The sequence below is a fragment of the Rhipicephalus microplus genome, unplaced genomic scaffold (assembly GCF_043290135.1).
Source record: "Rhipicephalus microplus isolate Deutch F79 unplaced genomic scaffold, USDA_Rmic scaffold_64, whole genome shotgun sequence".
In the NCBI taxonomy this organism is placed as follows: domain Eukaryota; kingdom Metazoa; phylum Arthropoda; class Arachnida; order Ixodida; family Ixodidae; genus Rhipicephalus; species Rhipicephalus microplus.
The window spans coordinates 955,033-1,027,121 of record NW_027464637.1 but is presented as its reverse complement, the minus strand read 5'-3'; the positions used below and the strand labels follow the sequence as shown (position 1 = coordinate 1,027,121).

Below are 72,089 nucleotides of genomic sequence, written 5' to 3'. Positions count from 1 at the left end.
CGTGCTCTACTCTCACCACCATCAGAACATTTTTCCAAAGGTATCAGCGCAAAGAAAAAAAGAGACACACCGCTTTTGGGAGGGTTTGAACCTCCATCCTTTTGGTTAACAGACCAACGCGCTAGCCAGTCGTCCCACGGAGACAGTCGTGCTCCGCTCTCACCACGGTCAGAACACTTCTCCATAGATATCAGAGCAAAGAAAAAAAAGCGACACACCGCTCGTGGGAGGGCTCGAACCTCCAACCTTTCGGTTAACAGCTGAACGCGCTAGCCAATTGCGCCACGGAGACAGTCGTGCTCCACTCTCACCACGGTCAGAACACTTCTACAAAGCTATCAGCGCAAAGAAAAAAGACAAACTGCTCCCGGGAGGGCTCGAACCTCCAACCTTTTGCTTAACAGCCGACCCACTAGCAGACTGCGCCACGGAGACAGTCGCGCTCCGCTCTCACAACCGTCAGAACATTTCTCCAAAGCTATCAGCGCAAAGAAAAAAAAAGAGACACACTGCTCTCGGGAGGGCTCGAAACTCCAACCTTTGGATTAACAGCCGAACGCGCTAGCAAATTGCATCACGGAGGTAGTCGTGCTCCACTCTCACCACCATCAGAACATTTTTCCAAAGGTATCAGCGCAAAGAAAAAGGGGACACACCGCTCATGGGAGGGTTCGAACCTCCAACCTTTTGGTTAACAGACCAACGCGCTAGCCAATCGTCCCACGGAGACAGTCGTGCTCCACTCTGACCACGGTCAGAACACTTCTCCAAAGATATCAGAGCAAAGAAAAAAAAGCGACACACCGCTCTTGGGAGGGCTCGAACCTCCCAACTTTTGGTTAACAACTGAACGCGCTAGCCAATTGCGCTACGGAGACAGTCGTGCTCCACTCTCACTACGGTCAGAACACTTCTACAAAGCTATTAGCGCAAAGAAAAAAGACACACCGCTCCTGGGAGGGCTCGAACCTCCAACCTTTTGCTTAACAGCCGACGCACTAGCAGTTGCGCCACGGAGAGAGTCGTGCTCCACTCTCACCACTGTCGGAACATTTCTCCAAAGATATCAGTGCAAAGAAAAAAAAGCGACACACCGCTCATTGGAGGGCTCGAACCTCCAACCTTTTGGTTAACAGCCAATCGCGCTAGCCATTGCACCACGGAGCCAACCGCGCTCCACTCTCACCACCATCAGAACGTTTCTACAAAGCTATCAGCGCAAAGAAAAAAAGCGACACACTGCTCCCGGGAGGGCTCGAACCTCCAACCTTTTGCTTAACAGCCGACGCACTAGCAGACTGCGCCACGGAGACAGTCGCGCTCCACTCTCACCACCGTCAGAACATTTCTCCAAAGCTATCACCGCAAAGAAAAAAAAAGACACACCGCTCTCAGGAGGGCTCGAACTTCCAACCTTTTGATTAACAGCCGAACGCGCTAGCCAATTGCGTCACGGAGGTAGTCGTGCTCCACTCTCACCACCATCAGAACTTTTTTCCAAAGGTAAAGCGCAAAGAAAAAAAGAGACACACTGCTCATGGGAGGGTTCGAACCTCCAACGTTTTCGTTAACAGCCCAACGCGCCAGCCAATTGCGCAACAGAGACAGTCGTGCTCCACTCTCACCACCGTCAGAACATTTCTCCAAAGCTATCAGCGCAAAGAAAAAAACGACACACTGCTCCTGGGAGGGCTCGAACCTCCAACGTTTTGCTTATCAGCCGACGCACTAGCAGATAGCGCCACGGAGACATCCTTGCTCCACTTTTACCACCGTCAGAACATTTCTCCAAAGCTATCAGCGCAAAGAAAAAAAAGAGACACACCGCTCTCGGGAGGGCTCGAACCTTTAAACGTTTGGTCAACAGCCGAACGCGCTTGCCAACTGTGTCACGGAGGTAGTCGTGCTCCACTCTCACCACCATCAGAACATTTTTTTAAAGGTATCAGTGCAGAGAAAAAAAGAGACACACCGCTCAGTGGAGGGTTTGAACCTCCAACCTTCTGGTTAACAGCCCAACGCGCTAGCCAATAGCGCCACGGAGACAGTTCGTGCTCCACTCTCAACATGGTCAGAACACTTCTCCAAAGATATCAGTGCAAAGAAAAAAAAGCGACACACCGCTCATTGGAGGGCTCGAACCTCCAACCTTTTGGTTAACAGCCAATCGCGCTAGCCATTGCACCACGGACCCAACCGCGCTCCACTCTCACCACCATCAGAACGTTTCTCCAAAGCTATCAGCGCAAAGAAAAAAAGTGACACACTGCTCCCGGGAGGGCTCGAACCTCCAACCTTTTGCTTAACAGCCGACGCACTAGCAGACTGCGCAACGGAGACAGTCGTGCTCCACTCTCAACACTGTCGGAACATTTCTCCATAGCTGTCAGCGCAAAGAAAAAAGAGACACACCGCTTTTGGGAGGGCTCGAACCTCCAACCTTTTGGTTAACAGCCGAACGCGCTAGCCAATTGCGTCATGGAGGTAGTCGTGCTCTACTCTCACCACCATCAGAACATTTTTCCAAAGGTATCAGCGCAAAGAAAAAAAGAGACACACCGCTTTTGGGAGGGTTTGAACCTCCATCCTTTTGGTTAACAGACCAACGCGCTAGCCAGTCGTCCCACGGAGACAGTCGTGCTCCGCTCTCACCACGGTCAGAACACTTCTCCATAGATATCAGAGCAAAGAAAAAAAAGCGACACACCGCTCGTGGGAGGGCTCGAACCTCCAACCTTTCGGTTAACAGCTGAACGCGCTAGCCAATTGCGCCACGGAGACAGTCGTGCTCCACTCTCACCACGGTCAGAACACTTCTACAAAGCTATCAGCGCAAAGAAAAAAGACAAACTGCTCCCGGGAGGGCTCGAACCTCCAACCTTTTGCTTAACAGCCGACCCACTAGCAGACTGCGCCACGGAGACAGTCGCGCTCCGCTCTCACAACCGTCAGAACATTTCTCCAAAGCTATCAGCGCAAAGAAAAAAAAAGAGACACACTGCTCTCGGGAGGGCTCGAAACTCCAACCTTTGGATTAACAGCCGAACGCGCTAGCAAATTGCATCACGGAGGTAGTCGTGCTCCACTCTCACCACCATCAGAACATTTTTCCAAAGGTATCAGCGCAAAGAAAAAGGGGACACACCGCTCATGGGAGGGTTCGAACCTCCAACCTTTTGGTTAACAGACCAACGCGCTAGCCAATCGTCCCACGGAGACAGTCGTGCTCCACTCTGACCACGGTCAGAACACTTCTCCAAAGATATCAGAGCAAAGAAAAAAAAGCGACACACCGCTCTTGGGAGGGCTCGAACCTCCCAACTTTTGGTTAACAACTGAACGCGCTAGCCAATTGCGCTACGGAGACAGTCGTGCTCCACTCTCACTACGGTCAGAACACTTCTACAAAGCTATTAGCGCAAAGAAAAAAGACACACCGCTCCTGGGAGGGCTCGAACCTCCAACCTTTTGCTTAACAGCCGACGCACTAGCAGTTGCGCCACGGAGAGAGTCGTGCTCCACTCTCACCACTGTCGGAACATTTCTCCAAAGATATCAGTGCAAAGAAAAAAAAGCGACACACCGCTCATTGGAGGGCTCGAACCTCCAACCTTTTGGTTAACAGCCAATCGCGCTAGCCATTGCACCACGGAGCCAACCGCGCTCCACTCTCACCACCATCAGAACGTTTCTACAAAGCTATCAGCGCAAAGAAAAAAAGCGACACACTGCTCCCGGGAGGGCTCGAACCTCCAACCTTTTGCTTAACAGCCGACGCACTAGCAGACTGCGCCACGGAGACAGTCGCGCTCCACTCTCACCACCATCAGAACATTTCTCCAAAGCTATCACCGCAAAGAAAAAAAAAGACACACCGCTCTCAGGAGGGCTCGAACTTCCAACCTTTTGATTAACAGCCGAACGCGCTAGCCAATTGCATCACGGAAGTAGTCGTGCTCCACTCTCACCACCATCAGGACATTTCTCCAAAGCTATCAGCGCAAAGAAAAAAAAGAGACACACCGCTCTCGGGAGGGCTCGAACCTCCAACCTTTTGGTTAACAGCCGAACGCGCTAGCCAATTGCGTCACGGAGGTAGTCGTGCTCCACTCTCACCACCATCAGAACTTTTTTCCAAAGGTAAAGCGCAAAGAAAAAAAGAGACACACTGCTCATGGGAGGGTTCGAACCTCCAACGTTTTCGTTAACAGCCCAACGCGCCAGCCAATTGCGCAACAGAGACAGTCGTGCTCCACTCTCACCACCGTCAGAACATTTCTCCAAAGCTATCAGCGCAAAGAAAAAAACGACACACTGCTCCTGGGAGGGCTCGAACCTCCAACGTTTTGCTTATCAGCCGACGCACTAGCAGATAGCGCCACGGAGACATCCTTGCTCCACTTTTACCACCGTCAGAACATTTCTCCAAAGCTATCAGCGCAAAGAAAAAAAAGAGACACACCGCTCTCGGGAGGGCTCGAACCTTTAAACGTTTGGTCAACAGCCGAACGCGCTTGCCAACTGTGTCACGGAGGTAGTCGTGCTCCACTCTCACCACCATCAGAACATTTTTTTAAAGGTATCAGTGCAGAGAAAAAAAGAGACACACCGCTCAGTGGAGGGTTTGAACCTCCAACCTTCTGGTTAACAGCCCAACGCGCTAGCCAATAGCGCCACGGAGACAGTTCGTGCTCCACTCTCAACATGGTCAGAACACTTCTCCATAGATATCAGTGCAAAGAAAAAAAAGCGACACACCGCTCATTGGAGGGCTCGAACCTCCAACCTTTTGGTTAACAGCCAATCGCGCTAGCCATTGCACCACGGACGCAACCGCGCTCCACTCTCACCACCGTAAGAACGTTTCTCCAAAGCTATCAGCGCAAAGAAAAAAAGCGACACGCGGCTCCCGGGAGGACTCGAACCTCCAACCTTTTGCTTAACAGCCGACGAACTAGCAGATTTTGCCACGGAGGTAATCATGCTCCACTTTCACCACCATCAGAACATTTTTCCAAAGGTATCAGCGCGAAGAAAAAAAGAGACACACCGCTCATGGGAGGGTTCGAATCTGCAACCTTTTGGTTAACAGCCGAACACGCTAGCCAATTGCGCCACAGAGACAGTCGTGCTCCACTCTCACCACGGTCAGAACACTTCTATAAAGATATCAGTGCGAAGAAAAAAGCGACACACCGCTCATGGGAGGGCTCGAATCTCCAACCTTTTGGTTAACAGCCGACGCACTAGCAGATTGCGCCACGGAGACAGTCGTGCTCCACTCTCTTCACCGTTAGAACATTTCTCCAAAGCTATCAGCGGAAAGAAAAAAGAGACACACTGCTCTCGGGAGGGCTCGAACCTCCAACATTTTGGATAACAGTTGATCGCGCTAGCCGATTCTGCAACGAAAACAGTCGTGCGCCACTCTCACCATCATCAGAACATTTTTCCAAAGCTATCAGCGCAAAGAAAAAAAAGAGACACACCGTTTTCAGGAGGGCTCGAACCTCAAACCTTTTGCTTAACAGCCGACGCACTACCAGATAGCGCCACGGAGACAGTCGTGCTCCACTCTCACCACCGTCACAACATTTCTCCAAAGCTATCAGCGCAAAGAAAAAAAGAGACACACCGCTCTCGGGAGGGCTCGAACCTCCAAAAATTTGGTCAACACCCGAACCCGCGAGCCAATTGCGTCACGGAGGTAGTCGTGCTCCACTCTCACCGCCATCAGAACATTTTTTCAAAGGTATCAGCGCAAAAAAAAAGAGACACACCGCTCATGGGAGGGTTCGAACCTCCAACCTTTTCGTTAACAGCCCAACGCGCTAGCCAATTGCGCAACAGAGACAGTTGGGCTCCGCTCTCACCACCGTCAGAACGTTTCTCCAAGGCTATCAGCGCAAAGAAAAAAAGCGACACACTGCTCCTGGGAGGGCTCGAACCTCTAACCTTTTGGTTAACAGCCGAACGCGCTAGCCAATTGCGTCACGGAGATTGTAGTGCTCCACTCTCACCACCATCAGAACATTTTTCCAAAGGTATAAGCGCAAAGAAAAAAGAGACACACCACTCATTGGAGGGTTCGAACCTCCAACATTTTGGTTAACAGCCCAACGCGCTAGCCAAATGCGCCACGGAGACAGTTGTGCTCCACTCTCACCACTGTCGGAACATTTCTCCATAGCACTCAGTGCAAAGAAAAAAGCGAAAAGCCGCTCCCGGGAGGGCTCGAACCTCCAACTTTTCGGTAAAGAGCCGATCGCGCTAGCCAAATGCGCCACGTAGACAGTCGTGCTCTACTCTCACCACCATCACAACATTTTTTCAAAGGTATCAGCGCAAAGAAAAAAAGAGACACACCGCTCATAGAAGGGTTCGAACCTCCAACCTTATGGTTACCAGCTTAACGCGCTAGCCAATTGCGCCACAGAGACAGTCGTGTTCCACTCTCACCACGGTCAGAACACTTTTTTAAAGATATCAGTGCAAAGAAAAAAAGTGACACACCGCTCCTGGGAGGGCTCGAACCTCCAACCTTTTGGTTAACAGCCAATCGCGCTAGCCATTGCACCACGGACCCAACCGCGCTCCACTCTCACCACCATCAGAACGTTTCTCCAAAGCTATCAGCGGAAAGAAAAAAAAGAGACACACCGCTCTCGGGAGGGCTCGAACCTCCAACCTTTTGGTTAACAGCCGATCGCGCTAGCCATTGCACCACGGACCCAACCGCGGTCCACTCTCACCACCGTAAGAACGTTTCTCCAAAGCTATTAGCGCAAAGAAAAAAAGCGACACGCTGCTCCCGGGGAGGGCTCGAACCTCCGACCTTTTGCTTAACAGCCGACGAACTAGCAGATTGTGCCACGGAGACAGTAGTGCTCCACTCTCACCACTGTCGGAACATTTCTCCATAGCTATCAGCGGAAAGAAAAAAAAGAGACACACCGCTCTCGGGAGGGCTCGAACCTCCAACCTTTTTGATAACAGTTGATCGGGCTAGCCGATTCTGCCACGGAAACAGTCGTGCTCCAATCTCACCACCGTCAGAACATTTCTCAAAAGCTATCAGCGCAAAGAAAAAAAAGAGACACACCGCCCTCGGGAGGGCTCGAACCTCCAACCTTTTGCTTAACAGCCGACGCACTACCAGATTGCGCCACGGAGACAGTCGTGCTCCACTCTCACAACCGTCACAACATTTCTCCAAAGCTATCAGCGCAAAGAAAAAAAGAGACACACCGCTCTCGGGAGGGCTCGAACCTCCAAAAATTTGGTCAACACCCGAACGCGCGAGCCAATTGCGTCTTGGAGGTAGTCGTGCTCCACTCTCACCACCATCAGAACATTTTTTCAAAGGTATACGCGCAAAGAAAAAAAGAGACACACCGCTCATGGTAGGGTTCGAACCTCCAAGCTTTTGGTTAACAGCCTAACGCGCTAGCGAATTGCACCATGGAGACAGTCGTTTTCCACTCTCACCACCATCAGAACATTTTTCCAAAGGTATCAGCGCAAAGAAAAAAAGAGACACACCGCTCATGGGAGGGTTCGAAACTCCAACCTTATGGTTACCAGCTTAACGCGCTAGCCAATTGCGCCACAGAGACAGTCGAGTTCCACTCTCACCACGGTCAGAACACTTCTTTAAAGATATCAGTGCAAAGAAAAAAAGTGACACACCGCTCCTGGGAGGGCTAGAACCTCCAACCTTTTGGTTAACAGCCGATCGCGCTAGCCATTGCACCACGGACCCAACCGCGGTCCACTCTCACCACCGTAAGAACGTTTCTCCAAAGCTATAAGCGCAAAGAAAAAAAGCGACACGCTGCTCCCGGGGAGGGCTCGAACCTCCGACCTTTTGCTTAACAGCCGACGAACTAGCAGATTGTGCCACGGAGACAGTAGTGCTCCACTCTCACCACTGTCGGAACATTTCTCCATAGCTGTCAGCGCAAAGAAAAAAGACACACCGCTCTCGAGAGGGCTCGAACCTCCAACCTTTTGGTTATCAGCCGAACGCGCTAGCCAATTGCGTCACGGAGGTAGTCATGCTCCACTTTCACCACAATAAGAACATTTTTCCAAAGGTATCAGCGCAAAGAAAAAAAGAGACACACCGCTTTTGGGAGGGTTCGAACCTCCTTCCTTTTGCTTAACAGCCGACGCACTAGCAGATTGCGCCAAGGAGACAGCCTTGCTCCACTTTTACCACCGTCAGAACATTTCTCCAAAGCTATCAGCGCAAAGAAAAAAAAGAGACACACCGCTCTCGGGAGGGCTCTAAACTCCAAACTTTTGGTCAACAGCCGAACGCGCTAGTGAATCGTCCCACGGAGACAGTCGTGCTCCACTCTTACCACGGTCAGAACACTTCTCCAAACATATCAGTGCAAAGAAAAAAAAGCGACACACCGCTCGTGGGAGGGCTTGAACCTCCAACCTTTTGGTTAACAGCCGAATGCGCTAGCCAATTGCGCCACGGAGACAGTCGTGATCCACTCTCACCACGGTCAGAACACTTCTACAAAGATATCAGTGCAACGAAAAAAAAGCGACACACCGCTCACGGGAGGGCTCGAACCTCCAACCTTTTGGTTAACAGCCGACGCACTAGCAGATTGCGCCACGGAGACAGCCTTGCTCCACTTTTACCACCGTCAGAACATTTCTCCAAAGCTATCAGCGCAAAGAAAAAAAAGAGACACACCGCTCTCGGGAGGGCTCGAACCTCCGAACTTTTGGTCAACAGCCGAACGCGCTAGCCAATTGCGTCACGGAGGTAGTCGTGCTCCACTCTCACCACCATCAGAATATTTTTCCAAAGGTGTCAGCGCAAAGAAAAAAAGAGACACACCGCTCAGTGGAGGGTTCAAACCTCCAGCCTTTTGGTTAACAGCCCAACGCGCTAGCCAATTGCGCCACGGAGACAGTTCGTGCTCCACTCTCACCATGGTCAGAACACTTCTCCAAAGATATCAGTGCCAAGAAAAAAAAGCGACACACCGCTCATGGAAGGGCTCGAACCTCCAACATTTCTGGTTAACAGCCATTCGCGCTAGCCAATTGCGTCATGGAGGTAGTCGTGCTCTACTCTCACCACCATCAGAACATTTTTCCAAAGCTAACAGCGCAAAGAAAAAAAGCGACACACTGCTCCCAGGAGGGCTCAAACCTCCAACCTTTTGCTTAACAGCCGACGCACAAGCAGACTGCGCCATGGAGACAGTCGCGCTCCACTCTCACCACCGTCAGAACATTTCTCCAAAGCTATCAGCGCAAAGAAAAAAAAGAGACACACCGCTCTCGGGAGGGCTCGAACTTCCAACCTTTTGATTAACAGCCGAACGCGCTAGCCAATTGCGTCACGGAAGTAGTCGTGCTCCACTCTCATCACCATCAGAACATTTCTCCAAAGCTATCAGCGCAAAAAAAGAGACACACCGCTCTCGGGAGGGTTCGAACCTCCAACCTTTTCGTTAACAGCCGAACGCGCTAGCCAATTGCATCACGGAAGTAGTCGTGCTCCACTCTCACCACCATCAGAACATTTCTCCAAAGCTATCAGCGCAAAGAAAAAAAGAGACACACCACTCTCGGGAGGGCTCGAACCTCCAACCTTTTGGTTAACAGCCGAACGCGCTAGCCAATTGCGTCACGGAGGTAGTCGTGCTCCACTCTCACCACCGTCAGAACGTTTCTCCAAGGCTATCAGCGCAAAGAAAAAAAGCGACACACTGCTCCTGGGAGGGCTCGAACCTCCAACCTTTTGATTAACAGCCGACGCACTAGCAGTTGCGCCACGGAGACAGTCGTGCTCCACTCTCATCACTGTAGGAACATTTCTCCATAGCTGTCAGCGCAAAGAAAAAAGAGACACCCCGCTTTCGGGAGGGCTCGAACCTCCAACCTTTTGGTTAACAGCCGAACGCGCTAGCCAATTGCGTCACGGAGAAAGTCGGGCTCCACTCTCACCACCATCAGAACATTATTCTAAAGGTATCAGTGCAAAGAAAAAAAGAGACACGCCGCTCATGGGAGGGTTCGAACCTGCAACCTTTTGGTTAACAGCCAACGCACTAGCAGATTGCGCCACGGAGACAGTAGTGCTCCACTTTCACCACTGTCAGAACATTTCTCCAAAGCTATCAGCGCAAAGGAAAAAAAAACACACAGCTCTCGGGAGGGCTCGAAACCCCAAACTTTTGGTCTACACTAAAACGCGCTAGCCAATTGCGTCACGGAGGTAGTCGTGCTCCACTCTCACCACCATCAGAACATTTTTTCAAAGGTATCTGCGCAAAGAAAAAAAGAGACACACTGCTCATGGGAGGGTTCGAACCTCCAACCTTATGGTTAACAGCCCAACGCGCTTGCCACTTGCGCCACGGAGACATTCGTGCTCCACTCTCACTACGGTCAGAACACTTCTCCAAAGATATCAGTGCAAAGAAAAAAAGCGACACACCGCTCATGGGAGGGCTCGAACCTCCAACCTTTTGGTTAACAGCCGAACGCGCTAGCCAATTGCGTCACGGAGGTAGTCGTGCTCTACTCTCACCACCATCAGAACATTTTTCCAAAGGTATCAGCGCAAAGAAAAAAAGAGACACACCGCTCATGGTAGGGTTCGAACCTCCAACCATTTGGTTAACAGCCTAACGCGCTAGCGAATTGCACCATGGAGACAGTCGTGCTTCCCTCTCACCACGGTCAGAACACTTCTCCAAAGATATCAGTGCAAAGAAAAAAAAAGCAACACACCGCTCATGGCAGAATTCGAACCTCCAACCTTTTGGTTACCAGCCCAACGCGAAGCCAATTGCGCCACGGAGACAGTCGTGCTCCACTCTCACCACGGTCAGAACACTTCTACAAAGATATCAGTGGAAAGAAAAAAAAGCGACACACCGCTCATGGGAGGGCTCGAACCTCCAACCTTTTGGTTAACAGCCGACGCACTAGCAGACTTCGCCACGGAGACAGTCGTGCTCCACTCTCACCACCGTCAGAACATTTCTCCAAAGCTATCAGCGCAAAGAAAAAAAAAGAAACACACCGCTCTCGGGAGGGCTCGAACCTCCAACGTTTTGCTTATCAGCCGACGCACTAGCAGATAGCGCCACGGAGACATCCTTGCTCCAATTTTACCACCGTCAGAACATTTATCCAAAGCTATCAGCGCAAAGAAAAAAAAGAGACACACCGCTCTGGGGAGAGCTCGAACCTCCAAACTTTTAGTCAACAGCCGAATGCGCTAGCCAATTGCGTCACGGATGTAGTCGTGCTCCACTCTCACCACCATCAGAACATTTTTCCAAAGATATCAGTGCAAAGAAAAAAAAAGCGACACACCGTTCATGGGAGGGCTCGAACCTCCAACCTTTTGGTTAACAGCCAATCGCGCTAGCCATTGCACCACGGACCCAACCACGCTCCGCTCGCACCACCGTCAAAACGTTTCTGCAAAGCTATCAGCGCAAAGAAAAAAAGCGACACACTGCTCCCGGGAGGGCTCGAACCTCCAACCTTTTGCTTAACAGCCGACCCACTAGCAGACTGCGCCACGGAGACAGTCGCGCTCCGCTCTCACCACCGTCAGAACATTTCTCCAAAGCTATCAGCGCAAAGAAAAAAAAAGAGACACACTGCTCTCGGGAGGGCTCGAAACTCCAACCTTTGGATTAACAGCCGAACGCGCTAGCAAATTGCATCACGGAGGTAGTCGTGCTCCACTCTCACCACCATCAGAACATTTTTCCAAAGGTATCAGCGCAAAGAAAAAGGGGACACACCGCTCATGGGTGGGTTCAAACCTCCAACCTTTTGGTTAACAGACCAACGCGCTAGCCAATCATCCCACGGAGACAGTCGTGCTCCACTCTCACCACTGTCGGAACATTTCTCCATAGCTGTCAGCGCAAAGAAAAAAGACACACCGCTCTCGAGAGGGCTCGAACCTCCAACCTTTTGGTTATCAGCCGAACGCGCTAGCCAATTGCGTCACGGAGGTAGTCATGCTCCACTTTCACCACAATAAGAACATTTTTCCAAAGGTATCAGCGCAAAGAAAAAAAGAGACACACCGATTTTGGGAGGGTTCGAACCTCCATCCTTTTGCTTAACAGCCGACGCACTAGCAGATTGCGCCAAGGAGACAGCCTTGCTCCACTTTTACCACCGTCAGAACATTTCTCCAAAGCTATCAGCGCAAAGAAAAAAAAGAGACACACCGCTCTCGGGAGGGCTCTAAACTCCAAACTTTTGGTCAACAGCCGAACGCGCTAGTAAATCGTCCCACAGGGACAGTCGTGCTCCACTCTTACCACGGTCAGAACACTTCTCCAACTATATCAGTGCAAAGAAAAAAAAGCGACACACCGCTCGTGGGAGGGCTTGAACCTCCAACCTTTTGGTTAACAGCCGAATGCGCTAGCCAATTGCGCCACGGAGACAGTCGTGCTCCACTCTCACCACGGTCAGAACACTTCTACAAAGATATCAGTGCAACGAAAAAAAAGCGACACACCGCTCACGGGAGGGCTCGAACCTCCAACCTTTTGGTTAACAGCCGACGCACTAGCAGATTGCGCCACGGAGACAGCCTTGCTCCACTTTTACCACCATCAGAACATTTTTCCAAAGCTAACAGCGCAAAGAAAAAAAGCGACACACTGCTCCCAGGAGGGCTCAAACCTCCAACCTTTTGCTTAACAGCCGACGCACAAGCAGACTGCGCCATGGAGACAGTCGCGCTCCACTCTCACCACCGTCAGAACATTTCTCCAAAGCTATCAGCGCAAAGAAAAAAAAGAGACACACCGCTCTCGGGAGGGCTCGAACTTCCAACCTTTTGATTAACAGCCGAACGCGCTAGCCAATTGCGTCACGGAAGTAGTCGTGCTCCACTCTCATCACCATCAGAACATTTCTCCAAAGCTATCAGCGCAAAAAAAGAGACACACCGCTCTCGGGAGGGTTCGAACCTCCAACCTTTTCGTTAACAGCCGAACGCGCTAGCCAATTGCATCACGGAAGTAGTCGTGCTCCACTCTCACCACCATCAGAACATTTCTCCAAAGCTATCAGCGCAAAGAAAAAAAGAGACACACCACTCTCGGGAGGGCTCGAACCTCCAACCTTTTGGTTAACAGCCGAACGCGCTAGCCAATTGCGTCACGGAGGTAGTCGTGCTCTACTCTCACCACCGTCAGAACGTTTCTCCAAGGCTATCAGCGCAAAGAAAAAAAGCGACACACTGCTCCTGGGAGGGCTCGAACCTCCAACCTTTTGATTAACAGCCGACGCACTAGCAGTTGCGCCACGGAGACAGTCGTGCTCCACTCTCATCACTGTAGGAACATTTCTCCATAGCTGTCAGCGCAAAGAAAAAAGAGACACCCCGCTATCGGGAGGGCTCGAACCTCCAACCTTTTGGTTAACAGCCGAACGCGCTAGCCAATTGCGTCACGGAGAAAGTCGGGCTCCACTCTCACCACCATCAGAACATTTTTCTAAAGGTATCAGTGCAAAGAAAAAAAGAGACACGCCGCTCATGGGAGGGTTCGAACCTGCAACCTTTTGGTTAACAGCCAACGCACTAGCAGATTGCGCCACGGAGACAGTAGTGCTCCACTTTCACCACTGTCAGAACATTTCTCCAAAGCTATCAGCGCAAAGGAAAAAAAAACACACAGCTCTCGGGAGGGCTCGAAACCCCAAACTTTTGGTCTACACTAAAACGCGCTAGCCAATTGCGTCACGGAGGTAGTCGTGCTCCACTCTCACCAGCATCAGAACATTTTTTCAAAGGTATCTGCGCAAAGAAAAAAAGAGACACACTGCTCATGGGAGGGTTCGAACCTCCAACCTTATGGTTAACAGCCCAACGCGCTTGCCACTTGCGCCACGGAGACATTCGTGCTCCACTCTCACTACGGTCAGAACACTTCTCCAAAGATATCAGTGCAAAGAAAAACAGCGACACACCGCTCATGGGAGGGCTCGAACCTCCAACCTTTTGGTTAACAGGCGAACGCGCTAGCCAATTGCGTCACGGAGGTAGTCGTGCTCTACTCTCACCACCATCAGAACATTTTTCCAAAGGTATCAGCGCAAAGAAAAAAAGAGACACACCGCTCATGGTAGGGTTCGAACCTCCAACCATTTGGTTAACAGCCTAACGCGCTAGCGAATTGCACCATGGAGACAGTCGTGCTTCCCTCTCACCACGGTCAGAACACTTCTCCAAAGATATCAGTGCAAAGAAAAAAAAAAGCAACACACCGCTCATGGCAGAATTCGAACCTCCAACCTTTTGGTTACCAGCCCAACGCGAAGCCAATTGCGCCACGGAGACAGTCGTGCTCCACTCTCACCACGGTCAGAACACTTCTACAAAGATATCAGTGGAAAGAAAAAAAAGCGACACACCGCTCATGGGAGGGCTCGAACCTCCAACCTTTTGGTTAACAGCCGACGCACTAGCAGACTTCGCCACGGAGACAGTCGTGCTCCACTCTCACCACCGTCAGAACATTTCTCCAAAGCTATCAGCGCAAAGAAAAAAAAAGAAACACACCGCTCTCGGGAGGGCTCGAACCTCCAACGTTTTGCTTATCAGCCGACGCACTAGCAGATAGCGCCACGGAGACATCCTTGCTCCAATTTTACCACCGTCAGAACATTTATCCAAAGCTATCAGCGCAAAGAAAAAAAAGAGACACACCGCTCTGGGGAGAGCTCGAACCTCCAAACTTTTAGTCAACAGCCGAATGCGCTAGCCAATTGCGTCACGGATGTAGTCGTGCTCCACTCTCACCACCATCAGAACATTTTTCTAAAGATATCAGTGCAAAGAAAAAAAAAGCGACACACCGCTCGTGGGAGGGCTTGAACCTCCAACCTTTTGGTTAACAGCCGAATGCGCTAGCCAATTGCGCCACGGAGACAGTCGTGCTCCACTCTCACCACGGTCAGAACACTTCTACAAAGATATCAGTGCAACGAAAAAAAAGCGACACACCGCTCACGGGAAGGCTCGAACCTCCAACCTTTTGGTTAACAGCCGACGCACTAGCAGATTGCGCCACGGAGACAGCCTTGCTCCACTTTTACCACCGTCAGAACATTTCTCCAAAGCTATCAGCGCAAAGAAAAAAAAGAGACACACCGCGCTCGGGAGGGCTCGAACCTCCGAACTTTTGGTCAACAGCCGAACGCGCTAGCCAATTGCGTCACGGAGGTAGTCGTGCTCCACTCTCACCACCATCAGAATATTTTTCCAAAGGTGTCAGCGCAAAGAAAAAAAGAGACACACCGCTCAGTGGAGGGTTCAAACCTCCAGCCTTTTGGTTAACAGCCCAACGCGCTAGCCAATTGCGCCACGGAGACAGTTCGTGCTCCACTCTCACCATGGTCAGAACACTTCTCTAAAGATATCAGTGCCAAGAAAAAAAAGCGACACACCGCTCATGGAAGGGCTCGAACCTCCAACATTTCTGGTTAACAGCCATTCGCGCTAGCCAATTGCGTCATGGAGGTAGTCGTGCTCTACTCTCACCACCATCAGAACATTTTTCCAAAGCTAACAGCGCAAAGAAAAAAAGCGACACACTGCTCCCAGGAGGGCTCAAACCTCCAACCTTTTGCTTAACAGCCGACGCACAAGCAGACTGCGCCATGGAGACAGTCGCGCTCCACTCTCACCACCGTCAGAACATTTCTCCAAAGCTATCAGCGCAAAGAAAAAAAAGAGACACACCGCTCTCGTGAGGGCTCGAACTTCCAACCTTTTGATTAACAGCCGAACGCGCTAGCCAATTGCGTCACGGAAGTAGTCGTGCTCCACTCTCATCACCATCAGAACATTTCTAAAAAGCTATCAGCGCAAAAAAAGAGACACACCGCTCTCGGGAGGGTTCGAACCTCCAACCTTTTCGTTAACAGCCGAACGCGCTAGCCAATTGCATCACGGAAGTAGTCGTGCTCCACTCTCACCACCATCAGAACATTTCTCCAAAGCTATCAGCGCAAAGAAAAAAAGAGACACACCACTCTCGGGAGGGCTCGAACCTCCAACCTTTTGGTTAACAGCCGAACGCGCTAGCCAATTGCGTCACGGAGGTAGTCGTGCTCCACTCTCACCACCGTCAGAACGTTTCTCCAAGGCTATCAGCGCAAAGAAAAAAAGCGACACACTGCTTCTGGGAGGGCTCGAACCTCCAACCTTTTGATTAACAGCCGACGCACTAGCAGTTGCGCCACGGAGACAGTCGTGCTCCACTCTCATCACTGTAGGAACATTTCTAAATAGCTGTCAGCGCAAAGAAAAAAGAGACACCCCGCTTTCGGGAGGGCTCGAACCTCCAACCTTTTGGTTAACAGCCGAACGCGCTAGCCAATTGCGTCACGGAGAAAGTCGGGCTCCACTCTCACCACCATCAGAACATTTTTCTAAAGGTATCAGTGCAAAGAAAAAAAGAGACACGCCGCTCATGGGAGGGTTCGAACCTGCAACCTTTTGGTTAACAGCCAACGCACTAGCAGATTGCGCCACGGAGACAGTAGTGCTCCACTCTCACCACTGTCAGAACATTTCTCCAAAGCTATCAGCGCAAAGGAAAAAAAAAAACACACAGCTCTCGGGAGGGCTCGAAACCCCAAACTTTTGGTCTACACTCGAACGCGCTAGCCAATTGCGTCACGGAGGTAGTCGTGCTCCACTCTCACCACCATCAGAACATTTTTTCAAAGGTATCAGCGCAAAGAAAAAAAGAGACACACTGCTCATGGGAGGGTTCGAACCTCCAACCTTATGGTTAACAGCCGAACGCGCTAGCCAATTGCGTCACGGAGGTAGTCGTGCTCTACTCTCATCACCATCAGAACATTTTTCCAAAGGTATCAGCGCAAAGAAAAAAAGAGACACACCGCTCATGGTAGGGTTCGAACCTCCAACCATTTGGTTAACAGCCTAACGCGCTAGCGAATTGCACCATGGAGACAGTCGTGCTTCCCTCTCACCACGGTCAGAACACTTCTCCAAAGATATCAGTGCAAAGAAAAAAAAAGCAACACACCGCTCATGGCAGAATTCGAACCTCCAACCTTTTGGTTACCAGCCGAACGCGAAGCCAATTGCGCCACGGAGACAGTCGTGCTCCACTCTCACCACGGTCAGAACACTTCTACAAAGATATCAGTGGAAAGAAAAAAAAGCGACACACCGCTCATGGGAGGGCTCGAACCTCCAACCTTTTGCTTAACAGCCGATGCACTAGCAGATTGCGCCACGGAGACAGCCTTGCTCCAATTTTACCACCGTCAGAACATTTATCCAAAGCTATCAGCGCAAAGAAAAAAAAGAGACACACCGCTCTGGGGAGAGCTCGAACCTCCAAACTTTTAGTCAACAGCCGAACGCGCTAGCCAATTGCGTCATGGATGTAGTCGTGCTCCACTCTCACCACCATCAGAACATTTTTCCAAAGATATCAGTGCAAAGAAAAAAAAAGCGACACACCGCTCATGGGAGGGCTCGAACCTCCAACCTTTTGGTTAACAGCCAATCGCGCTAGCTATTGCACCACGGACCCAACCACGCTCCGCTCGCACCACCGTCAAAACGTTTCTGCAAAGCTATCAGCGCAAAGAAAAAAAGCGACACACTGCTCCCGGGAGGGCTCGAACCTCCAACCTTTTGCTTAACAGCCGACCCACTAGCAGACTGCGCCACGGAGACAGTCGCGCTCCGCTCTCACCACCGTCAGAACATTTCTCCAAAGCTATCAGCGCAAAGAAAAAAAAAGAGACACACTGCTCTCGGGAGGGCTCGAAACTCCAACCTTTGGATTAACAGCCGAACGCGCTAGCAAATTGCATCACGGAGGTAGTCGTGCTCCACTCTCACCACCATCAGAACATTTTTCCAAAGGTATCAGCGCAAAGAAAAAGGGGACACACCGCTCATGGGAGGGTTCAAACCTCCAACCTTTTGGTTAACAGACCAACGCGCTAGCCAATCATCCCACGGAGACAGTCGTGCTCCACTCTCACCACGGTCAGAACCCTTCTCCAAAGATATCAGAGCAAAGAAAAAAAAAGCGACACACCGCTCTTGGGAGGGCTCGAACCTCAAAACTTTTGGTTAACAACTGAACGCGCTAGCCAATTGCGCTACGGAGACAGTCGTGCTCCACTCTCACTACGGTCAGAACACTTCTACAAAGCTATTAGCGCAAAGAAAAAAGACACACCGCTCCTGGGAGGGCTCGAACCTCCAACCTTTTGCTTAACAGCCGACGCACTAGCAGTTGCGCCACGGAGACAGTCAAGCTCCACTCTCACCACTGTCGGAACATTTCTCCAAAGATATCAGTGCAAAGAAAAAAAAAGCGACACACCGCTCTTTGGAGGGCTCGAACCTCCAACCTTTTAGTTAACAGCCAATCGCGCTAGCCATTGCACCACGGACCCAACCGCGCTCCACTCTCACCACCATCAGAACGTTTCTCCAAAGCTATCAGCGCAAAGAAAAAAAGCGACACACTGCTCCCGGGAGCGCTCGAACCTCCAACCTTTTGCTTAACAGCCGACGCACTAGCAGACTGCGCCACGGAGACAGTCGCGCTCCACTCTCACCACCGTCAGAACATTTCTCCAAAGCTATCAGCGCAAAGAAAAAAAAGAGACACACCGCTCTCAGGAGGGCTCGAACTTCCAACCTTTTGATTGACAGCCGAACGCGCTAGCCAATTGCATCACGGAAGTAGTCGTGCTCCACTCTCACCACCATCAGAACTTTTTTCAAAGGTAAAGCGCAAAGAAAAAAAGAGACACACTGCTCATGGGAAGGTTCGAACCTCCAACGTTTTCGTTAACAGCCCAACGCGCTAGCCAATTGCGCAACAGAGACAGTCGTGCTCCACTCTCACCACCGTCAGAACATTTCTCCAAAGCTAACAGCGCAAAGAAAAAAACGACACACTGCTCCTGGGAGGGCTCGAACCTCCAACGTTTTGCTTATCAGCCGACGCACTAGCAGATAGCGCCACGGAGACATCCTTGCTCCACTTTTACCACCGTCAGAACATTTCTCCAAAGCTATCAGCGCAAAGAAAAAAAAGAGACACACCGCTCTCGGGAGGGCTCGAACCTCCAAACGTTTGGTCAACAGCCGAACGCGCTTGCCAATTGTGTCACGGAGGTAGTCGTGCTCCACTCTCACCACCATCAGAACATTTTTCTAAAGGTATCAGTGCAAAGAAAAAAAGAGACACACCGCTCAGTGGAGGGTTTGAACCTCCAACCTTCTGGTTAACAGCCCAACGTGCTAGCCAATAGCGCCACGGAGACAGTTCGCGCTCCGCTCTCAACATGGTCAGAACACTTCTCCAAAGATATCAGTGCAAAGAAAAAAAGCGACACAACGCTCATTGGAGGGCTCGAACCTCCAACCTTTTGGTTAACAGCCAATCGCGCTAGCCATTGCACCACGGACCCAACCGCGCTCCACTCTCACCACCATCAGAACGTTTCTCCAAAGCTATCAGCGCAAAGAAAAAAAGTGACACACTGCTCCCGGGAGGGCTCGAACCTCCAACCTTTTGCTTAACAGCCGACGCACTAGCAGACTGCGCCACGGAGACAGTCGTGCTCCACTCTCAACACTGTCGGAACATTTCTCCATAGCTGTCAGCGCAAAGAAAAAAGAGACACACCGCTTTTGGGAGGGCTCGAACCTCCAACCTTTTGGTTAACAGCCGAACGCGCTAGCCAATTGCGTCATGGAGGTAGTCGTGCTCTACTCTCACCACCATCAGAACATTTTTCCAAAGGTATCAGCGCAAAGAAAAAAAGAGACACACCGCTCATGGGAGGGTTCGAACCTGCAACCTTTTGGTTAACAGCCGAACACGCTAGCCATTTGCGCCACGGAGACAGTCGTGCTCCACTCTTACCACGGTCAGAACACTTCTATAAAGATATCAGTGCAAAGAAAAAAGCGACACACCGCTCATGGGAGGGCTCGAATCTCCAACCTTTTGGTTAACAGCCGACGCACTAGCAGATTGCGCCACGGAGACAGTCGTGCTCCACTCTCTTCACCGTTAGAACATTTCTCCAAAGCTATCAGCGGAAAGAAAAAAAGAGACACACCGCTCTCGGGAGGGCTCGAACCTCCAATCTTTAGGATAACAGTTGATCGCGCTAGCCGATTCTGCAACGAAAACAGTCGTGCGCCACTCTCACCATCATCAGAACATTTCTCCAAAGCTATCAGCGCAAAGAAAAAAAAGAGACACACCGTTTTCAGGAGGGCTCGAACCTCAAACCTTTTGCTTAACAGCCGACGCACTACCAGATTGCGCCACGGAGACAGTCGCGCTCCACTCTCACCACCGTCACAACATTTCTCCAAAGCTATCAGCGCAAAGAAAAAAAGAGACACACCGCTCTCGGGAGGGCTCGAACCTCCAAAAATTTGGTCAACACCCGAACCCGCGAGCCAATTGCGTCACGGAGGTAGTTGTGCTCCACTCTCACCGCCATCAGAACATTTTTTCAAAGGTATCAGCGCAAAAAAAAGAGACACAGCGCTCATGGGAGGGTTCGAACCTCCAACCTTTTCGTTAACAGCCCAACGCGCTAGCCAATTGCACAACAGAGACAGTTGGGCTCCGCTCTCACCACCGTCAGAACGTTTCTCCAAGGCTATCAGCGCAAAGAAAAAAAGCGACACACTGCTCCTGGGAGGGCTCGAACCTCCAACCTATTGCTTAACAGCCGACGCACTAGCAGATTGCGCCACGGAGACAGTCATGCTCCACTCTCACTACCGTCAGAATATTTCTCCAAAGCTATCAGCGCAAAGAAAAAAAGAGACACACCGCTCTCGGGAGGGCTCGAACACTAACCTTTTGGTTAACAGCCGAACGCGCTAGCCAATTGCGTCACGGAGATTGTAGTTCTCCACTCTCACCACCATCAGAACATTTTTCCAAAGGTATAAGCGCAAAGAAAAAAGAGACACACCACTCATTGGAGCCCCGCCGCTTTGGTCTAGTGGCTAAGGTACTCGGCTGCTGACCCGCAGGGCGCGGGTTCTTATCCCGGCTGCGGCGGCTGCATTTCCGATGGAGGCGGAAATGTTGTAGGCCCGTGTGCTGAGATTTTGGTGCACGTTAAAGAACCCCAGGTGGTCTAAATTTCCGGAGCCCTCCACTACGGCGTCTCTCATAATCATATAGTGGTTTTGGACGTTAAACCCCACATATCAATCAATCAATCACCACTCATTGGAGGGTTCGAACCTCCAACCTTTTGGTTAACAGCCCAACGCGCTAGCCAAATGCGCCACGGAGACAGTCGTGCTCCACTCTCACCACTGTCGGAACATTTCTCCATAGCACTCAGTGCAAAGAAAAAAGCGAAAAGCCGCTCCCGGGAGGGCTCGAACCTCCAACTTTTCGGTAAAGAGCCGATCGCGCTAGCCAAATGCGCCACGTAGACAGTCGTGCTCTACTCTCACCACCGTCACAACATTTTTTCAAAGGTATCAGCGCAAAGAAAAAAAGAGACACACCACTCATGGGAGGGTTCGAACCTCCAACCTTTTGGTTAACAGCCCACCGCGCTAGCGAATTGCACCATGGAGACAGTCGTGCTCCACTCTCACCACCATCAGAACATTTTTCCATAGGTATCAGCGCAAAGAAAAAAAGTGACACACCGCTCATGGGAGGGCTAGAACCTCCAACCTTTTGGTTAACAGCCGATCGCGCTAGCCATTGCACCATAGACCCAACCGCGGTACACTCTCACCACCGTAAGAACGTTTCTCCAAAGCTATCAGCGCAAAGAAAAAAAGCGACACGCGGCTCCCGGGAGGACTCGAACCTCCAACCTTTTGCTTAACAGCCGACGAACTAGCAGATTTTGCCACGGAGACAGTCGTGCTCCACTCTCACCACTGTCGGAACATTTCTCCATAGCTGTCAGCGCAAAGAAAAAGAGACACACCGCTCTCGGGAGAGCTCAAACCTCCAACCTTTTGGTTATCAGCCGAACGCGCTAGCCAATTGCGTCACGGAGGTAGTCATGCTCCACTTTCACCACAATCAGAACATTTTTCCAAAGGTATCAGCGCAAAGAAAAAAAGAGACACACCGCTTTTGGGAGGGTTCGAACCTCCATCCTTTTGGTTAACAGACCAACGCGCTAGCCAGTCGTCCCACGGAGACAGTCGTGCTCCGCTCTCACCACGGTCAGAACACTTCTCCATAGATATCAGAGCAAAGAAAAAAAAGCGACACACCGCTCGTGGGAGGGCTCGAACCTCCAACCTTTCGGTTAACAGCTGAACGCGCTAGCCAATTGCGCCACGGAGACAGTCGTGCTCCACTCTCACCACGGTCAGAACACTTCTACAAAGCTATCAGCGCAAAGAAAAAAAAAGAGACACACTGCTCTCGGGAGGGCTCGAAACTCCAACCTTTGGATTAACAGCCGAACGCGCTAGCAAATTGCATCACGGAGGTAGTCGTGCTCCACTCTCACCACCATCAGAACATTTTTCCAAAGGTATCAGCGCAAAGAAAAAGGGGACACACCGCTCATGGGAGGGTTCGAACCTCCAACCTTTTGGTTTACAGACCAACGCGCTAGCCAATCGTCCCACGGAGACAGTCGTGCTCCACTCTCACCACGGTCAGAACACTTCTCCAAAGATATCAGAGCAAAGAAAAAAAAGCGACACACCGCTCTTGGGAGGGCTCCAACCTCCAAACTTTTGGTTAACAACTGAACGCGCTAGCCAATTGCGCTACGGAGACAGTCGTGCTCCACTCTCACTACGGTCAGAACACTTCTACAAAGCTATTAGCGCAAAGAAAAAAGACACACCGCTCCTGGGAGGGCTCGAACCTCCAACCTTTTGCTTAACAGCCGACGCACTAGCAGTTGCGCCACGGAGACAGTCGTGCTCCACTCTCACCACTGTCGGAACATTTCTCCAAAGATATCAGTGCAAAGAAAAAAAAGCGACACACCGCTCATTGGTGGGCTCGAACCTCCAACCTTTGGGTTAACAGCCAATCGCGCTAGCCATTGCACCACGGACCCAACCGCGCTCCACTCTCACCACCATCAGAACGTTTCTACAAAGCTATCAGCGCAAAGAAAAAAAGCGACACACTGCTCCCGGGAGGGCTCGAACCTCCAACCTTTTGCTTAACAGCCGACGCACTAGCAGACTGCGCCACGGAGACAGTCGCGCTCCACTCTCACCACCGTCAGAACATTTCTCCAAAGCTATCAGCGCAAAGAAAAAAAAAGAGACACACCGCTCTCAGGAGGGCTCGAACTTCCAACCTTTTGATTAACAGCCGAACGCGCTAGCCAATTGCATCACGGAAGTAGTCGTGCTCCACTCTCACCACCATCAGAACATTTCTCCAAAGCTATCAGCGCAAAGAAAAAAAAGAGACACACCGCTCTCGGGAGGGCTCGAACCTCCAACCTTTTGGTTAACAGCCGAAGGCGCTAGCCAATTGCGTCATGGAGGTAGTCGTGCTCCACTCTCACCACCATCAGAACTTTTTTCCAAAGGTAAAGCGCAAAGAAAAAAAGAGACACACTGCTCATGGGAGGGTTCGAACCTCCAACATTTTCGTTAACAGCCCAACGCGCCAGCCAATTGCGCAACAGAGACAGTCGTGCTCCACTCTCACCACCGTCAGAACATTTCTCCAAAGCTATCAGCGCAAAGAAAAAAACGACACACTGCTCCTGGGAGGGCTCGAACCTCCAACGTTTTGCTTATCAGCCGACGCACTAGCAGATAGCGCCACGGAGACATCCTTGCTCCACTTTTACCACCGTCAGAACATTTCTCCAAAGCTATCAGCGCAAAAAAAAAGAGACACACCGCTCTCGGGAGGGCTCGAACCTTTAAACGTTTGTCAACAGCCGAACGCGCTTGCCAACTGTGTCACGGAGGTAGTCGTGCTCCACTCTCACCACCATCAGAACATTTTTCTAAAGGTATCAGTGCAGAGAAAAAAAGAGACACACCGCTCAGTGGAGGGTTTGAACCTCCAACCTTCTGGTTAACAGCCCAACGCGCTAGCCAATAGCGCCACGGAGACAGTTCGTGCTCCACTCTCAACATGGTCAGAACACTTCTCCAAAGATATCAGTGCAAAGAAAAAAAAAGCGACACACCGCTCATTGGAGGGCTCGAACCTCCAACCTTTTGGTTAACAGCCAATCGCGCTAGCCATTGCACCACGGACCCAACCGCGCTCCACTCTCACCACCATCAGAACGTTTCTCCAAAGCTATCAGCGCAAAGAAAAAAAGTGACACACTGCTCCCGGGAGGGCTCGAACCTCCAACCTTTTGCTTAACAGCCGACGCACTAGCAGACTGCGCCACGGAGACAGTCGTGCTCCACTCTCAACACTGTCGGAACATTTCTCTATAGCTGTCAGCGCAAAGAAAAAAGAGACACACCGCTTTTGGGAGGGCTCGAACCTCCAACCTTTTGGTTAACAGCCGAACGCGCTAGCCAATTGCGTCATGGAGGTAGTCGTGCTCTACTCTCACCACCATCAGAACATTTTTCCAAAGGTATCAGCGCAAAGAAAAAAAGAGACACACCGCTCATGGGAGGGTTCGAACCTGCAACCTTTTGGTTAACCGCCGAACACGCTAGCCAATTGCGCCACGGAGACAGTCGTGCTCCACTCTTACTACGGTCAGAACACTTCTATAAAGATATCAGTGCAAAGAAAAAAGCGACACACCGCTCATGGGAGGGCTCGAATCTCCAACCTTTTGGTTAACAGCCGACGCACTAGCAGATTGCGCCACGGAGACAGTCGTGCTCCACTCTCTTCACCGTTAGAACATTTCTCCAAAGCTATCAGCGAAAAGAAAAAAAGAGACACACCGCTCTCGGGAGGGCTCGAACCTCCAACCTTTAGGATAACAGTTGATCGCGCTAGCCGATTCTGCAACGAAAACAGTCGTGCGCCACTCTCACCATCATCAGAACATTTCTCCAAAGCTATCAGCGCAAAGAAAAAAAAGAGACACACCGTTTTCAGGAGGGCTCGAACCTCAAACCTTTTGCTTAACAGCCGACGCACTACCAGATTGCGCCACGGAGACAGTCGCGCTCCACTCTCACCACCGTCACAACATTTCTCCAAAGCTATCAGCGCAAAGAAAAAAAGAGACACACCGCTCTCGGGAGGGCTCGAACCTCCAAAAATTTGGTCAACACCCGAACCCGCGAGCCAATTGCGTCACGGAGGTAGTTGTGCTCCACTCTCACCGCCATCAGAACATTTTTTCAAAGGTATCAGCGCAAAAAAAGAGACACAGCGCTCTTGGGAGGGTTCGAACCTCCAACCTTTTCGTTAACAGCCCAACGCGCTAGCCAATTGCACAACAGAGACAGTTGGGCTCCGCTCTCACCACCGTCAGAACGTTTCTCCAAGGCTATCAGCGCAAAGAAAAAAAGCGACACACTGCTCCTGGGAGGGCTCGAACCTCCAACCTATTGCTTAACAGCCGACGCACTAGCAGATTGCGCCACGGAGACAGTCATGCTCCACTCTCACTACCGTCAGAATATTTCTCCAAAGCTATCAGCGCAAAGAAAAAAAGAGACACACCGCTCTCGGGAGGGCTCGAACCTCTAACCTTTTGGTTAACAGCCGAACGCGCTAGCCAATTGCGTCACGGAGATTGTAGTTCTCCACTCTCACCACCATCAGAACATTTTTCCAAAGGTATAAGCGCAAAGAAAAAAGAGACACACCACTCATTGGAGCCCCGCCGCGGTGGTCTAGTGGCTAAGGTACTCGGCTGCTGACCCGCAGGGCGCGGGTTCGTATCCCGGCTGCGGCGGCTGCATTTCCGATGGAGGCGGAAATGTTGTAGGCCCGTGTGCTGAGATTTTGGTGCACGTTAAAGAACCCCAGGTGGTCTAAATTTCCGGAGCCCTCCACTACGGCGTCTCTCATAATCATATAGTGGTTTTGGACGTTAAACCCCACATATCATTCAATCAATCACCACTCATTGGAGGGTTCGAACCTCCAACCTTTTGGTTAACAGCCCAACGCGCTAGCCAAATGCGCCACGGAGACAGTCGTGCTCCACTCTCACCACTGTCGGAACATTTCTCCATAGCACTCAGTGCAAAGAAAAAAGCGAAAAGCCGCTCCCGGGAGGGCTCGAACCTCCAACTTTTCGGTAAAGAGCCGATCGCGCTAGCCAAATGCGCCACGTAGACAGTCGTGCTCTACTCTCACCACCATCAGAACATTTTTCCAAAGGTATCAGCGCAAAGAAAAAAAGTGACACACCGCTCATGGGAGGGCTAGAACCTCCAACCTTTTGGTTAACAGCCGATCGCGCTAGCCATTGCACCATAGACCCAACCGCGGTACACTCTCACCACCGTAAGAACGTTTCTCCAAACTATCAGCGCAAAGAAAAAAAGCGACACGCGGCTCCCGGGAGGACTCGAACCTCCAACTTTTTGCTTAACAGCCGACGAACTAGCAGATTTTGCCACGGAGACAGTCGTGCTCCACTCTCACCACTGTCGGAACATTTCTCCATAGCTGTCAGCGCAAAGAAAAAGAGACACACCGCTCTCGGGAGGGCTCAAACCTCCAACCTTTTGATTATCAGCCGAACGCGCTAGCCAATTGCGTCACGGAGGTAGTCATGCTCCACTTTCACCACAATCAGAACATTTTTCCAAAGGTATCAGCGCAAAGAAAAAAAGAGACACACCGCTTTTGGGAGGGTTCGAACCTCCATCCTTTTGGTTAACAGACCAACGCGCTAGCCAGTCGTCTCACGGAGACAGTCGTGCTCCGCTCTCACCACGGTCAGAACACTTCTCCATAGATATCAGAGCAAAGAAAAAAAGCGACACACCGCTCGTGGGAGGGCTCGAACCTCCAACCTTTCGGTTAACAGCTGAACGCGCTAGCCAATTGCTCCACGGAGACAGTCGTGCTCCACTCTCACCACGGTCAGAACACTTCTACAAAGCTATCAGCGCAAAGAAAAAAGACAAACTGCTCCCGGGAGGGCTCGAACCTCCAACCTTTTGCTTAACAGCCGACCCACTAGCAGACTGCGCCCCGGAGACAGTCGTGCTCCGCTCTCACCACCGTCAGAACATTTCTCCAAAGCTATCAGCGCAAAGAAAAAAAAGCGACACACCGCTCATTGGAGGGCTCGAACCTCCAACCTTTTGGTTAACAGCCAATCGCGCTAGCCATTGCACCACGGACCCAACCGCGCTCCACTCTCACCACCATCAGAACGTTTCTACAAAGCTATCAGCGCAAAGAAAAAAAGCGACACACTGCTCCCGGGAGGGCTCGAACCTCCAACCTTTTGCTTAACAGCCGACGCACTAGCAGACTGCGCCACGGAGACAGTCGTGCTCCACTCTCACCACCGTCAGAACATTTCTCCAAAGCTATCAGCGCAAAGAAAAAAACTACACACTGCTCCTGGGAGGGCTCGAACCTCCAACGTTTTGCTTATCAGCCGACGCACTAGCAGATAGCGCCACGGAGACATCCTTGCTCCACTTTTACCACCGTCAGAACATTTCTCCAAAGCTATCAGCGCAAAGAAAAAAAAGAGACACACCGCTCTCGGGAGGGCTCGAACCTCTAAACGTTTGGTCAACAGCCGAACGCGCTTGCCAACTGTGTCACGGAGGTAGTCGTGCTCCACTCTCACCACCATCAGAACATTTTTCTAAAGGTATCAGTGCAGAGAAAAAAAGAGACACACCGCTCAGTGGAGGGTTTGAACCTCCAACCTTCTGGTTAACAGCCCAACGCGCTAGCCAATAGCGCCACGGAGACAGTTCGTGCTCCACTCTCAACATGGTCAGAATACTTCTCCAAAGATATCAGTGCAAAGAAAAAAAAGCGACACACCGCTCATTGGAGGGCTCGAACCTCCAACCTTTTGGTTAACAGCCAATCGCGCTAGCCATTGCACCACGGACCCAACCGCGCTCCACTCTCACCACCATCAGAACGTTTCTCCAAAGCTATCAGCGCAAAGAAAAAAAGTGACACACTGCACCCGGGAGGGCTCGAACCTCCAACCTTTTGCTTATCAGCCGACGCACTAGCAGACTGCGCCACGGAGACAGTCGTGCTCCACTCTCAACACTGTCGGAACATTTCTCCATAGCTCTCAGCGCAAAGAAAAAAGAGACACACCGCTTTTGGGAGGGCTCGAACCTCCAACCTTTTGGTTAACAGCCGAACGCGCTAGCCAATTGCGTCATGGAGGTAGTCGTGCTCTACTCTCACCACCATCAGAACATTTTTCCAAAGGTATCAGCGCGAAGAAAAAAAGAGACACACCGCTCATGGGAGGGTTCGAATCTGCAACCTTTTGGTTAACAGCCGAACACGCTAGCCAATTGCGCCACAGAGACAGTCGTGCTCCACTCTCACCACGGTCAGAACACTTCTATAAAGATATCAGTGCGAAGAAAAAAGCGACACACCGCTCATGGGAGGGCTCGAATCTCCAACCTTTTGGTTAACAGCCGACGCACTAGCAGATTGCGCCACGGAGACAGTCGTGCTCCACTCTCTTCACCGTTAGAACATTTCTCCAAAGCTATCAGCGGAAAGAAAAAAGAGACACACTGCTCTCGGGAGGGCTCGAACCTCCAACATTTTGGATAACAGTTGATCGCGCTAGTCGATTCTGCAACGAAAACAGTCATGCGCCACTCTCACCATCATCAGAACATTTTTCCAAAGCTATCAGCGCAAAGAAAAAAAAGAGACACACCGTTTTCAGGAGGGCTCGAACCTCAAACCTTTTGCTTAACAGCCGACGCACTACCAGATTGCGCCACGGAGACAGTCGTGCTCCACTCTCACCACCGTCACAACATTTATCCAAAGCTATCAGCGCAAAGAAAAAAAGAGACACACCGCTCTCGGGAGGGCTCGAACCTCCAAAAATTTGGTCAACACCCGAACCCGCGAGCCAATTGCGTCACGGAGGTAGTCGTGCTCCACTCTCACCGCCATCAGAACATTTTTTCAAAGGTATCAGCGCAAAAAAAAGAGACACACCGCTCATGGGAGGGTTCGAACCTCCAACCTTTTCGTTAACAGCCCAACGCGCTAGCCAATTGCGCAACAGAGACAGTTGGGCTCCGCTCTCACCACCGTCAGAACGTTTCTCCAAGGCTATCAGCGCAAAGAAAAAAAGCGACACACTGCTCCTGGGAGGGCTCGAACCTCTAACCTTTTGGTTAACAGCCGAACGCGCTAGCCAATTGCGTCACGGAGATTGTAGTGCTCCACTCTCACCACCATCAGAACATTTTTCCAAAGGTATAAGCGCAAAGAAAAAAGAGACACACCACTCATTGGAGGGTTCGAACCTCCAACATTTTGGTTAACAGCCCAACGCGCTAGCCAAATGCGCCACGGAGACAGTTGTGCTCCGCTCTCACCACTGTCGGAACATTTCTCCATAGCACTCAGTGCAAAGAAAAAAGCGAAAAGCCGCTCCCGGGAGGGCTCGAACCTCCAACTTTTCGGTAAAGAGCCGATCGCGCTAGCCAAATGCGCCACGTAGACAGTCGTGCTCTACTCTCACCACCATCACAACATTTTTTCAAAGGTATCAGCGCAAAGAAAAAAAGAGACACACCGCTCATGGGAGGGTTCGAACCTCCAACCTTATGGTTACCAGCTTAACGCGCTAGCCAATTGCGCCACAGAGACAGTCGTGTTCCACTCCCACCACGGTCAGAACACTTCTTTAAAGATATCAGTGCAAAGAAAAAAAGTGACACACCGCTCCTGGGAGGGCTCGAACCTCCAACCTTTTGGTTAACAGCCAATCGCGCTAGCCATTGCACCACGGACCCAACCGCGCTCCACTCTCACCACCATCAGAACATTTCTCCAAAGCTATCAGCGGAAAGAAAAAAGAGACACACTGCTCTCGGGAGGGCTCGAACCTCCAACATTTTGGATAACAGTTGATCGCGCTAGTCGATTCTGCAACGAAAACAGTCGTGCGCCACTCTCACCATCATCAGAACATTTTTCCAAAGCTATCAGCGCAAAGAAAAAAAAGAGACACACCGTTTTCAGGAGGGCTCGAACCTCAAACCTTTTGCTTAACAGCCGACGCACTACCAGATTGCGCCACGGAGACAGTCGTGCTCCACTCTCACCACCGTCACAACATTTATCCAAAGCTATCAGCGCAAAGAAAAAAAGAGACACACCGCTCTCGGGAGGGCTCGAACCTCCAAAAATTTGGTCAACACCCGAACCCGCGAGCCAATTGCGTCACGGAGGTAGTCGTGCTCCACTCTCACCGCCATCAGAACATTTTTTCAAAGGTATCAGCGCAAAGAAAAAAAGCGACACACTGCTCCTGGGAGGGCTCGAACCTCTAACCTTTTGGTTAACAGCCGAACGCGCTAGCCAATTGCGTCACGGAGATTGTAGTGCTCCACTCTCACCACCATCAGAACATTTTTCCAAAGGTATAAGCGCAAAGAAAAAAGAGACACACCACTCATTGGAGGGTTCGAACCTCCAACATTTTGGTTAACAGCCCAACGCGCTAGCCAAATGCGCCACGGAGACAGTTGTGCTCCACTCTCACCACTGTCGGAACATTTCTCCATAGCACTCAGTGCAAAGAAAAAAGCGAATAGCCGCTCCCGGGAGGGCTCGAACCTCCAACTTTTCGGTAAAGAGCCGATCGCGCTAGCCAAATGCGCCACGTAGACAGTCGTGCTCTACTCTCACCACCATCACAACATTTTTTCAAAGGTATCAGCGCAAAGAAAAAAAGAGACACACCGCTCATGGGAGGGTTCGAACCTCCAACCTTATGGTTACCAGCTTAACGCGCTAGCCAATTGCGCCACAGAGACAGTCGTGTTCCACTCTCACCACGGTCAGAACACTTCTTTAAAGATATCAGTGCAAAGAAAAAAAGTGACACACCGCTCCTGGGAGGGCTCGAACCTCCAACCTTTTGGTTAACAGCCAATCGCGCTAGCCATTGCACCACGGACCCAACCGCGCTCCACTCTCACCACCATCAGAACGTTTCTCCAAAGCTATCAGCGGAAAGAAAAAAAAGAGACACACCGCTCTCGGGAGGGCTCGAACCTCCAACCTTTTGGTTAACAGCCGATCGCGCTAGCCATTGCACCACGGACCCAACCGCGGTCCACTCTCACCACCGTAAGAACGTTTCTCCAAAGCTATAAGCGCAAAGAAAAAAAGCGACACGCTGCTCCCGGGGAGGGCTCGAACCTCCGACCTTTTGCTTAACAGCCGACGAACTAGCAGATTGTGCCACGGAGACACTAGTGCTCCACTCTCACCACTGTCGGAACATTTCTCCATAGCTATCAGCGGAAAGAAAAAAAAGAGACACACCGCTCTCGGGAGGGCTCGAACCTCCAACCTTTTTGATAACAGTTGATCGGGCTAGCCGATTCTGCCACGGAAACAGTCGTGCTCCAATCTCACCACCGTCAGAACATTTCTCCAAAGCTATCAGCGCAAAGAAAAAAAAGAGACACACCGCTCTCGGGAGGGTTCGAACCTCCAACCTTTTGCTTAACAGCCGACGCACTACCAGACTGCGCCACGGAGACAGTCGTGCTCCACTCTCACACCGTCACAACATTTCTCCAAAGCTATCAGCGCAAAGAAAAAAAGAGACACACCGCTCTCGGGAGGGCTCGAACCTCCAAAAATTTGGTCAACACCCGAACGCGCGAGCCAATTGCGTCTTGGAGGTAGTCGTGCTCCACTCTCACCACCATCAGAACATTTTTTCAAAGGTATACGCGCAAAGAAAAAAAGAGACACACCGCTCATGGTAGGGTTCGAACCTCCAAGCGTTTGGTTAACAGCCTAACGCGCTAGCGAATTGCACCATGGAGACAGTCGTTTTCCACTCTCACCACCATCAGAACATTTTTCCAAAGGTATCAGCGCAAAGAAAAAAAGAGACACACTGCTCAAGGAAGGGTTCGAACCTCCAACCTTATGGTTACCAGCTTAACGCGCTAGCCAATTGCGCCACAGAGACAGTCGTGTTCCACTCTCACCACGGTCAGAACACTTCTTTAAAGATATCAGTGCAAAGAAAAAAAGTGACACACCGCTCCTGGGAGGGCTAGAACCTCCAACCTTTTGGTTAACAGCCGATCGCGCTAGCCATTGCACCACGGACCCAACCGCGGTCCACTCTCACCACCGTAAGAACGTTTCTCCAAAGCTATAAGCGCAAAGAAAAAAAGCGACACGCTGCTCCCGGGGAGGGCTCGAACCTCCGACCTTTTGCTTAACAGCCGACGAACTAGCAGATTGTGCCACGGAGACAGTAGTGCTCCACTCTCACCACTGTCGGAACATTTCTCCATAGCTGTCAGCGCAAAGAAAAAAGACACACCGCTCTCGAGAGGGCTCGAACCTCCAACCTTTTGGTTATCAGCCGAACGCGCTAGCCAATTGCGTCACGGAGGTAGTCATGCTCCACTTTCACCACAATAAGAACATTTTTCCAAAGGTATCAGCGCAAAGAAAAAAAGAGACACACCGCTTTTGGGAGGGTTCGAACCTCCATCCTTTTGCTTAACAGCCGACGCACTAGCAGATTGCGCCAAGGAGACAGCCTTGCTCCACTTTTACCACCGTCTGAACATTTCTCCAAAGCTATCAGCGCAAAGAAAAAAAAAGAGACACACCGCTCTCGGGAGGGCTCGAAACTCCAAACTTTTGGTCAACAGCCGAACGCGCTAGTAAATCGTCCCACGGAGACAGTCGTGCTCCACTCTTACCACGGTCAGAACACTTCTCCAAACATATCAGTGCAAAGAAAAAAAAGCGACACACCGCTCGTGGGAGGGCTTGAACCTCCAACCTTTTGGTTAACAGCCGAATGCGCTAGCCAATTGCGCCACGGAGACAGTCGTGCTCCACTCTCACCACGGTCAGAACACTTCTACAAAGATATCAGTGCAACGAAAAAAAAGCGACACACCGCTCACGGGAGGGCTCGAACCTCCAACCTTTTGGTTAACAGCCGACGCACTAGCAGATTGCGCCACGGAGACAGCCTTGCTCCACTTTTACCACCGTCAGAACATTTCTCCAAAGCTATCAGCGCAAAGAAAAAAGCGAAAAGCCGCTCCCGGGAGGGCTCGAACCTCCAACTTTTCGGTAAAGAGCCGATCGCGCTAGCCAAATGCGCCACGTAGACAGTCGTGCTCTACTCTCACCACCGTCACAACATTTTTTCAAAGGTATCAGCGCAAAGAAAAAAAGAGACACACCACTCATGGGAGGGTTCGAACCTCCAACCTTTTGGTTAACAGCCCACCGCGCTAGCGAATTGCACCATGGAGACAGTCGTGCTCCACTCTCACCACCATCAGAACATTTTTCCAAAGGTATCAGCGCAAAGAAAAAAAGTGACACACCGCTCATGGGAGGGCTAGAACCTCCAACCTTTTGGTTAACAGCCGATCGCGCTAGCCATTCCACCATAGACCCAACCGCGGTACACTCTCACCACCGTAAGAACGTTTCTCCAAAGCTATCAGCGCAAAGAAAAAAAGCGACACGCGGCTCCCGGGAGGACTCGAACCTCCAACCTTTTGCTTAACAGCCGACGAACTAGCAGATTTTGCCACGGAGACAGTCGTGCTCCACTCTCACCACTGTCGGAACATTTCTCCATAGCTGTCAGCGCAAAGAAAAAGAGACACACCGCTCTCGGGAGGGCTCAAACCTCCAACCTTTTGGTTATCAGCCGAACGCGCTAGCCAATTGCGTCACGGAGGTAGTCATGCTCCACTTTCACCACAATCAGAACATTTTTCCAAAGGTATCAGCGCAAAGAAAAAAAGAGACACACCGCTTTTGGGAGGGTTCGAACCTCCATCCTTTTGGTTAACAGACCAACGCGCTAGCCAGTCGTCCCACGGAGACAGTCGTGCTCCGCTCTCACCACGGTCAGAACACTTCTCCATAGATATCAGAGCAAAGAAAAAAAAGCGACACACCGCTCGTGGGAGGGCTCGAACCTCCAACCTTTCGGTTAACAGCTGAACGCGCTAGCCAATTGCGCCACGGAGACAGTCGTGCTCCACTCTCACCACGGTCAGAACACTTCTACAAAGCTATCAGCGCAAAGAAAAAAGACACACTGCTCCCGGGAGGGCTCGAACCTCCAACCTTTTGCTTAACAGCCGACCCACTAGCAGACTGCGCCACGGAGACAGTCGCGCTCCGCTCTCACCACCGTCAGAACATTTCTCCAAAGCTATCAGCGCAAAGAAAAAAAGAGACACACTGCTCTCGGGAGGGCTCGAAACTCCAACCTTTGGATTAACAGCCGAACGCGCTAGCAAATTGCATCACGGAGGTAGTCGTGCTCCACTCTCACCACCATCAGAACACTTCTCCAAAGATATCAGAGCAAAGAAAAAAAAGCGACACACCGCTCTTTGGAGGGCTCGAACCTCCAAACTTTTGGTTAACAACTGAACGCGCTAGCCAATTGCGCTACGGAGACAGTCGTGCTCCACTCTCACTACGGTCAGAACACTTCTACAAAGCTATTAGCGCAAAGAAAAAAGACACACCGCTCCTGGGAGGGCTCGAACCTCCAACCTTTTGCTTAACAGCCGACGCACTAGCAGTTGCGCCACGGAGACAGTCGTGCTCCACTCTCACCACTGTCGAAACATTTCTCCAAAGATATCAGTGCAAAGAAAAAAAAGCGACACACCGCTCATTGGTGGGCTCGAACCTCCAACCTTTTGGTTAACAGCCAATCGCGCTAGCCATTGCACCACGGACCCAACCGCGCTCCACTCTCACCACCATCAGAACGTTTCTACAAAGCTATCAGCGCAAAGAAAAAAAGCGACACACTGCTCCCGGGAGGGCTAGAACCTCCAACCTTTTGCTTAACAGCCGACGCACTAGCAGACTGCGCCACGGAGACAGTCGCGCTCCACTCTCACCACCGTCAGAACATTTCTCCAAAGCTATCAGCGCAAAGAAAAAAAAGAGACACACCGCTCTCAGGAGGCCTCGAACTTCCAACCTTTTGATTAACAGCCGAACGCGCTAGCCAATTGCATCACGGAAGTAGTCGTGCTCCACTCTCACCACCATCAGAACATTTCTCCAAAGCTATCAGCGCAAAGAAAAAAAAGAGACACACCGCTCTCGGGAGGGCTCGAACCTCCAACCTTTTGGTTAACAGCCGAACGCGCTAGCCAATTGCGTCACGGAGGTAGTCGTGCTCCACTCTCACCACCATCAGAACTTTTTTCCAAAGGTAAAGCGCAAAGAAAAAAAGAGACACACTGCTCATGGGAGGGTTCGAACCTCCAACATTTTCGTTAACAGCCCAACGCGCCAGCCAATTGCGCAACAGAGACAGTCGTGCTCCACTCTCACCAGCGTCAGAACATTTCTCCAAAGCTATCAGCGCAAAGAAAAAAACGACACACTGCTCCTGGGAGGGCTCGAACCTCCAACGTTTTGCTTATCAGCCCGACGCACTAGCAGATAGCGCCACGGAGACATCCTTGCTCCACTTTTACCACCGTCAGAACATTTCTCCAAAGCTATCAGCGCAAAAAAAAAAAGAGACACACCGCTCTCGGGAGGGCTCGAACCTTTAAACGTTTGGTCAACAGCCGAACGCGCTTGCCAACTGTGTCACGGAGGTAGTCGTGCTCCACTCTCACCACCATCAGAACATTTTTCTAAAGGTATCAGTGCAGAGAAAAAAAGAGACACACCGCTCAGTGGAGGGTTTGAACCTCCAACCTTCTGGTTAACAGCCCAACGCGCTAGCCAATAGCGCCACGGAGACAGTTCGTGCTCCACTCTCAACATGGTCAGAACACTTCTCCAAAGATATCAGTGCAAAGAAAAAAAAAGCGACACACCGCTCATTGGAGGGCTCGAACCTCCAACCTTTTGGTTAACAGCCAATCGCGCTAGCCATTGCACCACGGACCCAACCGCGCTCCACTCTCACCACCATCAGAACGTTTCTCCAAAGCTATCAGCGCAAAGAAAAAAAGTGACACACTGCTCCCGGGAGGGCTCGAACCTCCAACCTTTTGCTTAACAGCCGACGCACTAGCAGACTGCGCCACGGAGACAGTCGTGCTCCACTCTCAACACTGTCGGAACATTTCTCCATAGCTGTCAGCGCAAAGAAAAAAGAGACACACCGCTTTTGGGAGGGCTCGAACCTCCAACCTTTTGGTTAACAGCCGAACGCGCTAGCCAATTGCGTCATGGAGGTAGTCTTGCTCTACTCTCACCACCATCAGAACATTTTTCCAAAGGTATCAGCGCAAAGAAAAAAAGAGACACACCGCTCATGGGAGGGTTCGAACCGGCAACCTTTTGGTTAACAGCCGAACACGCTAGCCAATTGCGCCACGGAGACAGTCGTGCTCCACTCTTACCACGGTCAGAACACTTCTATAAAGATATCAGTGCAAAGAAAAAAGCGACACACCGCTCATGGGAGGGCTCGAATCTCCAACCTTTTGGTTAACAGCCGACGCACTAGCAGATTGCGCCACGGAGACAGTCGTGCTCCACTCTCTTCACCGTTAGAACATTTCTCCAAAGCTATCAGCGAAAAGAAAAAAAGAGACACACCGCTCTCGGGAGGGCTCGAACCTCCAACCTTTAGGATAACAGTTGATCGCGCTAGCCGATTCTGCAACGAAAACAGTCGTGTGCCACTCTCACCATCATCAGAACATTTCTCCAAAGCTATCAGCGCAAAGAAAAAAAAGAGACACACCGTTTTCAGGAGGGCTCGAACCTCAAACCTTTTGCTTAACAGCCGACGCACTACCAGATTGCGCCACGGAGACAGTCGCGCTCCACTCTCACCACCGTCACAACATTTCTCCAAAGCTATCAGCGCAAAGAAAAAAAGAGACACACCGCTCTCGGGAGGGCTCGAACCTCCAAAAATTTGGTCAACACCCGAACCCGCGAGCCAATTGCGTCACGGAGGTAGTTGTGCTCCACTCTCACCGCCATCAGAACATTTTTTCAAAGGTATCAGCGCAAAAAAAGAGACACAGCGCTCTTGGGAGGGTTCGAACCTCCAAACTTTTCGTTAACAGCCCAACGCGCTAGCCAATTGCACAACAGAGACAGTTGGGCTCCGCTCTCACCACCGTCAGAACGTTTCTCCAAGGCTATCAGCGCAAAGAAAAAAAGCGACACACTGCTCCTGAAAGGGCTCGAACCTCCAACCTATTGCTTAACAGCCGACGCACTAGCAGATTGCGCCACGGAGACAGTCATGCTCCACTCTCACTACCGTCAGAATATTTCTCCAAAGCTATCAGCGCAAAGAAAAAAAGAGACACACCGCTCTCGGGAGGGCTCGAACCTCTAACCTTTTGGTTAACAGCCGAACGCGCTAGCCAATTGCGTCACGGAGATTGTAGTTCTCCACTCTCACCACCATCAGAACATTTTTCCAAAGGTATAAGCGCAAAGAAAAAAGAGACACACCACTCATTGGAGCCCCGCCGCGGTGGTCTAGTGGCTAAGGTACTCGGCTGCTGACCCGCAGGGCGCGGGTTCGTATCCCGGCTGCGGCGGCTGCATTTCCGATGGAGGCGGAAATGTTGTAGGCCCGTGTGCTGAGATTTTGGTGCACGTTAAAGAACCCCAGGTGGTCTAAATTTCCGGAGCCCTCCACTACGGCGTCTCTCATAATCATATAGTGGTTTTGGACGTTAAACCCCACATATCATTCAATCAATCACCACTCATTGGAGGGTTCGAACCTCCAACCTTTTGGTTAACAGCCCAACGCGCTAGCCAAATGCGCCACGGAGACAGTCGTGCTCCACTCTCACCACTGTCGGAACATTTCTCCATAGCACTCAGTGCAAAGAAAAAAGCGAAAAGCCGCTCCCGGGAGGGCTCGAACCTCCAACTTTTCGGTAAAGAGCCGATCGCGCTAGCCAAATGCGCCACGTAGACAGTCGTGCTCTACTCTCACCACCATCAGAACATTTTTCCAAAGGTATCAGCGCAAAGAAAAAAAGTGACACACCGCTCAGGTGAGGGCTAGAACCTCCAACCTTTTGGTTAACAGCCGATCGCGCTAGCCATTGCACCATAGACCCAACCGCGGTACACTTTCACCACAATCAGAACATTTTTCCAAAGGTATCAGCGCAAAGAAAAAAAGAGACACACCGCTTTTGGGAGGGTTCGAACCTCCATCCTTTTGGTTAACAGACCAACGCGCTAGCCAGTCGTCTCACGGAGACAGTCGTGCTCCGCTCTCACCACGGTCAGAACACTTCTCCATAGATATCAGAGCAAAGAAAAAAAGCGACACACCGCTCGTGGGAGGGCTCGAACCTCCAACCTTTCGGTTAACAGCTGAACGCGCTAGCCAATTGCGCCACGGAGACAGTCGTGCTCCACTCTCACCACGGTCAGAACACTTCTACAAAGCTATCAGCGCAAAGAAAAAAGACAAACTGCTCCCGGGAGGGCTCGAACCTCCAACCTTTTGCTTAACAGCCGACGCACTAGCAGACTGCGCCACGGAGACAGTCGTGCTCCACTCTCAACACTGTCGGAACATTTCTCCATAGCTCTCAGCGCAAAGAAAAAAGAGACACACCGCTTTTGGGAGGGCTCGAACCTCCAACCTTTTGGTTAACAGCCGAACGCGCTAGCCAATTGCGTCATGGAGGTAGTCGTGCTCTACTCTCACCACCATCAGAACATTTTTCCAAAGGTATCAGCGCGAAGAAAAAAAGAGACACACCGCTCATGGGAGGGTTCGAATCTGCAACCTTTTGGTTAACAGCCGAACACGCTAGCCAATTGCGCCACAGAGACAGTCGTGCTCCACTCTCACCACGGTCAGAACACTTCTATAAAGATATCAGTGCGAAGAAAAAAGCGACACACCGCTCATGGGAGGGCTCGAATCTCCAACCTTTTGGTTAACAGCCGACGCACTAGCAGATTGCGCCACGGAGACAGTCGTGCTCCACTCTCTTCACCGTTAGAACATTTCTCCAAAGCTATCAGCGGAAAGAAAAAAGAGACACACTGCTCTCGGGAGGGCTCGAACCTCCAACATTTTGGATAACAGTTGATCGCGCTAGTCGATTCTGCAACGAAAACAGTCGTGCGCCACTCTCACCATCATCAGAACATTTTTCCAAAGCTATCAGCGCAAAGAAAAAAAAGAGACACACCGTTTTCAGGAGGGCTCGAACCTCAAACCTTTTGCTTAACAGCCGACGCACTACCAGATTGCGCCACGGAGACAGTCGTGCTCCACTCTCACCACCGTCACAACATTTATCCAAAGCTATCAGCGCAAAGAAAAAAAGAGACACACCGCTCTCGGGAGGGCTCGAACCTCCAAAAATTTGGTCAACACCCGAACCCGCGAGCCAATTGCGTCACGGAGGTAGTCGTGCTCCACTCTCACCGCCATCAGAACATTTTTTCAAAGGTATCAGCGCAAAAAAAAGAGACACACCGCTCATGGGAGGGTTCGAACCTCCAACCTTTTCGTTAACAGCCCAACGCGCTAGCCAATTGCGCAACAGAGACAGTTGGGCTCCGCTCTCACCACCGTCAGAACGTTTCTCCAAGGCTATCAGCGCAAAGAAAAAAAGCGACACACTGCTCCTGGGAGGGCTCGAACCTCTAACCTTTTGGTTAACAGCCGAACGCGCTAGCCAATTGCGTCACGGAGATTGTAGTGCTCCACTCTCACCACCATCAGAACATTTTTCCAAAGGTATAAGCGCTAAGAAAAAAGAGACACACCACTCATTGGAGGGTTCGAACCTCCAACATTTTGGTTAACAGCCCAACGCGCTAGCCAAATGCGCCACGGAGACAGTTGTGCTCCACTCTCACCACTGTCGGAACATTTCTCCATAGCACTCAGTGCAAAGAAAAAAGCGAAAAGCCGCTCCCGGGAGGGCTCGAACCTCCAACTTTTCGGTAAAGAGCCGATCGCGCTAGCCAAATGCGCCACGTAGACAGTCGTGCTCTACTCTCACCACCATCACAACATTTTTTCAAAGGTATCAGCGCAAAGAAAAAAAGAGACACACCGCTCATGGGAGGGTTCGAACCTCCAACCTTATGGTTACCAGCTTAACGCGCTAGCCAATTGCGCCACAGAGACAGTCGTGTTCCACTCTCACCACGGTCAGAACACTTCTTTAAAGATATCAGTGCAAAGAAAAAAAGTGACACACCGCTCCTGGGAGGGCTCGAACCTCCAACCTTTTGGTTAACAGCCAATCGCGCTAGCCATTGCACCACGGACCCAACCGCGCTCCACTCTCACCACCATCAGAACGTTTCTCCAAAGCTATCAGCGGAAAGAAAAAAAAGAGACACACCGCTCTCGGGAGGGCTCGAACCTCCAACCTTTTGGTTAACAGCCGATCGCGCTAGCCATTGCACCACGGACCCAACCGCGGTCCACTCTCACCACCGTAAGAACGTTTCTCCCTAGCTATAAGCGCAAAGAAAAAAAGCGACACGCTGCTCCCGGGGAGGGCTCGAACCTCCGACCTTTTGCTTAACAGCCGACGAACTAGCAGATTGTGCCACGGAGACACTAGTGCTCCACTCTCACCACTGTCGGAACATTTCTCCATAGCTATCAGCGGAAAGAAAAAAAAGAGACACACCGCTCTCGGGAGGGCTCGAACCTCCAACCTTTTTGATAACAGTTGATCGGGCTAGCCGATTCTGCCACGGAAACAGTCGTGCTCCAATCTCACCACCGTCAGAACATTTCTCCAAAGCTATCAGCGCAAAGAAAAAAAAGAGACACACCGCTCTCGGGAGGGCTCGAACCTCCAACCTTTTGCTTAACAGCCGACGCACTACCAGATTGCGCCACGGAGACAGTCGTGCTCCACTCTCACACCGTCACAACATTTCTCCAAAGCTATCAGCGCAAAGAAAAAAAGAGACACACCGCTCTCGGGAGGGCTCGAACCTCCAAAAATTTGGTCAACACCCTAACGCGCGAGCCAATTGCGTCTTGGAGGTAGTCGTGCTCCACTCTCACCACCATCAGAACATTTTTTCAAAGGTATACGCGCAAAGAAAAAAAGAGACACACCGCTCATGGTAGGGTTCGAACCTCCAAGCGTTTGGTTAACAGCCTAACGCGCTAGCGTATTGCACCATGGAGACAGTCGTTTTCCACTCTCACCACCATCAGAACATTTTTCCAAAGGTATCAGCGCAAAGAAAAAAAGAGACACACTGCTCAAGGAAGGGTTCGAACCTCCAACCTTATGGTTACCAGCTTAACGCGCTAGCCAATTGCGCCACAGAGACAGTCGTGTTCCACTCTCACCACGGTCAGAACACTTCTTTAAAGATATCAGTGCAAAGAAAAAAAGTGACACACCGCTCCTGGGAGGGCTAGAACCTCCAACCTTTTGGTTAACAGCCGATCGCGCTAGCCATTGCACCACGGACCCAACCGCGGTCCACTCTCACCACCGTAAGAACGTTTCTCCAAAGCTATAAGCGCAAAGAAAAAAAGCGACACGCTGCTCCCGGGGAGGGCTCGAACCTCCGACCTTTTGCTTAACAGCCGACGAACTAGCAGATTGTGCCACGGAGACAGTAGTGCTCCACTCTCACCACTGTCGGAACATTTCTCCATAGCTGTCAGCGCAAAGAAAAAAGACACACCGCTCTCGAGAGGGCTCGAACCTCCAACCTTTTGGTTATCAGCCGAACGCGCTAGCCAATTGCGTCACGGAGGTAGTCATGCTCCACTTTCACCACAATAAGAACATTTTTCCAAAGGTATCAGCGCAAAGAAAAAAAGAGACACACCGCTTTTGGGAGGGTTCGAACCTCCATCCTTTTGCTTAACAGCCGACGCACTAGCAGATTGCGCCAAGGAGACAGCCTTGCTCCACTTTTACCACCGTCTGAACATTTCTCCAAAGCTATCAGCGCAAAGAAAAAAAAAGAGACACACCGCTCTCGGGAGGGCTCGAAACTCCAAACTTTTGGTCAACAGCCGAACGCGCTAGTAAATCGTCCCACGGAGACAGTCGTGCTCCACTCTTACCACGGTCAGAACACTTCTCCAAACATATCAGTGCAAAGAAAAAAAAGCGACACACCGCTCGTGGGAGGGCTTGAACCTCCAACCTTTTGGTTAACAGCCGAATGCGCTAGCCAATTGCGCCACGGAGACAGTCGTGCTCCACTCTCACCACGGTCAGAACACTTCTACAAAGATATCAGTGCAACGAAAAAAAAGCGACACACCGCTCACGGGAGGGCTCGAACCTCCAACCTTTTGGTTAACAGCCGACGCACTAGCAGATTGCGCCACGGAGACAGCCTTGCTCCACTTTTACCACCGTCAGAACATTTCTCCAAAGCTATCAGCGCAAAGAAAAAAAAGAGACACACCGCTCTCGGGAGGGCTCGAACCTCCGAACTTTTGGTCAACAGCCGAACGCGCTAGCCAATTGCGTCACGGAGGTAGTCGTGCTCCACTCTCACCACCATCAGAACATTTTTCCAAAGGTGTCAGCACAAAGAAAAAAAGAGACACACCGCTCAGTGGAGGGTTCAAACCTCCAGCCTTTTGGTTAACAGCCCAACGCGCTAGCCAATTGCGCCACGGAGACAGTTCGTGCTCCACTCTCACCATGGTCAGAACACTTCTCCAAAGATATCAGTGCCAAGAAAAAAAAGCGACGCTCCGCTCATGGAAGGGCTCGAACCTCCAACATTTTGGTTAACAGCCATTCGCGCTAGCCAATTGCGTCATGGAGGTAGTCGTGCTCTACTCTCACCACCATCAGAACATTTTTCCAAAGCTATCAGCGCAAAGAAAAAAAGCGACACACTGCTCCCAGGAGGGCTCAAACCTCCAACCTTTTGCTTAACAGCCGACGCACAAGCAGATTGCGCCATGGAGACAGTCGCGCTCCACTCTCACCACCGTCAGAACATTTCTCCAAAGCTATCAGCGCAAAGAAAAAAAAGAGACACACCGCTCTCGGGAGGGCTCGAACTTCCAACCTTTTGATTAACAGCCGAACGCGCTAGCCAATTCCGTCACGGAAGTAGTCGTGCTCCACTCTCATCACCAGAACATTTCTCCAAAGCTATCAGCGCAAAAAAAGAGACACACCGCTCTCGGGAGGGTTCGAACCTCCAACCTTTTGGTTAACAGCCGAACGAGCTAGCCTATTGCGTCACGGAGGTAGTCGTGCTTCACTCTCACCACCATCAGAACATTTTTCCAAACGTATCAGCGCAAAGAAAAAAAGAGGCACACCGCTCATGGGAGGGTTCCAACCTCCAACCTTTTCGTTAACAGCCCAATGCGCTAGCCAATTGCGCAATAGAGACAGTCGTGCTCCACTCTCACCACCGTCAGAAGGTTTCTCCAAGGCTATCAGCGCAAAGAAATAAAGAGACACACCGCTCATGGGAGGGTTCGAACCTGCAACCTTTTGGGTTAACAGCCGAACGCGCTAGCCAATTGCGCCACGGAGAAAGTCGTGCTCCACTCTCACCACAGTGAGAACACTTCTACAAAGATATCAGCTCAAAGAAAAAAAAGCGACCCACCGCTCTCGGGAGGGCTCGAACCTGAAACCTTTTGCTTAACAGCCGACGCACTAGCAGATTGCGCCAAGGAGACAGTAGTGCTCCACTCTCACCACTGTCAGAACATTTCTCCAAAGCTATCAGCGCAAAGAAAAAAAGAGACACACAGCTCTCGGGAGGGCTCGGACCCCCAAACTTTTGTCCTACACCCGAACGCGCTTGCCAATTGCGTCACGGAGGTAGTCGTGCTCCACTCTCACAACCATCAGAACATTTTTTCAAAGGTATCAGCGCAAAGAAAAAAAGAGACACACTGCTCATGGGAGGGTTCGAACCTCACCTTACGGTAAACAGCCCAACGCGCTAGCCACTTGCGCCACGGAGACAGTCGTGCTCCACTCTCACCACGGTCAGAACACTTCTACAATGATATCAGTGCAAAGAAAAAAAAGCGACACACCGCTCATGGGAGGGCTCGAACCTCCAATCTTTTGGTTAACAGCCGACGCACTAGCAGATTGCGCCACGGAGACAGTCGTGCTCCACTCTCACCACCATCAGAACATTTTTTCAAAGGTATCAGCGCAAAGAAAAAAAGAGATACACCACTCATGGGAGGGTTCGAACCTGCAACCTTTTGGTTAACAGCCGAACACCTAGCCAATTGCGCAACGGAGAAAGTCGTGCTCCACTCTCACCACAGTCAGAACACTTCTACAAAGATATAAGCTCAAAGAAAAAAAAGCGACACACCGCACATAGGAGGGCTCGAATCTCCAACCTGTTGGTTAACAGCCGACGCACTAGTAGATTGGGCCACGGAGACAGTCGTGCTCCACTCTCACCACCGTTAGAACATTTCTCCAAAGCTATCAGCGCAAAGAAAAAAAAGAGACACACCACTCTCGGGAGGGCTCGAACCTCCAACCTTTTGGATAACAGTTGATCGCGCTAGCCGATTCTGCCACGGAAACAGTCGTGCGCCACTCTCACCACCGTCAGAACATTTCTCCAAAGCTATCAGCGCAAAGAAAAAAAAGAGACACACCGCTCTCACGAGGGCTCGAACCTCAAACCTTTTGCTTAACAGCCGACGCACTAGCAGATTGCGCCACGGAGACAGCAGTGCTCCACTCTCACTACCGTCAGAACATTTCTCCAAAGCTATCAGCGCAAAGAAAAAAAGAGACACACAGCTCTCGGGAGGGCTCGAACCTCCAAACTTTTGGTCTACACCCGAACGCGCTAGCCAATTGCGTCACGGAGGTAGTCGTGCTCCACTCTCACCACCATCAGAACATTTTTTCAAAGGTATGAGCGCAAAAAAAAGAGACACACTGCTCATGGGAGGGTTCGAACCTCCAACCTTATGGTTAACAGCCGAACGCGCTAGCCAATTGCGTCACGGAGGTAGTCGTGCTCTACTCTCACCACCATCAGAACATTTTTCCAAAGGTATCAGCGCAAAGAAAAAAAGAGACACACCACTCATGGGAGGGTTCGAACCTCCATCCTTTTGGTTAACAGACCAACGCGCTAACCAATCGTCCCACGGAGCCAGTCGTGCACCACTCTCACCACGGTCAGAACACTTCTACAATGATATCAGTGCAAAGAAAAAAAAGCAACACACCGCTCATGGGAGGGCTCGAACCTCCAACCTTTTGCTTAACAGCCGACGCACTAGCAGATTGCGCCACGGAGACAGTCGTGCTCCACTCTCACCACCGTCAGTACATTTCTCCAAAGCTATCAGCGCAAAGAATAAAAAGAGACACACCGCTCTCGGGAGGGCTCGAACCTCCAAACTTTTTGATAACAGTTGATCCCACTTGCCGATTCTGCCACGGAAACAGTCGTGCTCCACTCTCACCACCGTCAGAACATTTCTCCAAAGCTATCAGCGCAAAGAAAAAAAGAGACACACCGCTCTCGAGAGAGCTCGAACCTCCAAACTTTTGGTCAACAGCCGAACGCGCTAGCCAATTGCGTCACGGAGGTAGTCGTGCTCCACTCTCATCACCATCAGAACATTTTTCCAAAGGTGTCAGGCAAAGAAAAAAAGCGACACACCGCTCATGGGAGGGCTCGAACCTCCAACCTTTTTGGTTAACAGCCAATCGCGCTAGCCATTGCACCATGGACCCAACCATGCTCCACCCGCACCACCGTCAGAACGTTTCTGCAAAGCTATCAGCGCAAAGAAAAAAAGCGACACACTGCTCCCGAAAGGGCTCGAACCTCCAACCTTTTGCTTAACAGCCGACCCACTAGCAGATACTAGCAGATTGTGCCACGGAGACAGTCGTGCTCCACTCTCACCACTGTCGGAACATTTCTCCATAGCTGTCAGTGCAAAGAAAAAAGAGACACACCGCTCTCGGGAGGGCTCGAAACTCCAACCTTTTTGATAACAGTTGATTGCGCTAGCCAAATGCGTCATGGAGGTAGTCATGCTCCACTTTCACCACAATCAGAACATTTTTCCGCAGGTATCAGCGCAAAGAAAAAAAGAGACACACCGCTCTCGGGAGGGCTCGAACCTCCAACCTTTTGCTTAACAGCCGACGCACTAGCAGATTGCGCCACGGAGACAGCCTTGCTCCAATTTTACCACCGTCAGAACATTTCTCCAAAGCTATCAGCGCAAAGAAAAAAAGAGACACACTGCTCTCGGGAAAGCTCGAACCTCCAAACATTTGGTCAACAGCCGAACGCGCTAGCCAATTGCGTCACGGAGGTAGTCGTGCTCCACTCTCACCACCATCAGAACATTTTTCCAAAGGTATCAGCGAAAAGAAACAAAGAGACACACCGCTCATGGGAGGGTTCGAACCTCCAGCCTTTTGGTTAACAGCCCAAAGCGCTAGCCTATTGCGCCACGGAGACAGTTCGTGCTCCACTCTCACCATGGGCAGAACACTTCTCCAAAGATATCAGTGCAAAGAAAAAAAAGCGACACACCGCTCATGGGAGGGCTCGAACCTCCAACATTTTTGGTTAACAGCCAATCGCGCTAGCCATTGCACCACGGACCCAACCATGCTCCACCCGCACCACCGTCAGAACGTTTCTGCAAAGCTATCAGCGCAAAGAAAAAAAGCGACACAATGCTCCCGGGAGGGCTCGAACCTCCAACCTTTTGCTTAACAGCCGACCCACTAGCAGACTGCGCCAAGGAGACGGTCACGCTCCGCTCTCAATACCATCAGAACATTTCTCCAAAGCTATCAGCGCAAAGAAAAAAAGAGACACACCGCTCTCGGGAGGGCTCGAAACTCCAACCTTTGGATTAACAGCCGAATGCGCTAGCCAATTGCGTAACGGAGGTAGTCGTGCTCCACTCTCACCACCATCAGAACATTTTTCCAAAGGTATCAGCGCAAAGAAAAAAAGAGACACACCGCTCATGGGAGGGTTCGAACCTCCAACCTTTTCGTTAACAGCCCAACGCGCTAGCCAATTGCGCAAGAGAGACAGTCGGGCTCCGCTCTCACCACCGTCAGAACGTTTCTCCAAGGCTATCAGCGCACAGAAAAAAAGCGACACACTGCTCCTGGGAGGGCTCGAACCTCCAACCTTTTGCTTAACAGCCGACGCGCTAGCCAAATGCGCCACGGAGACAGTCGTGCTCCACTCTCACTACCGTCAGAATATTTCTCCAAAGCTATCAGCGCAAAGAAAAAAAGAGACACGCCGCTCTCGGGAGGGCTCGAACCTCTAACCTTTTGGTTAACAGCCGAACGCACTAGCCAATTGCGTCACGGAGATTGTAGTGCTCCACTCTCACCACCATCAGAACATTTTTCCAAAGGTATAAGCTCAAAGAAAAAAAGAGACACACCACTCATGGGAGGGTTCGAACCTCCAAACTTTTGGTTAACAGCCCAACGCGCTAGCGAATTGCACCATTGAGACAGTCGTGCTCCACTCTCACCACCATCAGAACATTTTTCCAAAGGTATCAGCGCAAGGAAAAAAAGAGACACACCACTCATGGGAGGGTTCGAACCTCCAACCTTTTCATTAACAGCCCAACGCGCTAGCCAATTGCGCCAAAAAACAGTCGTGCTCCACTGTCACCACCATCAGAACATTTTTAGAAAGGTATCAGCGCAAAGAAAAAAAAGAGACACACCGCTCATGGGAGGGTTCGAACCTCCAACCTTTTGGTTAACAGCCAAACGCGCTAGCCAATTGCGCCAAAAAACAGTCGTGCTCCACTCTCATCACGGTCACAACACTTCTTCAAAGATATCAGTGCAAAGAAAAAAAGTGACACACCGCTCATGGGAGGGCTAGAACCTCCAAACTGTTGGTTAACAGCCGATCGCGCTAGCCATTGCACCGCGGACCCAACCGCGGTCCACTCTCACCACCGTAAGAACGTTTCTCCAAAGCTATCAGCGCAAAGAAAAAAAAGCGACACGCTGCTCCCGGGGAGGGCTCGAACCTCCAACCTTTTGCTTAACAGCCGACGCACTAGCAGTTGCGCCACGGAGACAGTCGTGCTCCACTCTCACCACTGTCGGAACATTTCTCCATAGCTGTCAGCGCAAAGAAAAAAGACACACCGCTCTCGGGAGGGCTCGAACCTCCAACCTTTTGGTTAACAGCCGAACGCGCTAGCCAATTGCGTCACGGAGGTAGTCGTGCTCTACTCTCACCACCATCAGAACATTTTTTCAAAGGTATCAGCGCAAAGAAAAAAAGAGATACACCACTCATGGGAGGGTTCGAACCTGCAACCTTTTGGTTAATAGCCGAACGCGCTAGCCAATTGCGCCACGGAGAAAGTCGTGCTCCACTCTCACCACAGTCAGAACACTTCTACAACGATATCAGTGCAAAGAAAAAAAAGCGACACACCGCTCATAGGAGGGCTCGAATCTCGAACCTGTTGGTTAACAGCCGACGCACTAGCAGGTTGGGCCACGGAGACAGTCGTGCTCCACTCTCACCACCGTTAGAACATTTCTCCAAAGCTATCAGCGCAAAGAAAAAAAAGAGACACACCACTTTCGGGAGGGCTCGAACCTCAAACCTTTTGGATAACAGTTGATCGCGCTAGCCGATTCTGCCACGGAAACAGTCGTGCGCCACTCTCACCACCGTCAGAACATTTCTCCAAAGCTATCAGCGCAAAGAAAAAAAGAGACACACCGCTTTCAGGAGGGCTCGAACCTCAAACCTTTTGCTTAACAGCCGACGCACTAGCAGATTGCGCCACGGAGACAGTAGTGCTCCACTCTCACCACCGTCAGAACATTTCTCCAAAGCTATCAGCGCAAAGAAAAAAAGAGACACACCGCTCTCGGGGGGGCTCAAACCTCCAACCTTTAGCTTAACAGCCGACGCGTTAGCAGATTGCGCCACGGAAACAGTCGTGCTCCACTCTCACCACCGTCAGAACATCTCTCCAAAGCTATCAGCGCAAAGAAAAAAAGAGACACACTGCTCATGGGAGGGTTCGAACCTCAAGTTTTTTGGTTAACAGCCCAACGCGCTAGCCTATTGCGCCACGGAGACAGTTCGTGCTCCACTCTCACCACCGTCAGAACATTTCTTCAAAGATATCAGTGCAAAGAAAAAAAGCGAAACACCGCTCATGGGAGGGCTCGAACCTCCAACCTTTTTGGTTAACAGCCAATCGCGCTAGCCATTGCACCACGGACCCAACCATGCTCCACCCGCACCACCGTCAGAACGTTTCTGCAAAGCTATCAGCGCAAAGAAAAAAAGCGACACAATGCTCCCGGGAGGGCTCGAACCTCCAACCTTTTGCTTAACAGCCGACCCACTAGCAGACTGCGCCAAGGAGACGGTCACGCTCCGCTCTCAATACCATCAGAACATTTCTCCAAAGCTATCAGCGCAAAGAAAAAAAAGAGACACACCGCTCTCGGGAGGGCTCGAAACTCCAACCTTTGGATTAACAGCCGAATGCGCTAGCCAATTGCGTAACGGAGGTAGTCGTGCTCCACTCTCACCACCATCAGAACATTTTTCCAAAGGTATCAGCGCAAAGAAAAAAAGAGACACACCGCTCATGGGAGAGTTCGAACCTCCAACCTTTTCGTTAACAGCCCAACGCGCTAGCCAATTGCGCAAGAGAGACAGTCGGGCTCCGCTCTCACCACCGTCAGAACGTTTCTCCAAGGCTATCAGCGCAAAGAAAAAAAGCGACACACTGCTCCTGGGAGGGCTCGAACCTCCAACCTTTTGCTTAACAGCCGACGCGCTAGCCAAATGCGCCACGGAGACAGTCGTGCTCCACTCTCACTACCGTCAGAATATTTCTCCAAAGCTATCAGCGCAAAGAAAAAAAGAGACACGCCGCTCTCGGGAGGGCTCGAACCTCTAACCTTTTGGTTAACAGCCGAACGCGCTAGCCAATTGCGTCACGGAGATTGTAGTGCTCCACTCTCACCACCATCAGAACATTTTTCCAAAGGTATAAGCGCAAAGAAAAAAAGAGACACACCACTCATGGGAGGGTTCGAACCTCCAAACTTTTGGTTAACAGCCCAACGCGCTAGCGAATTGCACCATTGAGACAGTCGTGCTCCACTCTCACCACCATCAGAACATTTTTCCAAAGGTATCAGCGCAAGGAAAAAAAGAGACACACCACTCATGGGAGGGTTCGAACCTCCAACCTTTTCGTTAACAGCCCAACGCGCTAGCCAATTGCGCCAAAAAACAGTCGTGCTCCACTGTCACCACCATCAGACCATTTTTAGAAAGGTATCAGCGCAAAGAAAAAAAAGAGACACACCGCTCATGGGAGGGTTCGAACCTCCAACCTTTTGGTTAACAGCCAGACGCGCTAGCCAATTGCGCCAAAAAACAGTCGTGCTCCACTCTCATCACGGTCACAACACTTCTTCAAAGATATCAGTGCAAAGAAAAAAAGTGACACACCGCTCATGGGAGGGCTAGAACCTCCAAACTGTTGGTTAACAGCCGATCGCGCTAGCCATTGCACCGCGGACCCAACCGCGGTCCACTCTCACCACCGTAAGAACGTTTCTCCAAAGCTATCAGTGCAAAGAAAAAAAAGCGACACGCTGCTCCCGGGGAGGGCTCGAACCTCCAACCTTTTGCTTAACAGCCGACTCACTAGCAGTTGCGCCACGGAGACAGTCGTGCTCCACTCTCACCACTGTCGGAAGATTTCTCCATAGCTGTCAGCGCAAAGAAAAAAGAGACACACCGCTCTCGGGAGGGCTCGAACCTCCAACCTTTTGGTTAACAGCCGAACGCGCTAGCCTATTGCGTCACGGAGGTAGTCGTGCTTCACTCTCACCACCATCAGAACATTTTTCCAAACGTATCAGCGCAAAGAAAAAAAGAGGCACACCGCTCATGGGAGGGTTCCAACCTCCAACCTTTTCGTTAACAGCCCAATGCGCTAGCCAATTGCGCAATAGAGACAGTCGTGCTCCACTCTCACCACCGTCAGAAGGTTTCTCCAAGGCTATCAGCGCAAAGAAATAAAGAGACACACCGCTCATGGGAGGGTTCGAACCTGCAACCTTTTGGGTTAACAGCCGAACGCGCTAGCCAATTGCGCCACGGAGAAAGTCGTGCTCCACTCTCACCACAGTGAGAACACTTCTACAAAGATATCAGCTCAAAGAAAAAAAAGCGACCCACCGCTCTCGGGAGGGCTCGAACCTGAAACCTTTTGCTTAACAGCCGACGCACTAGCAGATTGCGCCAAGGAGACAGTAGTGCTCCACTCTCACCACTGTCAGAACATTTCTCCAAAGCTATCATCGCAAAGAAAAAAAGAGACACACAGCTCTCGGGAGGGCTCGGACCCCCAAACTTTTGTCCTACACCCGAACGCGCTTGCCAATTGCGTCACGGAGGTAGTCGTGCTCCACTCTCACAACCATCAGAACATTTTTTCAAAGGTATCAGCGCAAAGAAAAAAAGAGACACACTGCTCATGGGAGGGTTCGAACCTCACCTTACGGTAAACAGCCCAACGCGCTAGCCACTTGCGCCACGGAGACAGTCGTGCTCCACTCTCACCACGGTCAGAACACTTCTACAAAGATATCAGTGCAAAGAAAAAAAAGCGACACACCGCTCATGGGAGGGCTCGAACCTCCAATCTTTTGGTTAACAGCCGACGCACTAGCAGATTGCGCCACGGAGACAGTCGTGCTCCACTCTCACCACCATCAGAACATTTTTTCAAAGGTATCAGCGCAAAGAAAAAAAGAGATACACCACTCACGGGAGGGTTCGAACCTGCAACCTTTTGGTTAACAGCCGAACACCTAGCCAATTGCGCAACGGAGAAAGTCGTGCTCCACTCTCACCACAGTCAGAACACTTCTACAAAGATATAAGCTCAAAGAAAAAAAAGCGACACACCGCACATAGGAGGGCTCGAATCTCCAACCTGTTGGTTAACAGCCGACGCACTAGTAGATTGGGCCACGGAGACAGTCGTGCTCCACTCTCACCACCGTTAGAACATTTCTCCAAAGCTATCAGCGCAAAGAAAAAAAAGAGACACACCACTCTCGGGAGGGCTCGAACCTCCAACCTTTTGGATAACAGTTGATCGCGCTAGCCGATTCTGCCACGGAAACAGTCGTGCGCCACTCTCACCACCGTCAGAACATCTCTCCAAAGCTATCAGCGCAGAGAAAAAAAGAGACACACCGCTCTCGGGAGAGCTCGAACCTCCAAACTTTTGGTCAACAGCCGACGCACTAGCAGATTGCGCCACGGAGACAGTAGTGCTCCACTGTCACCACCGTCAGAACATTTCTCCAAAGCTATCAGCGCAAAGAAAAAAAGAGACACACCGCTCTCGGGGGGGCTCAAACCTCCAAACTTTTTGATAACAGTTGATCGCGCTAGCTGATTCTGCCACGGAAACAGTCGTGCTCCACTCTCACCACCGTCAGAACATTTCTCCAAAGCTATCAGAGCAAATAAAAAAAGAGACACACCGCTCTCGGGAAAGCTCGAACCTCCAACCTTTAGCTTAACAGCCGACGCACTAGCAGATTGCGCCACGGAAACAGTCGTGCTCCACTCTCACCACCGTCAGAACATCTCTCCAAAGCTATCAGCGCAGAGAAAAAAAGAGACACACCGCTCTCGGGAGAGCTCGAACCTCCAAACTTTTGGTCAACAGCCGAACGCGCTAGCCAATTGCGTCACGGAGGTAGTCGTGCTCCACTCTCATCACCATCAGAACATTTTTCCAAAGGTGTCAGGCAAAGAAAAAAAGAGACACACTGCTCATGGGAGGGTTCGAACCTCAAGTTTTTTGGTTAACAGCCCAACGCGCTAGCCTATTGCGCCACGGAGACAGTTCGTGCTCCACTCTCACCACCGTCAGAACATTTCTTCAAAGATATCAGTGCAAAGAAAAAAAGCGAAACACCGCTCATGGGAGGGCTCGAACCTCCAACCTTTTTGGTTAACAGCCAATCGCGCTAGCCATTGCACCACGGACCCAACCATGCTCCACCCGCACCACCATCAGAACGTTTCTGCAAAGCTATCAGCGCAAAGAAAAAAAGCGACACAATGCTCCCGGGAGGGCTCGAACCTCCAACCTTTTGCTTAACAGCCGACCCACTAGAAGACTGCGCCAAGGAGACGGTCACGCTCCGCTCTCAATACCATCAGAACATTTCTCCAAAGCTATCAGCGCAAAGAAAAAAAAGAGACACACCGCTCTCGGGAGGGCTCGAAACTCCAACCTTTGGATTAACAGCCGAATGCGCTAGCCAATTGCGTAACGGAGGTAGTCGTGCTCCACTCTCACCACCATCAGAACATTTTTCCAAAGGTATCAGCGCAAAGAAAAAAAGAGACACACCGCTCATGGGAGGGTTCGAACCTCCAACCTTTTCGTTAACAGCCCAACGCGCTAGCCAATTGCGCAAGAGAGACAGTCGGGCTCCGCTCTCACCACCGTCAGAACGTTGCTCCAAGGCTATCAGCGCAAAGAAAAAAAGCGACACACTGCTCCTGGGAGGGCTCGAACCTCCAACCTTTTGCTTAACAGCCGACGCGCTAGCCAAATGCGCCACGGAGACAGTCGTGCTCCACTCTCACTACCGTCAGAATATTTCTCCAAAGCTATCAGCGCAAAGAAAAAAAGAGACACGCCGCTCTCGGGAGGGCTCGAACCTCTAACCTTTTGGTTAACAGCCGAACGCGCTAGCCAATTGCGTCACGGAGATTGTAGTGCTCCACTCTCACCACCATCAGAACATTTTTCCAAAGGTATAAGCGCAAAGAAAAAAAGAGACACACCACTCATGGGAGGGTTCGAACCTCCAAACTTTTGGTTAACAGCCCAACGCGCTAGCGAATTGCACCATTGAGACAGTCGTGCTCCACTCTCACCACCATCAGAACATTTTTCCAAAGGTATCAGCGCAAGGAAAAAAAGAGACACACCACTCATGGGAGGGTTCGAACCTCCAACCTTTTCGTTAACAGCCCAACGCGCTAGCCAATTGCGCCAAAAAACAGTCGTGCTCCACTGTCACCACCATCAGAACATTTTTAGAAAGGTATCAGCGCAAAGAAAAAAAAGAGACACACCGCTCATGGGAGGGTTCGAACCTCCAACCTTTTGGTTAACAGCCAGACGCGCTAGCCAATTGCGCCAAAAAACAGTCGTGCTCCACTCTCATCACGGTCACAACACTTCTTCAAAGATATCAGTGCAAAGAAAAAAAGTGACACACCGCTCATGGGAGGGCTAGAACCTCCAAACTGTTGGTTAACAGCCGATCGCGCTAGCCATTGCACCGCGGACCCAACCGCGGTCCACTCTCACCACCGTAAGAACGTTTCTCCAAAGCTATCAGCGCAAAGAAAAAAAAGCGACACGCTGCTCCCTGGGAGGGCTCGAACCTCCAACCTTTTGCTTAACAGCCGACTCACTAGCAGTTGCGCCACGGAGACAGTCGTGCTCCACTCTCACCACTGTCGGAACATTTCTCCATAGCTGTCAGCGCAAAGAAAAAAGAGACACACCGCTCTCGGGAGGGCTTGAACCTCCAACCTTTTGGTTAACAGCCGAACGCGCTAGCCTATTGCGTCACGGAGGTAGTCGTGCTTCACTCTCACCACCATCAGAACATTTTTCCAAACGTATCAGCGCAAAGAAAAAAAGAGGCACACCGCTCATGGGAGGGTTCCAACCTCCAACCTTTTCGTTAACAGCCCAATGCGCTAGCCAATTGCGCAATAGAGACAGTCGTGCTCCACTCTCACCACCGTCAGAAGGTTTCTCCAAGGCTATCAGCGCAAAGAAATAGACACACCGCTCATGGGAGGGTTCGAACCTGCAACCTTTTGGGTTAACAGCCGAACGCGCTAGCCAATTGCGCCACGGAGAAAGTCGTGCTCCACTCTCACCACAGTGAGAACACTTCTACAAAGATATCAGCTCAAAGAAAAAAAAGCGACCCACCGCTCTCGGGAGGGCTCGAACCTGAAACCTTTTGCTTAACAGCCGACGCACTAGCAGATTGCGCCAAGGAGACAGTAGTGCTCCACTCTCACCACTGTCAGAACATTTTTTCAAAGGTATCAGCGCAAAGAAAAAAAGAGATACACCACTCATGGGAGGGTTCGAACCTGCAACCTTTTGGTTAACAGCCGAACACCTAGCCAATTGCGCAACGGAGAAAGTCGTGCTCCACTCTCACCACAGTCAGAACACTTCTACAAAGATATAAGCTCAAAGAAAAAAAAGCGACACACCGCACATAGGAGGGCTCGAATCTCCAACCTGTTGGTTAACAGCCGACGCACTAGTAGATTGGGCCACGGAGACAGTCGTGCTCCACTCTCACCACCGTTAGAACATTTCTCCAAAGCTATCAGCGCAAAGAAAAAAAAGAGACACACCACTCTCGGGAGGGCTCGAACCTCCAACCTTTTGGATAACAGTTGATCGCGCTAGCCGATTCTGCCACGGAAACAGTCGTGCGCCACTCTCACCACCGTCAGAACATTTCTCCAAAGCTATCAGCACAAAGAAAAAAAAGAGACACACCGCTCTCACGAGGGCTCGAACCTCAAACCTTTTGCTTAACAGCCGACGCACTAGCAGATTGCGCCACGGAGACAGCAGTGCTCCACTCTCACTACCGTCAGAACATTTCTCCAAAGCTATCAGCGCAAAGAAAAAAAGAGACACACAGCTCTCGGGAGGGCTCGAACCTCCAAACTTTTGGTCTACACCCGAACGCGCTAGCCAATTGCGTCACGGAGGTAGTCGTGCTCCACTCTCACCACCATCAGAACATTTTTTCAAAGGTATGAGCGCAAAAAAAAGAGACACACTGCTCATGGGAGGGTTCGAACCTCCAACCTTATGGTTAACAGCCGAACGCGCTAGCCAATTGCGTCACGGAGGTAGTCGTGCTCTACTCTCACCACCATCAGAACATTTTTCCAAAGGTATCAGCGCAAAGAAAAAAAGAGACACACCACTCATGGGAGGGTTCGAACCTCCATCCTTTTGGTTAACAGACCAACGCGCTAACCAATCGTCCCACGGAGCCAGTCGTGCACCACTCTCACCACGGTCAGAACACTTCTACAATTATATCAGTGCAAAGAAAAAAAAGCAACACACCGCTCATGGGAGGGCTCGAACCTCCAACCTTTTGCTTAACAGCCGACGCACTAGCAGATTGCGCCACGGAGACAGTCGTGCTCCACTCTCACCACCGTCAGTACATTTCTCCAAAGCTATCAGCGCAAAGAATAAAAAGAGACACACCGCTCTCGGGAGGGCTCGAACCTCCAAACTTTTTGATAACAGTTGATCCCACTTGCCGATTCTGCCATGGAAACAGTCGTGCTCCACTCTCACCACCGTCAGAACATTTCTCCAAAGCTATCAGCGCAAAGAAAAAAAGAGACACACCGCTCTCGAGAGAGCTCGAACCTCCAAACTTTTGGTCAACAGCCGAACGCGCTAGCCAATTGCGTCAAGGAGGTAGTCGTGCTCCACTCTCATCACCATCAGAACATTTTTCCAAAGGTGTCAGGCAAAGAAAAAAAGAGACACACTGCTCATGGGAGGGTTCGAACCTCAAGTTTTTTGGTTAACAGCCCAACGCGCTAGCCTATTGCGCCACGGAGACAGTTCGTGCTCCACTCTCACCACCGTCAGAACATTTCTTCAAAGATATCAATGCAAAGAAAAAAAGCGACACACCGCTCATGGGAGGGCTCGAACCTCCAACCTTTTTGGTTAACAGCCAATCGCGCTAGCCATTGCACCATGGACCCAACCATGCTCCACCCGCACCACCGTCAGAACGTTTCTGCAAAGCTATCAGCGCAAAGAAAAAAAGCGACACAATGCTCCCGAAAGGGCTCGAACCTCCAACCTTTTGCTTAACAGCTGACCCACTAGCAGATACTAGCAGATTGTGCCACGGAGACAGTCGTGCTCCACTCTCACCACTGTCGGAACATTTCTCCATAGCTGTCAGTGCAAAGAAAAAAGAGACACACCGCTCTCGGGAGGGCTCGAAACTCCAACCTTTTTGATAACAGTTGATTGCGCTAGCCAAATGCGTCATGGAGGTAGTCATGCTTCACTTTCACCACAATCAGAACATTTTTCCGCAGGTATCAGCGCAAAGAAAAAAAGAGACACACCGCTCTCGGGAGAGCTCGAACCTCCAACCTTTTGCTTAACAGCCGACGCACTAGCAGATTGCGCCACGGAGACAGCCTTGCTCCAATTTTACCACCGTCAGAACATTTCTCCAAAGCTATCAGCGCAAAGAAAAAAAGAGACACACTGCTCTCGGGAAAGCTCGAACCTCCAAACATTTGGTCAACAGCCGAACGCGCTAGCCAATTGCGTCACGGAGGTAGTCGTGCTCCACTCTCACCACCATCAGAACATTTTTCCAAAGGTATCAGCGAAAAGAAACAAAGAGACACACCGCTCATGGGAGGGTTCGAACCTCCAGCCTTTTGGTTAACAGCCCAAAGCGCTAGCCTATTGCGCCACGGAGACAGTTCGTGCTCCACTCTCACCATGGTCAGAACACTTCTCCAAAGATATCAGTGCAAAGAAAAAAAGCGACACACCGCTCATGGGAGGGCTCGAACCTCCAACATTTTTGGTTAACAGCCAATCGCGCTAGCCATTGCACCACGGACCCAACCATGCTCCACCCGCACCACCGTCAGAACGTTTCTGCAAAGCTATCAGCGCAAAGAAAAAAAGCGACACAATGCTCCCGGGAGGGCTCGAACCTCCAACCTTTTGCTTAACAGCCGACCCACTAGCAGACTGCGCCAAGGAGACGGTCACGCTCCGCTCTCAATACCATCAGAACATTTCTCCAAAGCTATCAGCGCAAAGAAAAAAAGAGACACACCGCTCTCGGGAGGGCTCGAAACTCCAACCTTTGGATTAACAGCCGAATGCGCTAGCCAATTGCGTAACGGAGGTAGTCGTGCTCCACTCTCACCACCATCAGAACATTTTTCCAAAGGTATCAGCGCAAAGAAAAAAAGAGACACACCGCTCATGGGAGGGTTCGAACCTCCAACCTTTTCGTTAACAGCCCAACGCGCTAGCCAATTGCGCAAGAGAGACAGTCGGGCTCCGCTCTCACCACCGTCAGAACGTTTCTCCAAGGCTATCAGCGCAAAGAAAAAAAGCGACACACTGCTCCTGGGAGGGCTCGAACCTCCAACCTTTTGCTTAACAGCCGACGCGCTAGCCAAATGCGCCACGGAGACAGTCGTGCTCCACTCTCACTACCGTCAGAATATTTCTCCAAAGCTATCAGCGCAAAGAAAAAAAGAGACACGCCGCTCTCGGGAGGGCTCGAACCTCCAACCTTTTGCTTAACAGCCGACGCACTAGCAGTTGCGCCACGGAGACAGTCGTGCTCCACTCTCACCACTGTCGGAACATTTCTCCATAGCTGTCAGCGCAAAGAAAAAAGACACACCGCTCTCGGGAGGGCTCGAACCTCCAACCTTTTGGTTAACAGCCGAACGCGCTAGCCAATTGCGTCACGGAGGTAGTCGTGCTCTACTCTCACCACCATCAGAACATTTTTTCAAAGGTATCAGCGCAAAGAAAAAAAGAGATACACCACTCATGGGAGGGTTCGAACCTGCAACCTTTTGGTTAATAGCCGAACGCGCTAGCCAATTGCGCCACGGAGAAAGTCGTGCTCCACTCTCACCACAGTCAGAACACTTCTACAACGATATCAGTGCAAAGAAAAAAAAGCGACACACCGCTCATAGGAGGGCTCGAATCTCGAACCTCTTGGTTAACAGCCGACGCACTAGCAGGTTGGGCCACGGAGACAGTCGTGCTCCACTCTCACCACCGTTAGAACATTTCTGCAAAGCTATCAGCGCAAAGAAAAAAAAGAGACACACCACTTTCGGGAGGGCTCGAACCTCAAACCTTTTGGATAACAGTTGATCGCGCTAGCCGATTCTGCCACGGAAACAGTCGTGCGCCACTCTCACCACCGTCAGAACATTTCTCCAAAGCTATCAGCGCAAAGAAAAAAAAGAGACACACCGCTTTCAGGAGGGCTCGAACCTCAAACCTTTTGCTTAACAGCCGACGCACTAGCAGATTGCGCCACGGAGACAGTAGTGCTCCACTCTCACCACCGTCAGAACATTTCTCCAAAGCTATCAGCGCAAAGAAAAAAAGAGACACACCGCTCTCGGGGGGGCTCAAACCTCCAAATTTTTTGATAACAGTTGATCGCGCTAGCTGATTCTGCCACGGAAACAGTCGTGCTCCACTCTCACCACCGTCAGAACATTTCTCCAAAGCTATCAGAGCAAATAAAAAAAGAGACACACCGCTCTCGGGAAAGCTCGAACCTCCAACCTTTAGCTTAACAGCCGACGCACTAGCAGATTGCGCCACGGAAACAGTCGTGCTCCACTCTCACCACCGTCAGAACATCTCTCCAAAGCTATCAGCGCAAAGAAAAAAAGAGACACACCGCTCTCGGGAGAGCTCGAACCTCCAAACTTTTGGTCAACAGCCGAACGCGCTAGCCAATTGCGTCACGGAGGTAGTCGTTCTCCACTCTCATCACCATCAGAACATTTTTCCAAAGGTGTCAGGCAAAGAAAAAAAGAGACACACTGCTCATGGGAGGGTTCGAACCTCAAGTTTTTTGGTTAACAGCCCAACGCGCTAGCCTATTGCGCCACGGAGACAGTTCGTGCTCCACTCTCACCACCGTCAGAACATTTCTTCAAAGATATCAGTGCAAAGAAAAAAAGCGACACACCGCTCATGGGAGGGCTCGAACCTCCAACCTCTTTGGTTAACAGCCAATCGCGCTAGCCATTGCACCACGGACCCAACCATGCTCCACCCGCACCACCGTCAGAACGTTTCTGCAAAGCTATCAGCGCAAAGAAAAAAAGCGACACAATGCTCCCGGGAGGGCTCGAACCTCCAACCTTTTGCTTAACAGCCGACCCACTAGCAGACTGCGCCAAGGAGACGGTCACGCTCCGCTCTCAATACCATCAGAACATTTCTCCAAAGCTATCAGCGCAAAGAAAAAAAAGAGACACACCGCTCTCGGGAGGGCTCGAAACTCCAACCTTTGGATTAACAGCCGAATGCGCTAGCCAATTGCGTAACGGAGGTAGTCGTGCTCCACTCTCACCACCATCAGAACATTTTTCCAAAGGTATCAGCGCAAAGAAAAAAAGAGACACACCGCTCATGGGAGGGTTCGAACCTCCAACCTTTTCGTTAACAGCCCAACGCGCTAGCCAATTGCGCAAGAGAGACAGTCGGGCTCCGCTCTCACCACCGTCAGAACGTTTCTCCAAGGCTATCAGCGCAAAGAAAAAAAGCGACACACTGCTCCTGGGAGGGCTCGAACCTCCAACCTTTTGCTTAACAGCCGACGCGCTAGCCAAATGCGCCACGGAGACAGTCGTGCTCCACTCTCACTACCGTCAGAATATTTCTCCAAAGCTATCAGCGCAAAGAAAAAAAGAGACACGCCGCTCTCGGGAGGGCTCGAACCTCTAACCTTTTGGTTAACAGCCGAACGCGCTAGCCAATTGCGTCACGGAGATTGTAGTGCTCCACTCTCACCACCATCAGAACATTTTTCCAAAGGTATAAGCGCAAAGAAAAAAAGAGACACACCACTCATGGGAGGGTTCGAACCTCCAAACTTTTGGTTAACAGCCCAACGCGCTAGCGAATTGCACCATTGAGACAGTCATGCTCCACTCTCACCACCATCAGAACATTTTTCCAAAGGTATCAGCGCAAGGAAAAAAAGAGACACACCACTCATGGGAGGGTTCGAACCTCCAACCTTTTCGTTAACAGCCCAACGCGCTAGCCAATTGCGCCAAAAAACAGTCGTGCTCCACTGTCACCACCATCAGAACATTTTTAGAAAGGTATCAGCGCAAAGAAAAAAAAGAGACACACCGCTCATGGGAGGGTTCGAACCTCTAACCTTTTGGTTAACAGCCAGACGCGCTAGCCAATTGCGCCAAAAAACAGTCGTGCTCCACTCTCATCACGGTCACAACACTTCTTCAAAGATATCAGTGCAAAGAAAAAAAGTGACACACCGCTCATGGGAGGGCTAGAACCTCCAAACTGTTGGTTAACAGCCGATCGCGCTAGCCATTGCACCGCGGACCCAACCGCGGTCCACTCTCACCACCGTAAGAACGTTTCTCCAAAGCTATCAGCGCAAAGAAAAAAAACGCGACACGCTGCTCCCGGGGAGGGCTCGAACCTCCAACCTTTTGCTTAACAGCCGACTCACTAGCAGTTGCGCCACGGAGACAGTAGTGCTCCACTCTCACCACTGTCGGAACATTTCTCCATAGCTGTCAGCGCAAAGAAAAAAGAGACACACCGCTCTCGGGAGGGCTCGAACCTCCAACCTTTTGGTTAACAGCCGAACGCGCTAGCCAATTGCGTCACGGAGGTAGTCGTGCTCTACTCTCACCACCATCAGAACATTTTTTCAAAGGTATCAGCGCAAAGAAAAAAAGAGCTACACCACTCATGGGAGGGTTCGAACCTGCAACCTTTTGGTTAATAGCCGAACGCGCTAGCCAATTGCGCCACGGAGAAAGTCGTGCTCCACTCTCACCACAGTCAGAACACTTCTACAACGATATCAGCGCAAAGAAAAAAAAGCGACACACCGCTCATAGGAGGGCTCGAATCTCCAACCTGTTGGTTAACAGCCGACGCACTAGCAGGTTGGGCCACGGAGACAGTCGTGCTCCACACTCACCACCGTTAGAACATTTCTCCAAAGCTATCAGCGCAAAGAAAAAAAAGAGACACACCACTTTCGGGAGGGCTCGAACCTCAAACCTTTTGGATAACAGTTGATCGCGCTAGCCGATTCTGCCACGGAAACAGTCGTGCGCCACTCTCACCACCGCCAGAAAATTTCTCCAAAACTATCAGCGCAAAGAAAAAAAAGAGACACACCGCTTTCAGGAGGGCTCGAACCTCAAACCTTTTGCTTAACAGCCGACGCACTAGCAGATTGCGCCACGGAGACAGTAGTGCTCCACTCTCACCACCGTCAGAACATTTCTCCAAAGCTATCAGCGCAAAGAAAAAAAGAGACACACCGCTCTCGGGAAAGCTCGAACCTCCAACCTTTAGCTTAACAGCCGACGCACTAGCAGATTGCGCCACGGAGACAGCCTTGCTCCAATTTTACCACCGTCAGAACATTTCTCCAAAGCTATCAGCGCAAAGAAAAAAAAGAACACACCGCTCTCGGGAGAGCTCGAACCTCCAAACTTTTGGTCAACAGCCAAACGCGCTAGCCAATTGCGTCACGGAGACAGTTCGTGCTCCACTCTCACCATGGTCAGAACACTTCTGCTAAGATATCAGTGCAAAGAAAAAAAAGCGACACACCGCTCATGGGAGGGCTCGAACCTCCAACCTTTTTGGTTAACAGCCAATCGCGCTAGCCATTGCACCACGGACCCAACCATGCTCCACCCGCACCACCGTCAGAATGTTTCTGCAAAGCTATCAGCGCAAAGAAAAAAAGCGACACACTGCTCCCGGGAGGGCTCGAACCTCAATCCTTTTGCTTAACAGCCGACCCACTAGCAGACTGCGCCACGGAGACGGTCACGCTCCGCTCTCACCACCGTCAGAACATTTCTCCAAAGCTATGAGCGCAAAGAAAAAAAAGAGACACACCGCTCTCGGGAGGGCTCGAAACTCCAACCTTTTGGTTAACAGCCGAAGGCGCTAGCCAATTGCGTCACGGAGGTAGTCGTGCTCAACTCTCACCACCATCAGAACATTTTTCCAAAGGTATCAGCGCAAAGAAAAAAAGAGACACACCACTCATGGGAGGGTTCGAACCTCCAACCTTTTGGTTAACAGCCCAACGCGCTAGCGAATTGCACCATGGAGACAGTCGTGCTCCACTCTCACCACCATCAGAACTACTTTCCAAAGGTATCAGCGCAAAGAAAAAAAAGAGACACACCACTCATGGGAGAGTTCGAACCGCCAACCTTTTGGTTAACAGCCCAACGCACTAGCCCATTGCGCCAAAAAACAGTCGTGCTCCACTCTCACCACCCATAGAACATTTTTCCAAAGGTATCAGCGCAAAGAAAAAAAGAGACACACCGCTCATCGGAGGGTTCGAACCTCCAACCTTTTGGTTAACAGCCCAACGCGCTAGCCAATTGCGCCAAAAAACAGTCGTGCTCCACTGTCATCCCGGTCACAACACTTCTTCAATGATATCAGTGCAAAGAAAAAAAGTGACACACCGCTCATGGGAGGGCTAGAACCTCCAACCTTTTGGTTAACAGCCGATCGCGCTAGCCATTGCACCACGGACCCAACCGCGGTCCACTCTCACCACCGTAAGAACGTTTCTCAAAAGCTATCAGCGCAAAGAAAAAAAGCGACACGCTGCTCCCGGGGAGGGCTCGAACCTCCAACCTTTTGCTTAACAGCCGACGAACTAGCAGATTGTGCCACGGAGACAGTCGTGCTCCACTCTCACCACTGTCGGAACATTTCTGCATAGCTGTCAGTGCAAAGAAAAAAGAGACACACCGCTTTTGGGAGGGCTCGAACCTCCAACCTTTTGGTTATCAGCCGAACGCGCTAGCCAAATGCGTCACGGAGGTAGTCATGCTCCACTTTCAACACAATCAGAACATTTTTCCGAAGGTATCAGCGCAAAGAAAAAAAGAGACACACCGCTCTCGGGAGGGCTCGAACTTCCAACCTTGTGATTAACAGCCGAACGCGCTAGGCAATTGCATCACGGAAGTAGTCGTGCTCCACTCTCACCACCATCAGAACATTTCTCCAAAGCTATCAGCGCAAAGAAAAAAAAGAGACACACCGCTCTCGGGAGGGCTCGAACCTCCAACCTTTTGGTTAACAGCCGAACGCGCGAGCCAATTGCGTCACGGAGGTAGTCGTGCTCCACTCTCACCACCATCAGGACTTTTTTCCAAAGGTAAAGCGCAAAGAAAAAAAGAGACACACCGCTCATGGGAGGGTTCGAACCTCCAACCTTTTTGTTAACAGCCCAACGCGCTAGCCAATTGCGCAACAGAGACAGTCGTGCTCCACTCTCACCACCGTCAGAACATTTCTCCAAAGCAATCAGCGCAAAGAAAAAAAAGAGACACACCGCTTTCAGGAGGGCTCGAACCTCAAACCTTTTGCTTAACAGCCGACGCACTAGCAGATTGCGCCACGGAGACAGTAGTGCTCCACTCTCACCACCGTCAGAACATTTCTCCAAAGCTATCAGCGCAAAGAAAAAAAGAGACACACCGCACTCGGGAGGGCTCGAACCTCCAAACTTTTTGATAACAGTTGATCGCGCTAGCTGATTCTCCCACGGAAACAGTCGTGCTCCACTCTCACCACCGTCAGAACATTTCTCCAAAGCTATCAGCGCAAATAAAAAAAAGAGACACACCGCTCTCGGGAGGGCTCGAACCTCCAACCTTTAGCTTAACAGCCGACGCACTAGCAGATTGCGCCACGGAGACAGCCTTGCTCCAATTTTACCACCGTCAGAACATTTCTCCAAAGCTATAAGCGCAAAGAAAAAAAAGAAACACACCGCTCATGGGAGGGTTCGAACCTCCAGCCTTTTGGTTAACAGCCCAACGCGCTAGCCTATTGCGCCACGGAGACAGTTCGTGCTCCACTCTCACCATGGTCAGAACACTTCTCCAAAGATATCAGTGCAAAGAAAAAAAAGCGACACACCGCTCATGGGAGGGCTCGAACCTCCAACCTTTTTGGTTAACAGCCAATCGCGCTAGTCATTGCACCACGGACCCAACCATGCTCCACCCGCACCACCGTCAGAATGTTTCTGCAAAGCTATCAGCGCAAAGAAAAAAAGTGACACACTGCTCCCGGGAGGGCTCGAACCTCAATCCTTTTGCTTAACAGCCGACCCACTAGCAGACTGCGCCATGGAGACGGTCACGCTCCGCTCTCACCACCGTCAGAACATTTCTCCAAAGTTATGAGCGCAAAGAAAAAAAAGAGACACACCGCTCTCGGGAGGGCTCAAAACTCCAACCTTTTGGTTAACAGCCGAACGCGCTAGCCAATTGCGTCACGGAGGTAGTCGTGCTCCACTCTCACCACCATCAGAACATTTTTTCAAAGGTATCAGCGCAAAGAAAAAAAGAGACACACCGCTCATGGAAGGGTTCGAACCTCCAACCTTTTCATTAACAGCCCAACGCGCTAGCCAATAGGGTAATAGAGACAGTCGGGAACCGCTCTCACCACCGTCAGAACGTTTCTCCAAGGCTATCAGCGCAAAGAAAAAAAGCGACACACTGCTCCTGGGAGGGCTCGAACCTCCAACCTTTTGCTTAACAGCCGACGCGCTAGCCAAATGCGCCACGGAGACAGTCGTGCTCCACTCTCACTACCGTCAGAATATTTCTCCAAAGCTATCAGCGCAAAGAAAAAAAGAGACACACCGCTTTCGGGAGGGCTCGAACCTCTAACCTTTTGGTTAACAGCCGAACGCGCTAGCCAATTGCGTCACGGAGATTGTAGTGCTCCACTCTCACCACTATCAGAACATGTTTCCAAAGGTATAGCGCAAACAAAAAAAGAGACACACCACTCATGGGAGGGTTCGAACCTCCAACCTTTTGGTTATCAGCCCAACGCGCTAGCGAATTGCACCATGGAGAGAGTCGTGCTCCACTCTCACCACCATCAGAACTATTTTCCAAAGGTATCAGCGCAAAGAAAAAAAGAGACACACCACTCATGGGAGAGTTCGAACCTCCAACCTTTTGGTTAACAGCCCAACGCGCTAGCCCATTGCGCCAAAAAAAAGTCGTGCTCCACTCTCACCACCCTCAGAACATTTTTCCAAAGGTATCAGCGCAAAGAAAAAAAGAGACACACCGCTCATCGGAGGGTTCGAACCTCCAACCTTTTGGTTAACAGCCCAACGCGCTAGCCAATTGCGCCAAAAAACCGTCGTGCTCCACTCTCATCACGGTCACAACACTTCTTCAATGATTTCAGTGCAAAGAAAAAAAGTGACACACCACTCATGGGAGGGCTAGAACCTCCAACCTTTTGGTTAACAGCCGATCGCGCTAGCCATTGCACCACGGACCCAACCGCGGTCCACTCTCACCACCGTAAGAACGTTTCTCCAAAGCTATCAGCGCAAAGAAAAAAAGCGACACGCTGCTCCCGGGGAGGGCTCGAACCTCCAACCTTTTGCTTAACAGCCGACGAACTAGCAGATTGTGCCACGGAGACAGTCGTGCTTCACTCTCACCACTGTCGGAACATTTCTCCATAGCTGTCAGTGCAAAAAAAAAAGAGCCACACTGCTCTCGGGAGGGCTCGAACCTCCAACCTTTTGGTTATCAGCCGAACGCACTAGCCAAATGCGTCACGGAGGTAGTCATGCTCCACTTTCAACACAATCAGAACATTTTTCCGAAGGTATCAGCGCAAAGAAAAAAAGAGACACACCGCTTTTGGGAGGGTTCGAGCCTCCATCATTTTGGTTAACAGTCCAACGCGCTAGCCAATCGTCCCACGGAGACAGTCGTGCTCCACTCTCACCACCATCAGAACATTTTTCCAAAGGTATCAGCGCAAAGAAAAAAAGAGACACACCGCTCATGGGAGGGTACGAACCTCCAGCCTTTTGGTTAACAGCCCAACGCGCTAGCCAATTGCGCCATGGAGACAGTTCGTGCTCCACTCTCACCATGGTCAGAACACTTCTCCAAAGATATCAGTGCAAAGAAAAAAAAGCGACACACCGCTCATGGGAGGGCTCGAACCTCCAACCTTTTGGTTAAGAGCCAATCGCGCTAGCCAATTGCGTCATGGAGGTAGTCGTGCTCTACTCTGACCACCATCAGAACATTTTTCCAAAGCTATCAGCGCAAAGAAAAAAAGCGACACACTGCTTACGGGAGGGCTCGAACCTCCAACCTTTTGATTAACAGCCGACGCACAACCAGACTGCGCCATGGAGACAGTCGCGCTCCACTCTCACCACCATCAGAACATTTCTCCAAAGCTATCAGCGCAAAGAAAAAAAAGAGACACACTGCTCCTGAGAGGGCTCGAACCTCCAACCTTTTGCTTAACAGCCGACGCACTAGCAGTTGCGCCACGGAGACAGTCGTGCTCCACTCTCATCACTGTCGGAACATTTCTCCATAGCTGTCAGCGCAAAGAAAAAAAGAGACACACAGCTCTCGGGAGGGCTCGAATCTCCAACCTGTTGGTTAACAGCCGACGCACTAGCAGATTGGGCCACGGAGACAGTCGTGCTCCACTCTCACCACCGTTAGAACATTTCTCCATAGCTATCAGCGCAAAGAAAAAAAAAAGACACACCGCTCTCGGGAAGGCTTGAACCTCCAACCTTTTGGATAACAGTTGATCGCGCTAGCCGATTCTGCCACGGAAACAGTCGTGCGCCACTCTCACCACTGTCAGAACATTTCTGCAAAGCTATCAGCGCAAAGAAAAAAAAAGAGACACACCGTTTTCAGGAGGGCTCGAACCTCAAACCTTTTGCTTAACAGCCGACGCACTAGCAGATTGCGCCACGGAGACAGTAGTGCTCCACTCTCAACACCGTCAGAACATTTCTCCAAAGCTATCAGCGCAAAGAAAAAAAGAGACACACAGCTCTCGGGAGGGCTCGAACCCCCAAACTTTCGGTCTACACCCGAACGCGCTAGCCAATTGCGTCACGGAGGTAGTCGTGCTCCACTCTCACCACCATCAGAACATTTTTTTAAGGTATCAGCGCAAAAAAAAAGAGACACACTGCTCCCTGGAGGGTTCGAACCTCACCTTATGGTTAACAGCCCAACACGCCAGCCACTTGCGCCACGGAGACATTCGTGCTCCACTCTCACTACGGTCAGAACACTTCTCCAAAGATATCAGTGCAAAGAAAAAAAGCGACACACCGCTCATGGGAGGGCTCGAACCTCCAACCTTTTGGTTAACAGCCGAACGCGCTAGCCAATTGCGTCACGGAGGTAGTCGTGCTCTACTCTCACCACCATCTGAACATTTTTCCAAAGGTATCAGCGCAAAAAAAAGAGACACACCGCTCATGGGAGGGCTCGAACCTCCAACCTTTTGGTTAACAACCGACGCACTAGCAGATTCCGCCACGGAGACAGTCGTGCTCCACTCTCACCACTGTCGGAACATTTTTCCATAGCAGTCAGTGCAAAGAAAAAAGCGAAACGCCGCTCTCGGGAGGGCTCGATCCTCCAACTTTTCGGTAAACAGCCGATCGCGCTAGCCAAATGCGCCACGTAGACAGTCGTGCTCTACTCTCACCACCGTCAGAACATTTTTTCAAAGGTATCAGCGCAAAGAAAAAAAGAGACACAACGCTCATGGGAAGGTTCGAACCTCCAACCTTTCGGTTAACAGCCCAACGCGCTAGCGAATTGCACCATGGAGACAGTCGTGCTCCACTCTCACCACCATCAGAACATTTTTCCAAAGGTATCAGCGCAAAGAAAAAAAGTGACAAAACGCTCATGGGAGGGCTAGAACCTCCAACCTTTTGGTTAACAGCCGATCGCGCTAGCCATTGCACCATGGACCCAACCGCGGTACACTCTCACCACCGTAAGAACGTTTCTCCAAAGCTATCAGCGCAAAGAAAAAAAGCGAGACGCTGTTCCCGGGGAGGACTCGAACCTCCAATCTTTTGCTTAACAGCCGACGAACTTGCAGATTGTGCCAAGGAGACAGTCGTGCTCCACTCTCAACACTGTCGGAACATTTCTCCAAAGATATCAGTGCAAAGAAAAAAAAGCGACACACCGCTCATTGGAGGGCTCGAACCTCCAACCTTTTGGTTAACAGCCAATCGCGCAAGCCATTGCACCACGGACCCAACCGCGCTCCACTCTCACCACCATCAGAACGTTTCTCCAAAGCTATCAGCGCAAAGAAAAAAAGCGACACACTGCTCCCGGGAGGGCTCGAACCTCCAACCTTTTGCTTAACAGCCGACGCACTAGCAGACTGCGCCACGGAGACAGTCGCGCTCCACTCTCACCACCGTCAGAACATTTCTCCAAAGATATCAGCGCAAAGAAAAAAAAGAGACACACCGCTCTCGGGAGGGCTCGAACTTCCAACCTTTTGATTAACAGCCGAACGCGCTAGCCAATTGCATCACGGAAGTAGTCGTGCTCCACTCTCACCACCATCAGAACATTTCTCCAAAGCTATCAGCGCAAAGAAAAAAAGAGACACACCGCTCTCGGGAGGGCTCGAACTTCCAACCTTTTGGTTAACAGCCGAACGCGCTAGCCAACTGCGTCACGCAGGTAGTCGTGCTCCACTCTCACCACCATCAGAACTTTTTTCCAAAGGTAAAGCGCAAAGAAAAAAAGAGACACACCGCTCATGGGAGGGTTCGAACCTCCAAACTTTTCGTTAACAGCCCAACGCGCTAGCCAATTGCGCAACAGAGACAGTCGTGCTCCACTCTCACCACCGTCAGAACGTTTCTCCAAGGCTATCAGCGCAAAGAAAAAAAGCGACACACTGCTCCTGGGAGGGCTCGAACCTCCAACCTTTTGCTTAACAGCCGACGCACTAGCAGTTGCGCCACGGAGACAGTCGTGCTTCACTCTCACCACTGTCGGAACATTTCTCCATAGCTGTCAGCGCAAAGAAAAAAGAGACACCGCTCTCGGGAGGGCTCGAACCTCCAACCTTTTGGTTATCAGCCGAACGCGCTAGCCAATTGTGTCACGGAGGTAGTCATGCTCCACTTTCACCACAATCAGAACATTTTTCCAAAGGTATCAGCGCAAAGAAAAAAAGAGACACACCGCTTTTGGGAGGGTTCGAACCTCCATCCTTTTGGTTAACAGACCAACGCGCTAGCCAATCGTCCCACGTAGACAGTTGTGCTCCACTCTCACCACGGTCAGAACACTTCTCCAAAGATATCAGTGCAAAGAAAAAAAAGCGACACACCGCTCGTGAGAGGGCTCGAATCTCCAACCTTTTTGTTAACAGCCGAACGCGCTAGCCAATTGCGCCACGGAGACAGTCGTGCTCCACTCTCACTACGGTCAGAACATTTCTCCAAAGCTATCAGCGCAAAGAAAAAAAAAGAGACACACCGCTCTCGGGAGGGCTCGAACTTCCAACCTTTCGATTAACAGCCGAACGCGCTAGCCAATTGCATCACGTAAGTAGTCGTGCACGACTACCTCCGTGAGGCAATTGGCTAGAGCGTTCGGCTGGTAATCAAAAGGCTGTAGGTTCGAGCCCTCCCGAGAGCGGTGTGTCTCTTTTTTGTTCTTTGCGCTGATAGCTTTGGAGAAATGTTCTGACGGTGGTGAGAGTAGAGCACGACTATCTCCTTGGCGCAATTGGCTAGCGCGTTCAGCTGTTAACCAAAATGTAGGAGGTTCGAGCCCTCCCAAGAGCGGTGTGTCTCTTTTTTTGCGCTGACAGCTGTGGAGAAATGTTCTGACGGTGGTGGCAGTGGAGCATGACTGTCTCCATGGCGCAATCTGCTAGAGCGTCGGCTGTTAAGCAAAAGATTGGAGGTTCGAGCCCTCCTGAGAGCGGTGTGTCTTTTTTTTTCTTTGCGCTGACAGCTGTGGAGAAAGGTTCTGACGATGGTGAGAGTAGAAGACGACTGTCTACGTGGTGCATTTGGCTAGCGCGATCAGCTGTTTACCGAAAGTATGGAGGTTGGAGCCCTCCCGGGAGCGGCGCTTCGCTTTTTTCTTTGCGCTGACAGCTATGGAGCAATGTTCCGACAGTGGTGAGAGTGGAGCACGACTGTCTCCGTGGCGCAATCTGCTTGTGCATCGACTGTTAGGCAAAAGGTTGGAGGTTCATGCCCTCCCTGGAGCAGTGTGTCTCTTTTTTTTCTTTGCGCTGATAGCTTTGGAGAAATGTTCTGCCCGTAGTGAGGGTGGAGCACGACTGTTTCCGTGATGTAATGGCTAGCACGACCGGCTGTTAACCAAAAGGTTGGAGGTTCGAGCCCTCCCATGAGCGGTGTGTCGCTTTTTTTCTTTGCACTGATATCTTTGGAGAAGTGTTCTGACCGTGGTGAGAGTGGAGCACGACTGTCTCCGTGGCGCAATTGGCTAGCGCGTTGGGCTGTTACCCAAAAGGTTGGAGGTTCGAGCCCTCCCGAGAGCGGTGTGTCTCTTTTTTTCTTTGCGCTGATAGCTTTGGAGAAATGTTCTGACTGTGGGGAGAGTGGAGCCCGACTGTTTCCGTGGAAGAATCGGCTAGCGCGATCAACTGTTAACCAAAAGGTTGGAGGTTCGAGCCCTCCCGAGAGCGGTGTGTCTCTTTTTTTCTTTGCGCTGATAGCTTTTGAGAAATGTCCTGACGGTGGAGAGAGTGGAGCACGACTGTTTCCGTGTTGTAATGACTAGCGCTATCAGCTGTTAACTGAAAGGTTGGAGGTTCGAGCCCTCCCATGAGCGGTGTGTCGCTTTTTTTTCTTTGCACTGATAGCTTTGTAGAAATGTTCTGACGGTACTGAGAGTAGAGCACGACAATCTCCTTGGCGCAATTGGCTAGCGCGTTCAGCTGTTACCCAAAAGGTTGGAGGTTCGAGCTCTCCCGAGAGCGGTGTGTCTCTTTTTTTCTTTGCGCTGATAGCTTTTGAGAAATGTCCTGACGGTGGAGAGAGTGGAGCACGACTGTCTCCGTGGCGCAATCTGCTAGTGCGTCGGCTGTTAAGCAAAAGG

The 72,089-nt window shown here is 50.9% G+C and overlaps 1 non-coding gene across 1 annotated transcript; it reads right to left on the bottom strand.

Annotated features, from left to right (window-relative positions):
• Positions 1–47,892: 47,892 nt before the first annotated feature.
• Positions 47,893–47,965, bottom strand: TRNAN-GUU (transfer RNA asparagine (anticodon GUU)). Its single transcript has one exon. It is a non-coding gene; the product is annotated as a tRNA-Asn (tRNA).
• Positions 47,966–72,089: the final 24,124 nt, after the last annotated feature.